Source organism: Mytilus galloprovincialis, chromosome 10 (assembly GCF_965363235.1).
Source record: "Mytilus galloprovincialis chromosome 10, xbMytGall1.hap1.1, whole genome shotgun sequence".
Classification (NCBI taxonomy): Eukaryota; Metazoa; Mollusca; class Bivalvia; order Mytilida; family Mytilidae; genus Mytilus; species Mytilus galloprovincialis.
Genome location: NC_134847.1, coordinates 27,747,716 through 27,819,804, shown reverse-complemented (window position 1 = coordinate 27,819,804; position 72,089 = coordinate 27,747,716). Strand labels below are relative to the sequence as shown.

The 72,089-nt window shown below is 32.8% G+C and overlaps 4 long non-coding RNA genes and 1 pseudogene across 4 annotated transcripts; 3 read left to right on the top strand and 2 right to left on the bottom strand.

Moving 5' to 3' along the window:
* Positions 1-7,255: 7,255 nt before the first annotated feature.
* Positions 7,256-12,412, top strand: LOC143047315 (uncharacterized). The gene is made up of 4 exons (XR_012969491.1): positions 7,256-7,579; positions 9,105-9,261; positions 10,094-10,171; positions 11,492-12,412. It is a non-coding gene; the product is annotated as an uncharacterized LOC143047315 (long non-coding RNA).
* Positions 12,413-17,447: 5,035 nt separating this feature from the next.
* LOC143047314 (uncharacterized) lies at positions 17,448-18,544 on the bottom strand. Its single transcript, XR_012969490.1, has 2 exons — positions 18,138-18,544; positions 17,448-17,601 (listed from the first exon to the last, which is right to left on the bottom strand). It is a non-coding gene; the product is annotated as an uncharacterized LOC143047314 (long non-coding RNA).
* Positions 18,545-44,114: 25,570 nt separating this feature from the next.
* LOC143047313 (uncharacterized) lies at positions 44,115-52,855 on the top strand. The gene is made up of 3 exons (XR_012969489.1): positions 44,115-44,178; positions 50,672-50,747; positions 51,474-52,855. It is a non-coding gene; the product is annotated as an uncharacterized LOC143047313 (long non-coding RNA).
* Positions 44,830-47,024, top strand: LOC143049074 (uncharacterized). Its single transcript, XR_012970041.1, has 3 exons — positions 44,830-45,316; positions 46,064-46,132; positions 46,897-47,024. It is a non-coding gene; the product is annotated as an uncharacterized LOC143049074 (long non-coding RNA).
* On the bottom strand, positions 48,679-51,716 carry LOC143047311 (uncharacterized; annotated as a pseudogene).
* Positions 52,856-72,089: the final 19,234 nt, after the last annotated feature.

Genomic DNA, 72,089 nt, shown 5'->3' with positions numbered 1-72,089 from the left:
TGAACATCTCAATTGTATGTTCGTTCAGGCAACCTCTGAAATATTAATTAAAACTATAAATTTATAGTTAAAAAAATGTCGGAAGAGGAAGCAGGACAAACCATGATCTCTCTCTGCATTTATAATAAAATGTATCCAACTACCTTGAATTTTGAGGATATTTGACTTAAAATGTTTCAGTTGCAACTCAAAAACTGTACGAGGTGATAGCTAGACAAACCAATCTATAGCTTGACGAACAGACGAACGGGTAGATTCATTAATATACCCTTCGATGAAAGTGAGGTCATAAAATAAGCTTGAAATTGCAGTTGATACTTATAAAAAATCAAAACCTCATAGTGCTCAGTATGCTTAAACATTTCTCTTCAGCTTTATAGCCATGAATTCTAAGATTTCTAAGATCGTAATACATTTGAGTTTCTGAATTGAAAGTTATTTTTCAGGGATGCAATGGTTGCTTTCTATCAAATTTTGTTTTTTGTTTTGTTCTTGTTTTTACATACTCTAGGCTATTAATTGTTTCACATTTTGTCACATCGGGACATTTTATAAATTGTTACGTATATACATTTCGCATGTGTTGGTTTATTGTCGAAGGTCGTACGTCGAGTTTTTCGATTGAATCGATGGGTGCATGGATACTTACAATACATGTGTCGGATCGGCAATTATAGAACATTTTCTGTTATATCCGTATTTTGCGTGGAATTCTCGCCGCGTTGAAGACCCAATTGCCTTCGTCTATCGTCTGCTTGTTTTCGAGTCGTTGTCTCTTTTACTTATTTTCAATAGCTGCAAATGTTAAATAACACCAAGATTAAAAGCACCAACAGCTAGTGTATAGTTCGGTTGGTATAGGCGGATCCAGTGGGGGGGGGGGCGTGTCCCCCTCTCGTGGGATTTTTTTTAGTGATTATTTACTATATAGGGAATCACTGACTTGAAAGACCCCCACCCACATTAGGTCAGTCAGCACCCTGTCATGTATTTGTTAAAAGAAAAAAAATATATTGCCATTCACTCTAAAAACGAAGCTAAATACTTAAACCCTCTTTTAAGAAAAGTTATATTGTTTCATTTTTACAATTTATTTTCAATAGCTTAAGATTAAAAGCGCCGACAGCAAGTGTTTAGCTCGGTTGGTATAGGCGGATCCAGTTGGGGGGGGGGGGGGGGGGTCCCCCTTTCGTGGGATTTTTTTATTGATTATATACTATATAAGGATTCACTGACTTGAGAGACCCCCCACTTTAGGTCAGGCAGCGCCAATGTCCTGTATTTGTTAAAAAATATATAAAAATTTATATATATATATATATTGCCATTCACTCTAAAAACGAAGCTGAATAGGTAAATCCTCTTTTAAGAAAAGTAATATTGTTTCATTTTTACAATTTATTCTCAATAGCTGCAAATGTTAAATAACACCAAGATTAAAATCGCCAACAGCAAGTGTATAGCTCGGTCGATATAGGCGGATCCAATTTTTTTTTTTTTGGGGGGGGGGCCCGGGTCCCCCGTTTGTGGGATTTTTTTTTATTGATTATATACCATAAAGGGAATAACTGACTGGAGATACCCCTCACTTTAGTTCAGGCAGCACCCTGTCATGTATTTGTTTAAAAAAAAATACAAATATATTGCCATTCACTCTAAAAAAAGAAGCTGAATACGTAAATCCTCTTTTAAGAAAAGTAACATTGTTTCATTTTTACAATTTATGTTCAATACTGCAACCAAGATTAAAAGCGCCAACAGCTAGTGTATAGCTCGGTTGGTATATTTAATAGAAAGATATTTGTAAATATGGTAAATAAACTCATCATAAATACCAGGATTGAAATTTTACATTCACGACAGACGGGTATTTCGTCTACAAAAGACTCATCAGTGACGCTCGACTAAAAAATGTTAATAAGGCCAAATGAAACTGACCATTTAACTTAAAAAATGCCGAAGTGGAAACATTTTTTTAGTTTTTCAACGCTATCCTCTTGACCACATAATGTGTTTTCATCAAAATTGGAAATGATAATATTTTATAAAGAAAAATCTTTACCTACGTCGCATTATATATACTAGTATACTAACATATTGTGTTGGAAAATGATGCCCTTTATGGGTTCTTGATTAGATTAATAAAAAATTCTATACTATTAACAAATTCAAAATATACTGCTTTACAAAAAAGGTAAAACAACAGATACATTCAAGTCAAATCTATCTTAATTTCTGTCAAGTTTTTCCATTTTCAAGTAAAGAAAATCACGCATTATGGTTCCATTTATTTCCTGTAATAATTAGATCACTTGCATACTTGTAACACACACACAGACAATAGGTATTGTTTATTTGTTGAAATATATTAAAATATGCGCTGCTGAACTTATATTCGTCAGTATAGTATATAGACGTGTATACCAAAGACAAATTTATACATTGTTTAATTTCCTGTAGTGTTTGATAATGACCCAGTGACCTACAACTTTTATAATAAATAAACCACATAGACAACGCTTCTGAATCAGTATAAAAAGTATGAATTATTTGTTAAACTAGTGTAAAATGTGGTGTGAAATAATTGGTAAAGGCAACGATATCCGGCTAATTAAATTGACCCGATGAGCTGACATGATGTTGAATTTATTTTGGAAATATTACACTTAATTTAACCTTATAATTTTTCATTATGTTTGTTTAGTCTATGTATTTGCAATAATCAAAATTGTTATTTGTTTGTTTTGCAAATAAAGAATCATTATGTTGAATATTTTAATGAGAGAACCTTAAATAATCCATTATTTTCATTTTTGTTCTTAACTGAAAAAAATGGTAATACTAAATCCATTATAGCACAACCAAGTAAAAAAGTGTCCTTTAGTTTATACTTAAATCATAAATGAGATCATAGAACATTTCTAATCCGACAAAATGAAGATTAATAAAAAAAATTCGTTTATTTGAAAAAAAAGGGGGGGGGCTTTGATAACTGTTACCCTAGCTTGCCCTACAACATAATACCCCCCCCCCCCCCCCCCAAAAAAAAGAATATAGATTTCTTATTCATATACATGTAATTATATCCTACATTGCTCATGTTATCAATTTATTATTTGTGTATTACTTATAATATTGTGTATTTCACTAATGTTTATATAATCACTGTATGATGTTTTTGTATCTTGCCTGACAAGGGCCCATGATTGGTTTAATAAAATAATGTCTAATGTAAGTCTGAAAATCAAACCCAATAGAGTTAGAATTAGATTTTTAGGCTGACAAATATTTTCTGTCAATTTACATTTGCACAAGTCTGTCTACATGTTCACCAGTTTTTCAATTATCCACTAGTCTGTTTTTACTTTCACAAGTCTTTCTTATAGCCCCCTAGTCTGTCCATATGATTTTCAACAGTCTGATTATGTCCACAAGTCACTACGTTTTAACCGCGGTCTCTATGTGTCCGTCAGTCTGTCTCCGTGTTTACAAGTCGATATACACGTTTACCCGCCAGATTACGTTTCTAACAGTTTGCCTTCATGTCCTACACGTCCACCAGTCTGCTTATATATATATATATACCAGTCTGGCTACAAGTCTACAAGAATATTATTTGCATCATTGACTAAGTCTGTCTGGATATGTCGTCTGGCGGATTTGCTTGTCTCTCACATTCTGAAGATGATGATATTCCTCGTAGTGAAATCGTTAATACAATGTACCAGTACTTAAGTCTATCAGTGTCCATCTCCATGCAAGACTCGGGTCTGATGAAGGTTCTAAAACAATTAAAGATTCGTCTATACAGTCCTTCTGAAAGTCTTCTCGGTCAGATGCAAAAGAATGCCCGGTTAGCGCCTCTTGATTTGCCCGGGGCATGTGGAGGATCAGTAGATATCGACACACCAAATTCAGTCATTCGACGAAGAATTTCAACACCTATCTCATTTAACACCAACATTACACAATAATGTCAACATGGAGTCAGTAACTGAGGTAACATTAAGTTAATTTAGAAGTCAATATCTTGTATTTTTCTGTATACAGTTTATAATGCATATATCACTGTCATGAATCAAGGATGTGTATAGTAATAAGGGTCTTACTATCATCGGAACTTTGTTTTTTTTGGTAACACGCCATTATTCCGACAGCCCATTAGTCCGACAGCCTATTGGTCCGACAACCAATTAGTCTGACAACCCAATAGTCCGACAACCCATTGCTCCGACAGCCCAATACTCCGACAACCTATAATTCCGACACTTATCAAGTCAAGTATCAGGATATCAGGGTAAAATAAAATGTGTCTGTCTGTATTATTACGTTTATATTTGTAATAACATATTTTAAGAAATAACTCCGTATATATAATACAAGGCTAAGGTAGTTCGTATACTTTCAATGTTAATTCTCAATTCGAAATCTGTATATAGAATAAAACAGAAAATAATATTTTATTTTTCAAATTAAAGGATCTATGTAAATCAACAACAAGCATTGATGGCGCGAGCTACTGATGATACCCTGCCCAAAGATTTCGGTAGATAGAAAGTTTTTGAGTTGTGAATCTGAAAAAGCATTACACTGTATAACTGACTTATATAAACCTTGAAGTTAAATATCAGAAATCATGGTATTGTAGTACCTGAGAAAAATGTGACAAAAGTTTTCAACTTGGCTGTCAAGTAATGAGTAATGAGTTTGAAAAAGCATCACACGATATAACTGACTTCAATAAACCTTTCAGAAATCCTTGTAATGTAGTTCATGAAAAAGATGCAACGAAAATAGTTATGGGACGGGCGGCGAACTGACGGATGGACGGTTGGACAGACGGACAGACAGAGATAAAACAGTATACCCCCACTTTTTCGAAGCGGCGGTCTAATGATTGTGTCAACATTAAGACATTACAATACTAATATGATATAATTATATTTATAGCACTATAAGCCTCATGTCACAATCGGAGCTAAGACAAAATATAAGAAAAAAATACGTATTAATATCAATTAACAGTCAGTATCCAGACATGTACTACATTATTCAAAAGAACTAACGATATGATCCTCATTTTTTTCTCCATAATAGTAAAGTTTTCTTGTGTTCACTTCGAAATTAATCATAATTGTCTAACGTTTTAAAGTTCTGATATGTGCTAGAAATATGGCGAAAGAATTCCTCCCTCAAATTATAATGAAGTGAGCATGCATTCGATTGAAAAATGACGCTCATCCTAAACTTTATCAGCTGTACAATACGATTTTTTGAGTATTTAGCATTTTCAATTCTTCATGTAATGGAAGAGCACCGATTCTGAATTAACATATAAATTACCTTTCTTAAAATCAATGATATCTAAATATGTTTCTTCTTGAAACCAATTTTTAAATGAAAAATAAGTTTCCCACAAAACACATATTACTAAGTTTTTACAATTAAACAATTTGACAAAGACACAAGGACAAGAATGTCACACATTGTCTTATTCTACTAGTTTGTTATTGTCTTTTATACTGCACTCGTTCTACTTGAGCAGTCAAAATGCGTTGACTGTATATTTCTATATATGACATATACAGTCACTGACCCGATATCACTTTTCCTTATGCATATTTAGATAGAAATTGCCGAAATATTCATGTCCGTCATATTTGTTTTTCGTAATAAGTTTTGTTGTAAATCATCATGCAGTCCTGCATCTCCACCAATCGTTAAAAAAGAGGCATATCTTTCTAGAATTTAAAATAATCTTAGGATACAAAATCGGTCTCCCAACAAAGTATTGAGTGTCATCTCTCGGATTATGTCTGAACGATCGCTATTAGAAGTGCTACATGTACTGTCTCCGTATTTCGTGGATTCTCATTCCCGAACATGATACCGTATTCATGATTGATCATGATTGGAATTGCTCATCTTTTCTGAGCACATATTTCGTCCTATTTGTCTTCTTATTTTTTAGGTTCTGGGTACGTATTTGTCTCTTTGTTCTTCTTATTTTGACTGACGCTACTTTATCCCATTATTTCTGCAACAAAATAAATTTAAATAAAACTCAGATGAGTGATACAAGGAGAGAAAGTGTTGCGACCAAAGAGGGCGGTTAGTGTTTTCCAACTCCGATGTATTATTTATTTATGTAGTTCATAGTGGGGGAACCTCACTCGGCCCCTGATACGCGAAAAGGGGGATTCGAAGATCTAGTGAAAAGAAGGTAGATCAAGACACACATGCAAGAAATAGCGAGCTAGAACAGCACAGACTGATAGAAGACACACAAACAACGAAATATAAAGATAAATAAAGTAACTAGACACGCAAAACGAAAGAGGGGCGAGGTTAAGGACTGAGCAGTTGCTATAATCATGTGTATCAACTCCAATATACTGAGACAAAATTAATGTCCGCATGCAAAAAATAATTGGAATCAAAACGGACAACCACAAATATCAGAGAGCGGAGTTGTTTTTTTTTTTAGAGAAAATTTATCCATACACTAAGAAAAACGCATATTGTCGGAATAATGGGCTGTCGGAGTAATGGGTTGTCGTAATAATGGGCTGTCAATAGTACATGTTGTCGGAGTATTGGGCTGTCCGAATAATGGTTGTCAGACTAATGGGATGTCACCATTTTTTTTTCCCTCCCCCTTTTTTCCAATATCCGTTATTTTTTCGTTTTCTATTTTAAAATTCACTCTCTTTATTAATATATCCGTGACCGCTGTGGATAGTAAACTTGGAATTGATAGTAAATAGCAAAACCAAGTAATTTGTAGTGTATTTATGTTCTAATGACACGTACAGACAGACGCGAAAAAAAAAAATATTAATACGAAAGTGAGAAAACGAAAATATAACAGATTTTGGAAAAAAAGGGTAGGGTAAAAAAAATGTCCTGTACCCAAGTACCTAGCTATGCTTACTATTAAAGCAATAATTTGAGAAATATATATTAAAGGTTATACTAATATCATGCAGGGGCGGATCCAGCCATTTTAAAAAAAGGGGGGGGGTTCCTAACCCAGGACAAAGGGGGGGTTCCAATTACGTGTCCCCATTCAAATGCATTGATCGTCCAAAAAAAAGGGGGGTTCCAACCCCCGGAACCCCCCCTCTGGATCCGCGCCTGAATATGTGAATATTATGAGTCCAGGTAACTCGATCAACTTGATTTGTACGTATGAAAAATTATATTTATTATCTGGTCATGTCCCGCGTTTTTTTTTTTGTAATGTTGTTATAATAACAGTGTAAGTTAAGACCAAAAAGTAGACCAGGAAAATACTTTATTATCTTTACTAGTTAATTTCTGGAGATCATGTGTCTGTCATTTATTCTGTTATTCACATCTTTTAAACAATTATATTATATACGCATCATATCAATCTATCAATTAGGATACATTATTTTATTTGGCTTAATAACATATTATTGGTATTTAGTGCGACCGTGCACCTTTCGGTTGTCTCGAGTGTTTTCTATTATAGCAATGTTTAAGTCGTCATGTTGCGGGATTTTCAAATCCCAAAAGAAGAACACACTTCAAATTCAACATGATTTTCGATTTGGTAACCGCATTACTTTAATATAGATCATTATATATTACATAACCTTACACAATCAATTTACTTTTTATGATTAATCTGATATGAATGCCCAATATATTTTATTCCCAAAACCTTATTTAAAAGGAGGGGACATGGTCAAAGTGTCGTGCAAACCAAATTATTGTTTATTGTCACGGAATAATTACAAACTGTGCTATAGTTTTTAAGATTATTGGATAATTGACTTGTTCTATAGGTACATGTATGTTGTTTTTTATTTGGTCGGGTTGTTGTCTCTTTGACACATTCCCCATTTCCATTCTCAATTTTATACCTTACTTACCCAGGTGACATATCAGTTGTACCCTTGATATTGGTATAAATTCAAATCACAGGCACTTGTTTCTATCCATTAGAAGACCCACTATTAACGTATATATTTACCAGAAATAATGGTTTTAAGCGGAGAGGTGAAAAAATTACTTGGGTACCTTCTCGAAAATATACGTTGATAGTGGGTCTTCCAATGGATAGAAACAAGTGCATGTGATTCTAATGCTTAATGTATATTAAAAGAAGATGTGGTATGATTGCCAATGAGACAGCTGTCCACAAGAGACCAAAATGACACAGACATTAACAACTATAGGTCACTGTACAGCCTTCAACAATGAGCATAGCCCATACCACAAAGGCCCCGATATGACAATGTAAAACAATTCAAACGAGAAAACTAAGATACATGTATATGTACATTGTACATGTTGTATATGAAGATTAATTAGATTAAAGTAAACAATGTGGTATGCTTCCAAAATAAATGCTATCCGCTAAAGACCAACTGATGTTGATCCAATTACTATAGCCAAACAAATGATACATACATGTAGGTTACCATACTTCCTTCATTTATATTATGATTATTGAGTATTTTTTTGGAAACATTTCAAACCTTTACATGCTGTTTATTATATATGTTACAGTAAATAGGTGAAATTAGGAATTACATGTAATTACTAAAATTTAGGAATTACAGGTAATTCCCGATGCACTTAGTTAATACAAGTAATTCCTTAAACGGACCAGTAATTACTAAATTTAAAATGAATATTTACACCTATTTACTGACTGCTAAAACAACCATAACTTTTGATCACCTGACCATAATACAACATTGTTTTAGCTGTGTAATACTAACTAGAAGATCAGTTAGTACTCTTAAAATTTTGAATGGTTGATATGTATAAAAAATATCTTGAATAAATATGGACTTTCAAATATTTGGTTAAATCAGAGTAACTTTAGTTTTAATCCAAAATAGTTTAAGTTGAGCATTATAATACAGATAATTTTTGACCAACTTCAAGTGTTTCGTAATTACATGTAATTCCTAATTTCACCTATATTTACTGTAACATATACATGTTACTACAGTTCAGCGACTCAAGTTTAAAAGGCATTTATATAAAAGAATTTAAACTTAATATCATTTTGTATGAACATCATGTTGAATATTTACATTTTCTACAGTTTTTATTTTACTTAGCTAATAAAGAAGATGATGGATTCCCAAACAGAAATCTTGTTGACAGTGAAAAAATTGAAGAATTGCACCAATTGTTACAGAGAATCGATTTCAAGCAGAAACAGATGCTCAAAGATAAGGGAATACAACAGCCATCCATGTTCCTTCACATATAAAGGTATATATTGTATATATATATTTTGTCTACATTTTCTGAATTTATGATTTTAAAAATCTTTCAAAAGATATAAATGTACATTGTAAGTCATGTAATTCAAATAGAGACGTGCCATTCATTGTCTTTGATAAAAGATAGAGTTACATGTATGCCTTTTTAGTATTATCAGCTTATATACTTACTTAGCCTTGTTAAAATCTATAAATATACCTTATGTATATTACATGTATGTTGAAATGTCTGTCAGAATATATACATATATGCATGTGATCATAATGTTTCAAATAGCCAAACATTGTAAAATATATATATATATATATATATATATATATATATATATATATACAACTCGTCTAAACATCAACCCAACAATGTTAGATCTGTAAATTTGCTTTCGCAAATTTTTGGTTCTTCCCTCGCCGGGATTCGAACCCATGCTACTGTGATATCGTGACACCAAATCGCCTGCACTGCAGCCGTCCCGCTAGACCACATGACCACCTGGGCTATATACATGTATATATATATATATATACAACTCGTCTAAACATCAACCTAACAATGTTAGATCTGTACATGTAAATTTGCTTTCACAAATTTTTGGTTCTTCCCTCGCTGGTATTCGAACCCATGCTACTGTGATATCGTGACACCAAATCGCCTGCACTGCAGCCGTCCCGCTAGACATATATATATATATTGAGTATTGGAAATCCTGTACACCCTTTCCTTAGACCAAGTTTAACAAATATAATATGAATGTTTAAATTCAACTAATTATCTCCTGGCAATACACATTTATTTTAGGAACTTTTTATGTTTTATTTTGCAGTAAGCAGCTGTTTGTGATGCTTATAGGCATAAACAATCTAGTCTGGACATGTAAAACAGCAGCTGGTTCTATTTTGAAGTAAGCTATTTGGTGATTACATTAATTTGACATGACCAGACCAAGTCTTGGGATAAATTAATAGTACTCATTGTCATGATTGTACTAGCTTTTTATTGTTTTATATATTTTATGGAAAATACTGTTAGTTGAGCCTTCAAAAATTAATTTATAAGGAGATGAAGTGTTGTTGCCAATGAGAGTAGAGACATCTAACAAATAGCATGAATAGAGTCATGGAGGATTGAATTCATACTCATTTTTATTAGAGTGTTACAAAATAATTGCAGGAAAAAAAACAACAACAAAAATCAAAATAATTGTGTATTTAGTAGAATTAGCCAAATCAAACAATAACTGACTTAAATCTTGTTTGAAATTTTCACATTTCTATTGATTAAATATTATTTTATAGATCAAATAATAAATAGATAAAAGGGCAGTAATCCAGTCTCAGATTTTTGTTTTGGTTATATTGTATACAGCTGATTGTATTTTAATACTATTTACAAATACTTCTTATATGTCAAAAGAAAAAAAAATTGCTGTAGCTGATATTGTGATTTATATTGAAATTGATAAAGACAACAAACTCAATAATGAGCTATTCCAATATCAATCTCCTTAGGGAAAAAATGGGGTGCTACCTAATTTTAGACCTCCATAGTGCCCATAGACACATCAAACACTTGCCAAAATATAAGCTTGAACCCCTGAGGGGATCACACATCAAATTATAAAAGTTGTATATATTCTACACCGTGAATAAGACCAAACAATGATAGAAGGAGTTAGTTTTAAAATATAATTGAAAAACTAAACTGATACAAATCAATAATTTTTTTGATGTTGATAAATAAATCACAATGTGTAATAGTTGTAATAAATTGTTATGCCAGCCTACAATAGTAGAAGGGGTTTATGTTTAATGATCCATGCTTTTGTTTGTTTATTCTTTCATCTGTTCTGCTTTAGGTTCAAGTTTTGGTAAAAGTTTTTGGTCAGGATAGTTGTTAATGATGTTAACGACCAATCAACTTAAAAATAAATATACATGTGCCTTATGTTATGATCTTTCTAAGGATAAATTAATGGTTTGACCCCAATTTCATGGTCCATTGAAAATAGAAAATTTATCACAACTTCTAGCTATTCTTTTTATAGAGTTATTCCAGAAGATATTTTTGGGTCACTCATTAGAATATCTTTTAAATATATGATTTTGATTACAACTGCATTAAGATAGAATAATTGCATGCAGAAAATTATTGCTTTTGTCACATATATATCACTTGTCAATTTAATAAAATTAAACATTTTTTTTTTATTACTTTATTACAGAAGCTACAAAATAGAGCTAAGGCCCTTTAAGCCAAGAAACTGCCAGTGTCAGAAAAGGACAAACTTAGAAAGGCTATGCAAATTGATTTAATGTCAAGTTGGGACAGTGATTCTGTAGATAAACTCGCCTGATCACAACTGGGATTTGACTGTCACAAGATTTTAAATCTTACATGGATAAACTAAAGTCATTTACTAGACTGTAAATACCAGAGACAGCTGAATGCACAAGGCAAAGAGCTGAGGTCCAAGTAAATCAGAGAGGCCTTGTCACAAGAAATGTACAGAACTTGCATGGATTTTTACTTAAGGGCATATTACACAAAATTGAGAGATATCAATAAAAATTTCTTTAAATTTTAATAAGGACCAATTCAAAGGTACACTTTTGGAATTTGCAAGAACAAAAATACCTTCATGTTTACTTTTGAATTATAGTTGACAGTTTTCAGTTTAAGGGGGGAACCCTTAAAATGAAGTGGTTTGGTTTATTGAATTTGATTATTTTTTAAAGTAAAAAAATGAATTACTGCTCTTTTATTTCAACATTTGCATTTTTTATTAAAATTATTTACAAGTGCAGCATATCGGTGACATCAGATTACGTTAATGTGTTTGGTTAAGCTACATATTTCTTTTTACTTTAACTTTCTGTTGTCTTTTCTAATTAATTAAATGCTGAATAATAATTTGAGTGTTGCTCATTTCAGTGTCTTGTATTTGCTGTCAAGATTTTTCCTGTAAGATTTCACATTATTTATAATCGCTTGGTCAAAGGGAGATAACTTTTTGAATCTTCACATTAGATAATCTGCAAAGAGGATTATGTAAAATGTAAATAGTTGAAAATTAATTTTATGGTTCAATAAAATCAAAATAAGTTATTGCCATTCATTATAAATAAATTTCTATCAAAAATAAGGCTCAAAGAATTTTTTTATTTTATTTATATAAATAATAACAAAGTACACACATCATGCACATGTTGACGGCTATTGGTACTTTACGGAACGGAACGGAACGGAAAAGAATTTCATTTAAGGTATCCAAAGGGGGCATTTATCAAAATTTCGAAAAATCTTTAAAACAAAACAAACTTTAAAATTTCTGTGTTTTACGGTTTTCCATATACAAATAACACAAATGTATACTAAATCTCATCTTCACAGGTGAAATGTGTAATAATGTATAACATCGGGAAATACTCTGTAGATGAATATGTCGGATTGTCCTGATAAATTATCATGAAATTAACGCATTTGCAAGTCATGCATTATGATATCTAGACTGACCTCACGTCGTCCTTGATTAGAGACAGTGATCACGTTGAATCTGATTTAAACTTATTAATTTATTTTTCCGTTCCGTTCCGTTCCGCAAAGTACCAATTGCTCTGAGGAATTGGTATTTAACGGAAAAAACGGAAACAGACATCTTTAATGTAATTAAAGCTGTATGATAACAAAAATTGTCTGACACCTCTTTTTGCATGAGTGGTATGTGTTTTAGATAGCATTTTCGACTTGATCAATAATAAAAAATTTAACACAAAGGCAGGTTACACAAAAAGTCTTTCGCCTTCCATCGGTAATTATATTTTAAAAAAAGAGGCCTTCAACAGCCCGTTCCGACGATGATTAGAGACAGTGATCAAGTTGAATCTTTATTAAATCTTTTAATTTATTTTTCCGTTCCGTTCCGTTCCGCAAAGTACCAATTGCTCTGAGGAATTGGTATTTAACGGAAAAAACGGAAACAGACATCTTTAATGTAATAAAAGCAGTATGATAACAAAAATTGTCTGACACTCTTTTTGCATGAGTGGTATGTGTTTTGGATAGCATTTTCGACTTGATCAATAATAAAAAATTTAACACAGAGGCAGGTTACACAAAAAGTCTTTCTCCTTCCATCGGTAATTATATTTTAAAAAAGAGGCCTTCAACAGCCCGTTCCGACGATGATTAGAGACAGTGATCAAGTTGAATCTGATTTAAACTTTTTAATTTATTTATCCGTTCCGTTCCGTTCCGCGAAGTACCAATTGCTCTGAGGAATTGGTATTTAACGGAAAAAACGGAAACAGACATCTTTAATGTAATAAAAGCAGTATGATAACAAAAATTGTCTGACACTCTTTTTGCATGAGTGGTATGTGTTTTAGATAGCATTTTCGACTTGATCAATTATAAAAAATTTAACACAGAGGCAGGTTACACAAAAAGTCTTTCTCCTTCCATCGGTAATTATATTTTAAAAAAGAGGCCTTCAACAGCCCGTTCCGACGATGATTAGAGACAGTGATCAAGTTGAATCTGATTTAAACTTTTTAATTTATTTTTCCGTTCCGTTCCGTTCCGCAAAGTACCAATTGCTCTGAGGAATTGGTATTTAACGGAAAAAACGGAAACAGACATCTTTAATGTAATTAAAGCAGTATGATAACAAAAATTGTCTGACACCTCTTTTTGCATGAGTGGTATGTGTTTTAGATAGCATTTTCGACTTGATCAATAATACAAAATTTAACACAAAGGCAGGTTACACAAAAAGTCTTTCTCCTTCCATCGGTAATTATATTTTAAAAAAGAGGCCTTCAACAGCCCGTTCCGACGATGATTAGAGACAGTGATCAAGTTGAATCTGATTTAAACCTTTTAATTTATTTTTCCGTTCCGTTCCGTTCCGCAAAGTACCAATTGCTCTGAGGAATTGGTATTTAACGGAAAAAACGGAAACAGACATCTTTAATGTAATTAAAGCAGTATGATAACAAAAATTGTCTGACACCTCTTTTTGCATGAGTGGTATGTGTTTTAGATAGCATTTTCGACTTGATCAATAATACAGAATTTAACACAAAGGCAGGTTACACAAAAAGTCTTTCTCCTTCCATCGGTAATTATATTTTAAAAAAGAGGCCTTCAACAGCCCGTTCCGACGATGATTAGAGACAGTGATCAAGTTGAATCTGATTTAAACTTTTTAATTTATTTTTCCGTTCCGTTCCGTTCCGCAAAGTACCAATTGCTCTGAGGAATTGGTATTTAACGGAAAAAACGGAAACAGACATCTTTAATGTAATTAAAGCAGTATGATAACAAAAATTGTCTGACACCTCTTTTTGCATGAGTGGTATGTGTTTTAGATAGCATTTTCGACTTGATCAATAATACAAAATTTAACACAAAGGCAGGTTACACAAAAAGTCTTTCTCCTTCCATCGGTAATTATATTTTAAAAAAGAGGCCTTCAACAGCCCGTTCCGACGATGATTAGAGACAGTGATCAAGTTGAATCTGATTTAAACCTTTTAATTTATTTTTCCGTTCCGTTCCGTTCCGCAAAGTACCAATTGCTCTGAGGAATTGGTATTTAACGGAAAAAACGGAAACAGACATCTTTAATGTAATTAAAGCAGTATGATAACAAAAATTGTCTGACACCTCTTTTTGCATGAGTGGTATGTGTTTTAGATAGCATTTTCGACTTGATCAATAATACAAAATTTAACACAAAGCCAGGTTACACAAAAAGTCTTTCTCCTTCCATCGGTAATTATATTTTAAAAAAGAGGCCTTCAACAGCCCGTTCCGACGATGATTAGAGACAGTGATCAAGTTGAATCTGATTTAAACTTTTTAATTTATTTTTCCGTTCCGTTCCGTTCCGCAAAGTACCAATTGCTCTGAGAAATTGGTATTTAACGGAAAAAACGGAAACAGACATCTTTAATGTAATAAAAGCAGTATGATAACAAAAATTGTCTGACACTCTTTTTGCATGAGTGGTATGTGTTTTAGATAGCATTTTCGACTTGATCAATAATAAAAAATTTAACACAGAGGCAGGTTACACAAAAAGTCTTTCTCCTTCCATCGGTAATTATATTTTAAAAAAGAGGCCTTCAACAGCCCGTTCCGACGATGATTAGAGACAGTGATCAAGTTGAATCTGATTTAAACTTTTAAATTTATTTTTCCGTTCCGTTCCGTTCCGCAAAGTACCAATTGCTCTGAGGAATTGGTATTTAACGGAATCAACGGAAACAGACATCTATAATGTAATAAAAGCAGTATGATAAAAACAAGTCAGACCCTTCTTTTTTGAATGAGTGGTAAGTGTTTTAGATAGCATTTCGACTGGATCAATATTTAAATAAACAGCTGCGCCATGAGCGCATGATACGCCCGTCGTCTTGTGAAAAAACATAAATCTTTTTTGAATAACACAGGGTTGTACAGGATGTCATGCTTAGTATATCCTGACTCATTCCTTATTCCCGCTCAATAGGAAGATTGTACAAGATGTATTTGGAAACCCGACGCAACATTAGCCTGTTAAGTTTTAAGCAATAGAGATACAGCGCAACATGTGAAAAAAAACCTCTTTTTTTACAAAATCTCAATAACTCGAAAATATAAAAATGAATCATCACCAAAAAGTATACAGATCTTTAGATTAATATAACAAAGAAGTGTGTAAAGTTTTAAGCAATAATCATAAATCGTTTTTGAGATATGGTGCGACATGTAAACCCCCCCCTTTTTTTTTTTTACAAAATACTCAATAACTCAAAAATGACATTTTGAATCATCACCAAAAAGTATACAGATATATTAAGATTAATATAACTAAGAAGCCTTTGAAGTTTTAAGCCATAATCAAGAATCGTTTTTGAGATGCGGTGCGACATGTGAAAAAAACACACCCCTGTTTTAGTTACAAAGTGCCATAACTCAAAAAGTTGTAATCTTATTTTCACAAAAAAGTATACAGATCATTTGACCATCATAAGAAACAACTATGTTAAGTTTCAAAAAATTTGGATAAGTCGTTCTCAAGTTACGGTGCGACATGTTTACACCAGACAGACGGACAGACGGACGGACGGACGGACACTGGACATTTGTATACCATAATACGTCCCGTCAAAATTGACGGACGTATAAAAAATAACACAAAGACAGGTTAGACAAAAGGTCTTTCTACTTCCATTGGTAATTATAAATTAAAAAAGGGGCCTTCCGAAGATGATAAGAAACAGTGATCCCCATTTCCATTCTCCATTTTTTATTAGAAACAAGGTCTCATAAATATTAAAACATATGTTTAAAATATATCTTCATAAAAATATGAGCACTAAACACTGGTTTACACTATAATAAAAAAATGTTTGCAATTGTTAAAACATTTTCGGATTTATCAAAGCACTATAAAAAATGGTAACTCCTTAAAAGTCATAAAACCACAATAATAACTGCTGTTAATCAAAGTATTTATAAAAACTAAAAGTCTGTTCTGTTACAAAACCTATAGGCAAAGGTCTTACTATAATATCAGCGGGAAATTTCGGTTCTAGAGGTGCATTCCGTATTTAATCTGCAGGGGCGGATGTAGGAATTTTCGAAAGAGGGGGTGCTAACCCAGGTAACCCAGGGCAAAAGGGGGGGGGTGCAAAACATATGTCCCGATACAAATGCATTGATCGGCAAAAATAAAGGGGGGGTGCGCACCCCCGGAACCCCCCCCCCCCCTGGATCCGCCACTGAATCTGTTTTTTTTTCTCCTATCTCCTGATGACAGCTGGTGTGTCCGTAGATATTGTTTAAATTTTCTATATTTTCACTTTTTAATTAGTTTACCTGCACAATGGCGCAGAAGCAATATTTATTTTTTGGCGCAAATGAAAAACTACAACTTTTAAGAATTGGCGCAAAAGCAATGCGTACTTAAATATCAATCAAATTTGACCGTGCCCACAAAACGATTGTTCAAATTACGAATAGTTTCAGCTTAAAATCCATGGCACTCTAAAATGTAGATTTTTTAAATCACATAAATTCCATATCGATATACGTATATTTGGATCTATGCAATATGTTTATCTGGACATCAGCATGCTAGCTGTAATGACTCCCATCTATTCTTTGCGGGCATTAAATAATGGACTTCATTAAAGATAACCGTTTTATTTATTGTCATATAATCCACTCTATTAACACAATGTAGCATGAATAACAAAGGTATGCTGGTGTTCAATGAATGATTACAAATGATGACAGGTAAGTATAACTCCAAACTGAACGTGAACATCAAACGGTAAAAAGCTGAAAGAACAAATAAAAACTCAATATAAAACCTATCAATCAAAAAGATTTGCCAAAACATACAAAAATACAAAGTTGGCTTATGACACTAATTGTGTTCCATACATTCACATAAAAAATACAAGTATTAACAATATATCAAGTTTGTAACATAACTGTGAGTCAAAACTGGTGTGTTCAGCTTTTAATGTGTTGAAAACTCGACAAGTATCAAACATTATGTATGCAAATTATGACACGAATTGCTTTCCATACTTTAAAAATAACGAAATGAGGGGGGTGCTATGAATCATACAAAAATTACCAAAAGGGGTATTTGAATGTTTATAGAACATTTTTATAGTGTAAATGTTGTATCTGTGTGTTTACAAGTAATAACAAACGGTTGTGAAACAATAAAACAAATAATCTGGTGAAGTGGCATATTTGTCATCATTGTCATTTATCCAACGTTTTATACGTCATCAAAACACAATACATGTTATATATGTTTACAATAAACAGTTCTTCAAATTGTCAATATGCTATAAACGTACACTGTGCCGGAATCTGGCAGATATATCAATAAATGATGCTGAATCATCAACGTGAGCATGTAAATAAGGGGAAATTACAAAAGAGGGGAAAGTAACAAAGAAGATAGTAAATGTAAGTCAACTTTCGGAAACATCATGAAATAATTACGGACGAGTCAGTACACTAGCTTAGTTCCGTCATTTCAATAACATGGATGGCAATATGTTTGATTGATCTAACCATACGTTAACCAGTGTCCTTTGAATACAGTGATCATGCATGATGTGAACATTTTTTTCTATAGACATAGGTAGATTTGATTAATCCAAATAATATAGGTATAAAGCATACCGGTGTCCATGCAATTCATAATGCAATACAACAATATATAGAAATAAATTATGTTTTTTTTATGAAATGTATGTGCTTATGCAACATAATCAAACTGCTGTAATGCATTAGTTATAAACTTTGAAAGAACCGATGACTTTTCATTCGTTTTTAAACTCAAATGTACTTAAATAGCACATTTTAAACCGTAAGAAATTGGTTTATCTCTCGAAAAAACCTGAACTGTTCTCGAAAAAACCCGAACTGCTCTCGAAAAAACTTGAACAGATGGAAATGAATATACCCTTAAAATTGCCTTTTAATTACAATAACTAAAACTTTTGTTATAGCATATGTAAATGTAAGGATATAAAGACATCATGTGTGCATGCTCTTTGAAATTTGCATTGGTATGTGTATAGAAATTGCTTTTTTCTATATTTTGGCATAAAAGCATTATTAGGCCAAATCAAACTTTTTTAACTGCAAAGTATGTATGGTTGGCAACATCCTTTCATCACAAATACTTACTTAACTTGTTTGATCTTGTAAATTTAGTTTAAGCATTTATTTTACGTGTTACAGGAAAACATGTCTGTTTGTTTACATTTTTAGTCATAATCTCTCGAAAAAAACTGGACGCTCTCGAAAAAACCCGATCTCAACCGGACACTATACCTACGGTGGTAATACTGATACGTATTATTACATATCAGTAAAAAAAATCTACAAACAGTATGTTAATAAAGAGTTATGAAGTAAAATGTACATGGGACAAAATCACAAAAAATACATAGAATAATACAAATTATCAATGAACAGGTGTTATATGTCAGTTTGGTATGGTCAAGACGTTTGGTAAAGATAACATCCTTTTAAGAGAGTTATCTCGCCTTAACCAGTTATGGGGTTTTTCGTATTGCGGATTGCATTCCGTATTTGTATGATATGTTAGTTGATTTGTTCTCTTGATTTATTGTTACCATTCCATGTAGATGTGTTTTTGAAGAATAGAATTTATTAACTTGAATATTCGTTTATTATCTATGCCAGAAAGGAGCATTAAACAGGGCTTTACTTGACAGTGGATGTAGAGTCTGCAACAAAAAACGAATCATAGTATATTTTTAGCATTCTTTTAAACACATACAGTAGACGACTTTAGTTTTAATACCGATTTTGCCGCAAATACTAATATTCTCTTAGAAATCAAAGACGGTTACTTCGAAGTCGATAATAGGGCTATCTTAACTAGTTATCGTAAGTGTATACTAAGATAGCCGTTAAATTGTTAAGATAACCCACGAGGGGATTGCAGATACTCTCTTATCACCATCGTAATCTTCTTGTAAAGCGTTTTCTCTTAAATGAAACTTAAGATAGGTTTTCATGATACAGGGGCCCGCGGTAACAAGAAACTTCTCTTAAAGTCTTCGTAAGTCATAGTTTACGATTACACAAAGAATGCATTAAGGGTCCTTTTAAGAGTGTATCAAAAAGCATTCTATTTTCGTTCTTTTCTTTCCCATAACTTCGTTTGATAAAACCCTTAAAACATTCTTAGTCTAAGCGCACTTATTAATTTTCGGACTTATCCGACAACGTTTTCTTTGAAATTCTTTGATTTACATGTTAGTTTGTCCCGAAAAAATCTAGTGAAATGTTTGTATCGTAGGGCTATCATGACTAGCAGTGACACGGACAGTGAATTAAATGTATGCAATTACTTTTGCAAATAATCTTACATGTTTTCAATTTGTTTCTTAATCCGTTATAAATCAAGAGGACTTGAGCGGCCAAGCAATACACGTACAGTTTCATTCCCTGACATTCCTCATGTGTAAGATAAAGGTCATTTTCATTCTAAGATAGGTTGATGTGTGGGTAGAACCACACTTACATTAAAATGTTTTTTCACAAGACGACGGGCGTATCATGCGCTCATGGCGCAGCTGTTTATTTAAATATTGATCCAGTCGAAATGCTATCTAAAACACTTACCACTCATTCAAAAAAGAAGGGTCTGACTTGTTTTTATCATACTGCTTTTATTACATTATAGATGTCTGTTTCCGTTGATTCCGTTAAATACCAATTCCTCAGAGCAATTGGTACTTTGCGGAACGGACCGGAACGGAAAAATAAATTAAAAAGTTTAAATCAGATTCAACTTGATCACTGTCTCTAATCATCGTCGGAACGGGCTGTTGAAGGCCTCTTTTTTAAAATATAATTACCGATGGAAGGAGAAAGACTTTTTGTGTAACCTGCCTTTGTGTTAAATTTTGTATTATTGATCAAGTCGAAAATGCTATCTAAAACACATACCACTCATGCAAAAAGAGGTGTCAGACAATTTTTGTTATCATACTGCTTTAATTACATTAAAGATGTCTGTTTCCGTTTTTTCCGTTAAATACCAATTCCTCAGAGCAATTGGTACTTTGCGGAACGGAACGGAACGGAAAAATAAATTAAAAAGTTTAAATCAGATTCAACTTGATCACTGTCTCTAATCATCGTCGGAACGGGCTGTTGAAGGCCTCTTATTTAAAATATAATTACCGATGGAAGGAGAAAGACTTTTTGTGTAACCTGCCTTTGTGTTAAATTTTGTATTATTGATCAAGTCGAAAATGCTATCTAAAACACATACCACTCATGCAAAAAGAGGTGTCAGACAATTTTTGTTATCATACTGCTTTAATTACATTAAAGATGTCTGTTTCCGTTTTTTCCGTTAAATACCAATTCCTCAGAGCAATTGGTACTTTGCGGAACGGAACGGAACGGAAAAATAAATTAAAAAGTTTAAATCAGATTCAACTTGATCACTGTCTCTAATCATCGTCGGAACGGGCTGTTGAAGGCCTCTTATTTAAAATATAATTACCGATGGAAGGAGAAAGACTTTTTGTGTAACCTGCCTTTGTGTTAAATTTTGTATTATTGATCAAGTCGAAAATGCTATCTAAAACACATACCACTCATGCAAAAAGAGGTGTCAGACAATTTTTGTTATCATACTGCTTTAATTACATTAAAGATGTCTGTTTCCGTTTTTTTCGTTAAATACCAATTCCTCAGAGCAATTGGTACTTTGCGGAACGGAACGGAACGGAAAAATAAATTAAAAAGTTTAAATCAGATTCAACTTGATCACTGTCTCTAATCATCGTCGGAACGGGCTGTTGAAGGCCTCTTATTTAAAATATAATTACCGATGGAAGGAGAAAGACTTTTTGTGTAACCTGCCTTTGTGTTAAATTTTGTATTATTGATCAAGTCGAAAATGCTATCTAAAACACATACCACTCATGCAAAAAGAGGTGTCAGACAATTTTTGTTATCATACTGCTTTAATTACATTAAAGATGTCTGTTTCCGTTTTTTCCGTTAAATACCAATTCCTCAGAGCAATTGGTACTTTGCGGAACGGAACGGAACGGAAAAATAAATTAAAAAGTTTAAATCAGATTCATTTTGATCACTGTCTCTAATCAAGGACGACGTGAGGTCAGTCTAGATATCATAATGCATGACTTGCAAATGCGTTAATTTCATGATAATTTATCAGGACAATCCGACATATTCATCTACAGAATATTTTCCGATGTTATACATTATTACACATTTCACCTGTGAAGATGAGATTAAGTATACATTTGTGTTATTTGTATATGGAAAACCGTAAAACACAGAAATTTTAAAGTTTGTTTTGTTTTAAAGATTTTTCGAAATTTTGACAAATGCCCCCTTTGGATACCTTAAATGAAATTCTTTTCCGTTCCGTTCCGTTCCGTTCCGTTCCGTAAAGTACCAATAGCCCATGTTGACTTCATAAAATTTGTAAACAAAAAAAATTGAAAATAAAACTAAAAAAATTTAACTAATCAGGAGACAGTCAATACACCAAATATATTTATAAGCATATAAACTTATTATTTTCTTCAATTGTCCAAGTACATATTCAATATTGATAATTTTTTGCTTGACATTACATAATTTTGTTGATAAAAGTTTATTTGTGTGCTATTTTATTCAATTGTACATATACATTATAACTTTTGTTGCAGAAAGCTCGACATAGGGATAGTGATCGGGCGGTGGCGTTAGCTAACTTTTTAAAAGCTTAATATTTTAGAAGGTGGAAGACCTGGATGCTTCATACTTTGTATATAGATGCCTCATGTTACAAAGTTTCCGTCAGTCACATGTCAAATGTCCTTGACCTCATTTTCATGGTTCAGTGACCACTTGAAAAAAAAGATCAGAGTTTTTGTAATGTTGAATTCTCTCTTATTATAAGTAATAGAATAATTATATTTGGTATGTGCGTATCTTGCAAGGTCCTCATGCCCGTCAGACGGTTTTCACTTGACCTGACCTCATTTCATGGATCAGTGAACAAGGTTAAGTTTTGGTGGTCAAGTCCATATCTCAGATACTATAAGCAATAGGGCTAGTATATTTGGTGTATGGAAGGACTGTAAGGTGTACATGTCCAACTGGCAGGTGTCATCTGACCTTGACCTCATTTTCATGGTTCAGTGGTTATGGTTAAGTTTTTGTGTTTTGGTCTGTTTTTCTCATACTTTATGCAATAGATCTACTATATTTGTTGTATGGAATGATTGTAAGGTGTACATGTCTAGCGAGCAGATGTCATCTGACCTTCACCTCATTTTCATGGTTGAGTGGTAAAAGTTAAGTTTTTGAGTTTTGGTCTTTTTATCTAATACTATATGCCATAGGTCAACTATATTTGGTGTATGGAAATATTTTATGATCTATATGTCAGTCGCGCAGGTTTTATTTGACCTCGACCTCATTTTCACGGTTCATTGCTCAGTGTTAAGTTCTTGTGTTTTGGTCTATTTTTTTAAAACTATAAGTAATAGGTCAACTATATTTGTTGTATGGAAGCATTGTTAGCTGTACATGTCTGCCTGGCATGGTTCATCTGACCTTGACCTCATTTTCATGGTTCATTGCTCTTTGTTTAGTTATCTTGGTTAATGTTAAGTTTATGTGACAGTTTTTAATAAAGCTTTATACTTAGGACTATCAACATAATATCAATGATAAGTAAAGAAGGCGAGACATTTCAGTGTGTGCACTCTTGTGAATTTACGAATTATGTTAATCATGTAAATAATGTTATGTTTTTTGTTTTTTGCTTTTTGAAGTTTTTAAAATTGACAAATAATGCTAGCAGGGGAGATTATTCATTAATATTTTTATGATGCCAAACTTGAAATTAAGAGGTGCCTATGTTTGCTATTTGTTATAACCCAATTGTTATGATTCTTGAATAAACTATACAAGTAAGCATGTTAATTTGTCAATAACCATTATTTTATTAATTAGTTTGAATTTGATGAGGTTCTTTGATGTAGAACTTGACTTTTTTTAAACAAAAGTGTTTTTTTATTTGTTTTAAATGTTTTTAAAATTGTATAACAAACTTTTTGACATTTTATTTTAATTTATCACCAAAACAACTCTAATTTGTCAGTATCTGAATAAAATTAATTTGTTAGATACTTTGTTTCTTTTATTGAAGTATATACAAAGGGAGATAACTCAAAATTGTTTTTTTTTTATTATTCTGACCCAATTAGAAGTGATGAAAATAACTATGCCCTAGACAGGATGACAATAAGAAAATGCTAGAAATTGTTGTGTATGGTTATGCTTTGTCCAAAAGTTTTTGTTATCTCCTGTATTGTATATTGCTGCCATTGTCAAAATCCAAATCACACATAGATAGCCTTGTCCTATAGTTTATATCTGGTGTTTGTGTTTTTTGTATGTCTTAGATTCTAACTCTTCAAGTTCTTATATAAATTCAGATGCATTGCCATTCTTTACATATAGGTAAAGGCATATTTACAAAATGGTATTGAGCTTTGCAAATGAGTGACATGTATTCGTTGGATTATTGTTTAAGTTTCATCTGAAAAATACAGTCTTCAATGTTACTGACAAATTATACATTTGCACATTGCCATTTGAAACCACAAATATTATTCTACTGTAAATACACAGAGCAGCAATCCATGCCTTTCAAGTCTAATACTTTGTAAACATGGATCAGAAAAGTTGGAGGATCAATTTTATATGTACAGTAGCTACAAAGTTATCACCATTAAAAATTCCTGTTTTTCCTAATTTTTGTTTTTTTCTTTAATTAGATATTTTCAAACCAGATATTTGGGTTAAAGTAAAAACAAATCCCCAACATCCCTTTTCCAAAAAGCAGAGGGAAAAATTCTGCCTTTTCTTTATTATTCATTTGCACTATTGTTTTGTAAGTAGTTATACAGGATTATATTGACTTTAAATTGCATTAAATTTGATGGAAGTTCTAATTTAAATAAGTCATAAACAAGAAATTTATTTGAATTTACATGTAATTAAATTACATAATTAATTAAATTAAATTTATATTTAAAATTCTTTAAATTTGAAATTTATTGAAATTTAATTTATATTAAAAGATCTTTAAATCTCAAATTTATTCAAATTTAAATTATATCAAAACTTCTTTAAATTTGAAATTTATTCAAATTTAATTTATATTAAAAATTCTTTAAATCTCAAATTTATTCAAATTTAATTTACATAAACATTTCTTTAAATTAGAAATTTATTCAAATTTAGTCTATACTTAAATTCTTTAAATTTGAAATTTATTTAGATTTAAAAATACCTTTAAACTAGGTTGAAATTTGGGAATTTATTTGCAATATTAAATTTAGTTTAAATCTATATTAAATTAGAAATTTTCCAGCAAAGTAAATGCATAATATTTTTTGTAATTTGAAATTTAATATGCATAACATATGCATTTAATTTTATATTAAATGCATCATTTCATGCAGTGCTAGTTAATCCCTAATACTGAAGGCAATCGATATGTATAGAAAAATTGCATGATAAAACACAAATTAGAACAAGCAGGAAATGAAAGCCCAACAGAGCTGGACAGAGCTCATTTTTCAACTCTAGACTAGATATCAATCTTTCCAGAACACGAACAATGCCATAAAACTATTGAAAGGGCAAACTGTATACCATAAAGGTATTGGGAACAAATAATTAAATACAGTCCAAAAACTTGAGTTCTACATAATTAATAACTCAACTTACTGCTTTTGCAAGCGAATTGTCTAAACAGTACTGAAGATACAGAAGAGGATTTGACTAGAAATTGACTGAAAGACTGATAAGTACTTACATTTTATTGTTCGGTCTTTTTATAAATTTTTAGATCAAAATGAACGTGTCAGATCACAGTTGGTTTACTATTACACCGACTTAAGAACATTGCTATATATCCTAATAATTTGAATCACTGGATTCTGTAACATTCAAAACTAGTAAAAACAAAACAGTTATAAATAAACAACGAATAAAGAAACACAATACTGATTTAAACCAAAACATAAAAAAGCACTGACTAATACTTTGGTTTAAAGACAATAAAACAAAATTGTAGACAGGACTAATGAAATTGACTAGATTTTAGTTCCCCTACAATTTTCAATATAAGATAAGATATTTTTATTCCAATTATGGGCCCCAAAGGGCATAAACATTACAACATCAATAATTTTTTCATAATACAATACAAACAATGAGATAATAAAAAAAAAAAAAAGTTAAACGAGAACTATTTAAGTTCTTAAAGAATACGTAGATAAAGAATCTATAGTATGTTTTTTTTTTTAATACTAATGCATTTTATTGCAAGTGTGGTTGATATAGATAACAAACAAGCAGCCCAAATATATATAGTGTGCCTCATGATAGCAATGTCACAAATGTTTTAAACGTACAGTCGAACCTCGTTATGTCGAACATGTGTATGGTGCCGGGTAATTAACGGTACCGTAATTAACACCTTTGTTAACCTCAGTTTATTGAGCATATGTCATATGATATAAACGAATCGAATTCAATTGACCTAAGACAAGATTAAATGAATTGTTACAAATAGAGCATTTGCATTATTCACGTATCAGGATACGTGCACGGATCGACCTATACGTATCGAACATATTTGTGTACAAAAATGTGTTTACCCCGATCTCAATTAAAATTTAATGCATTATATAATATTTTAATCGGGACTAACCTGACTTAATTGATATTTTCCTCATATACGTGTTATACGATACGTCGATACGGATACTCCAGCAAATACTTGATTAATGCAAATGCTCTATTAGACATGTTACGAAAAGGTATATTCTCGACGCTGAGGTTGACAAATTAGACTTTAAATTTGGGGACGGTGTCCAAACATTAATTATAGGTAAATTTAAATCCTGTGCGTCTTGGTTAATTCAAATCACATCATTATGTCACATCCTATATGAAAATTGCTTTTGTGATATTGCTGACTATCATAAGACATGAAAGGTGTACACGTGCAGGAGTGGTGGGTTGGAAAAAGGGAGCTGAGAGTTATACAAGTTCATTCGATTCTAGATTAGTAAAATACATATATAATAAGCCAGTTAGATATTAGTTTTATTGTTGTATTACAATTTTTTTAAAGTTCAATTTGTTGCTCCCCTAATCCCACACAAAGCTCTACAGTTTGGTTGATTTTTTCTCTCGGGTGTCTCCATAAGCTTACAATGACAGTTTTAAGCGTCATTAAGCGTGTTCGACATAAACCCAATACTCTGATATATATTTACGTTTTCTTCTTTCTACTCGTGGTTTAGCTCTTAGTTGATGGCGTCTGAAGGAGGTAACAAGGGTTGATCGACATGGATAAATTTTATTCGCTAATATGACAAAATTGTAGGGGTAAAAAACTGTGAGTAGTGAGTCATATTTTACACAAACCTTTTATCGTTCTGAACATGCATGAAATATTTGCCACTGGACGTTAAACAACCAACAATTAATCAATCACAAACCCGTTATAAAGATAATACAAATTGAGCTGAAACTGAAAAAATTGGGAAAATACATGCCATCGAAGCTATATGGCCGGGTATAAATTTTCTTAAACTATAAAGCAACATGTTTCAAGAAACGACTGGATCAAAATACATACACTCCTTTTTTTGCACCTGTCCTAAATCAGGAATCTAATGTTTAGTGGTTGACGTCTGTTTATGTGGTTAATAAGTGTTTCTCGTTTTTCGTTTTTTTTTAAATATAGATTAGACCGTTGGTTTTCCCGTTTGAATGGTTTTACACTAGTAATTTTTGGGGCCCTTTATAGTTTGCTGTTCGGTATGAGCTAAAGCTTCGTGTTGAAGGACGTACCTTGACCTATAATGGTTTACTTTTATATTATTACTTGGATGGTGAGTTGTCTCATGGGCACTCATGCCACATCTTCCTAATCTACTCTTTTGTTTGCTTTTCTTTACTATAAAAAAATGACCGTTACATATATTTTCACGAGTAGGTATAAAACAAATTATAATATTCAAGACTATATGCAAGTTCTACTAAGGGCTCGCCGAAGCATTCACACACATATGAACCTTGTGACTCGTACAATTGGTACAATTAATTGAAAATCCAACAAGAAAGGACAATATACTAGATCTCATGATTACAAATTTAACAAACCAGGTCCCACGAATTGAAATCATGCCGGGAATCTCAGGTCATGACATTGTCTTTATAGAATTCAATTTAACACCATCTAAGCTAAAACAAACACCAAGAAATGTGCCGATTTACAACAAGGCAAACTGGGAAACAATGAAAAAAGAAGTAATCAACTTACAACATACCATAGAGGAAAAGGTTGATACACATACTGTTGATGAACTGTGGCTAGAATTCAAAACAAAACTCAATGAACTAGTCAGTGAGCATATTCCACACCAAAAGCTAACTACAAAAAATAAAACCCCATGGGTAACATTTGAAACAAGAAAATTAATGAAAAAGAGAGACAGACTTTATAAAAAGATGAAAAAGTCTGGAAATGACAAAATGAGAAACAAGTATAAGCAAATTAAACATCAGGTACAAAAACAACTCAGACAATCATACTGGCAATACATTGAAAATATTATAACACCAAAACCAGATGAAAATAAATTTTCCAACATGAAAAAATTTTGGTCTTATATTAAAAGCAAAAAAACTGACTACAGTGGAATAACATCACTTAAGCAGAATGGGAAACTTATAACTGACACCAAACAAAAATCTGATGCACTCAACAGGCAGTTTCAATCAGTTTTCTCGGAAGCAAACAAAATCACTGCTACTGAATTTGAAAGCAATCAATACATGCAACAGAAAACAGCTTACCCTACCATGCCCGACATAAATATCACCATCCAAGGTATCTAAAAACTTCTTATAAAATTATACCCATCCAAGGCAAGTGGACCAGACGAACTTAAGCCACGTCGCCTTAGGGAGTTAGCACATGAAATTTCACCAATACTATGCCTTATATATCAAAAATCATTAGACACTGGCGAAGTCCCTACTGACTGGTGTACTGCACATGTTTCACCCATCTACAAGAAAGGTTCCAAATATAATCCAGAGAATTATAGACCTATTTCTTTGACATGCATATGTTGTAAACTTATGGAACATGTTGTAGTTAGCGCAATCATGACACACGCAGACAAACATAACATCCTGTATCCCCTACAACACGGCTTTCGAAAAAACAGATATTGTGAAACTCAACTTTTGGAATTTGTAGATGATGTCACTAAAAATATGGAAAACTCAAAACAAACAGATGTACTTATAATGGATTTCTTCAAAGCTTTTGATAAAGTCAGTCATAACTTGTTAACACACAAATTAAATTACTATGGGATACGGGGGAAAACAAATTCATGGATACAGGGCTTCTTATATATCATGTCGTACCCAAGCAGTTATCCTAGAGGGTGAGACTTCAGGCTATGTCCCTGTAAAGTCCGGAGTGCCTCAAGGATCTGTTCTGGGCCCAAGTCTGTTTTTATTTTACATAAACGACATACCAGTTGGGCGAAATTCCACCATACGCCTATTTACAGACGACACCATTGCATATCTGGTAATAAAATCAAACAGTGATTGCGAAACCCTTCAAAAAGACCTCAACACACTAGGCATTTGGGAAAATACATGGAAATGGCTTTCCATCCTGACAAGTGTAATGTCATGTCCATCAGCCGAAATAAAAATCCATTCGTATATAATTACACTTTACATGGCCACATTCTTGAACAAGTCGATAAGGCAAAATACCTAGGTGTGACAATTCAATCAGACTTGAAATGGCACAGTCACATAAACAACATCTGTAATAAAGCCAACAGCACACTAGGTTTTCTTCGAAGGAATCTTAACATCAGTTCCACCTCAGTTAAGGAACAGGCATATAAATCTTTAGTCAGATCATCGCTAGAATATGCCTGTTCAGTTTGGGACCCTTACTTTACTGAGGATATTAACAAGATAGAAAAAGTACAAAGAAGGGCTGCTAGATATGTCACTAACCGACACAGAAACACCTCAAGCGTTAGTGACATGCTAGATCATTTAAAATGGAGAGACCTGGCACACAGAAGAACCGATGCACGCCTGGTCATGTTCTATAAAATTTCATATCACCTCATTGCTATCACAAAAACAGACAGATTAATTCAACCGCTCAGACAGTCCAGGAACATGCACACACTCTAGCTCATACCAAATTCCATCCTGCCGAACACAAATAAGACAACAATCATTTTTCCCACGCACAATTAAAATCTGGAACAGCCTTCCCCCGAGTATTGTGATGAGCGGCTCTATAGAGTCGTTCAAAGTAGCCGTCTCAAACTACACCTACAGCCCGTAAATTCATCATGTGTAAATAGTTTTATCTTAATATTTAAAAATAATAAATTAAAAATTTGCACTACCACTATGTAATTTTTTTTTTTGTTTTTTGTTTACTATCACAAATTTGTTATATTTCACTGTGTATATATCTTCACAAAGCAATGCGCAGTACAAGTGACGTAAACTTCAACGTGTTGAAGGCGGTCATTATATAGTAGAAGTAGAAGTACATCTACTGCATTTACATGACCCCTCCCTTGTTTTACATTATATTTTCTTAAAAAATATTATGGAATTTATTAATACCTATTTCTTATATTTCTTTTGGGTGTCTCCATAAGCTTGTTATTGATATTCGTTCCATACTGATTGAATTGCCTCCAAAATGATCATGCAGTTTTTAAATATTCAATTGGTATACATAGGTATACATTGTAAATATCTTTTGTGTTTTGACACAGTCCCTGTATTTAAAGTGTAATTTGTCAACCTCAGCGTCGTGAATATACCTTTTCGTAACATGTCTATTAAAAATCTTAGTTATATGTAAGAGAATGATAATCCTTTTCTTCATGGTTAAGTACGAGCGATAGCGAATACTTATCACGAAGAAAGCGATTATCATTCTCTTACAAACGTATATTGTAAAGTAATGATCTCTTGATTGGTTCTATTTAAAATTAGTTCCATTGTCAGTGCAATGTTTGCAATTAATGCATGATTTCCTTTATTAGCTATTTCATTTATGGATTTTTTTGTTTTAGTGATAAAATGACTTTCTTTTAATTCTGAAAAATATTAAAGATCATTAAAGATTGTGATTTAGACATTAGATGACACAAAAGTACAATGAACTTGTACGAAAAGTTTCTTGATAGTGAGTATGATTTGAAATTAAATAAAATGTTAGCGAGGAATTATTTATTTGGTATATGTGCAGTTTTAATTATTAAATTCAAAATTCAAAATTACAACTAATTTTATTTTAAAGTCTTTGTTAGAACAATCCCTTGCATAAGATTTAAGGAAGCAAGACACCGCCCCTCTTTTATTGGGAACTTTTGGTTGATAATTTAGGGATTCACTGAAGCATAAATGGAGCGGGCCACCCTCATTTTGTAGTCAGTGAACATCCCCCTTTTATCAAATCCACTACTGCAGTTACTACTATTTTTTTGTCAGGAAACTATTAGAATCCAAAGCTTTTGAATTATACTCAAAGTTGTGCTAATTTCCTTTTTCAAATGATCTGAGATTTTAAAATAGTATATTTAGCTAAACAGATTAATTTATTTTTTATCTTGCATTGTTTAAAAAAAATTGTTTTGTTTTAGTATAAATTTGAAGTTATTAATATTCTCAAATAATTTTAAAACTTCATATTGATTTAATTCAATTGTTTGATTGTTTCAAAATTTAACTTTCAGTCACAATTTATCACAAATTCTGTTAAGCTGATAAATCTGCTTTGGGGCATTTTTTGTAACTCATTCATATAAACTATTTGGTGTGAGCTGTAAAAAGGCCTATTAAAACAAAAGGTTAATCCTATACTAAGAACATGATTTCATTCATTCTTCACAATTAAGAAACACCAAATCCTACAATTTCATTGGACGAGAGCACTTTGCTATATTCTAAAAAGCATTAATTGCAAAAATTAATAGATATCCCACGAGGACGCGGTGTGTCAGTGTAAGATCACCCGATGGCCGGAGGCACACCAAGTCCGAGTGGGATAACTATTTTACATCCCAGCTGTTTTAGATTAGACGAAAAATCATTTACAATTCATAAGATCTAGTTTAGAACACCACACAACCATTATAATATACTTTATAAATATATTACTATATTATGTATACCCTTTATGAGCCCCGAACACGATGAGTAGCTATCTAGTCTGAGCTATCTAGTCTCGATGCACCAGAGTTATCGTTCTTACAGCCAACAATAACGTCTGGTGTCAATTGTTGAGATGTATGTTAAATTCATGAGCCTCGTATACGATTTTTAAGATTTTTTGGTATTTACATGTTGAATAATAAACTCATCCCTTACATCAATAACAACAACGTGGTCGAAGAGCACGTGTATCGTGCTGTTTTATTTTAAAAAGGAGAGTTTCATCTTTTATTTTAAAAGATGCATTTAGGAATGATTTGTGTTAAAAGGGAGATGAACAAAATATTTTCATTGAATGTGTAAAACTCCTGTATTTAGATATAAAAGAATCTTAAACACGGATGGATTCTATAAGTATTTCCATGCATATAAATCCTTGATTAAAAAATAATATATATATTATATTTTTTGTATTAAAGAAGCATTCTAAATCTCTAACCGGCTCATCAAAAGATGAATGATTGAACCATTTATTTTAAAAAAGCAAGTTTAGTTTTGATTTCAGCCTATTGGTTCCACTCTCGGTATTTTTTTAATGGGAACATTTTTTAATTGGTACACAAATTACTGATTTGTCAGTATCAATACAATAGCAAATATTGTGTTTATTTTTATAACAACTGATAGTGCTTTACCCCCCCCCCCCCCTTTTTTCCATTCGGAACGATGATTGATATGTTGTTAGGAAAATAGTTTATATGCATTTTCCAGAGGATGCAAGCTGTATATGCCAAGCTGCTAAATATATACCGATTGGTCATTATTGGTATCAAAAATAGTGTTTTACCTTTAATTGCTTTATTTTCTTTCTTTCAAATTTCAAGTTATGTATACTTTGAACGTTAAACCAAGGAGTTGTACATATACTATCCTTCTGGAAAATGCATGCACTATTTTCCTAAATCAATCATCTTTCCGAAATGGAAAAGGCCTTAGTTACATCATAGATTTAATCATATTGACTTTATTTTGTTTTCAGTGTTGCAATTATCCTGACACGGTAGAAATTGGACATAACTGCTATGCCTCAAAATAAACATCATCGGATTCTTTTTTTGGTATATATAATTAAGTAAAAATAATTCGGCTGGGGAGGTGGGTCTCATTTTAAATTTATAAAATAAATATTTTTCATATTTACATATATTAAGATTTAATAAAACACTTAGAATTCAATATTGTAAATCTTTTATTTTATACGGATTTTTTCTTCATTCTAAATGCTAACATTGTCTCGCTGTTTTACACGGCTAATAATTTCATGCGATGGTAAAGGCACCTCTCTATATCTTTGAGAAGAAAGAGGGGGGCTTTATCATCGCACGAAAAAGATGCAATTGTTGCTCCTTGTTGACGGCCTCACTGGTTTTGAGACGAAAACAGCGCTGTCCATTTGTTTGTATATGCATGTAGTGATTTTATCCCCCCTCCCCTAAACAAAAAAAAAATGGAGAAAAAGTAAAATATGACAATGATGACCACGAAGACAGAGTAGGGAATTCATAAACAAGGTTAAAATAAATTAGTATGACTGCTGTGGATAGTAAACTTGAAATTGATAGAAAATAGCAAATGCAAATTATTCGTAGTATATTTTAATTCATAACACAGAAAAACGGGACAAGTTAGAAATTTTTACGGATATTGGAAAAAGGGCTTTACTATTGCTGTCCACAAATAATATCTATGAAATGAAGTTGGTTAATGTATTGTAGTCCGCCATACGATATCAATGAATAATGAGCAAAATTATTACCGTTTAGTCATCTAAACCAGGTCATGTTTGATTCCATTTCATTCAGTGGTTCTCTAGAAGTTCAAAATGTAAAAATTTAACGACGACGACGGGCGCAAAGTGATGAGAAAAGCTCACTTGGCCCTTTGGGCTAGGTAATCTAAAAAGGAAAGACCAAAGGAAGAATAAATGACAAAATAATTAACGAGAAAAAAGGCATGCAGCTCACGTTAGCTAATGGAATACACAATCGTCAGTGGCGGATCCAGAACTTTTCCTATGGGGCCCCGCTGACTGACCTAAAAGGGGGGGGGGGGCGCTGACTGACCTAAAAGGGGGGCCGCTCCAGTCATGCTTCAATGATTCCCTATATAATCAACCAAATTTTTCCCACGAAAGGGGGGGGGCCCGGGCCCCCCCTGGAACCGCCTATGATCGTGCAGTGGAATATTACATTTTTGCACACAAACATATGAGCAGAAGTCTGGACCTCTCTTACTTTAGAGCATAAACATTCTGCAAGTCATATCATAATTGAAAAGTTCAAAGATGAAATTCGTGAAAATTGGTACTGTAACAAATAAGAAAAGCACACCAGTGTCATTTATTAGGCTTTTTGTTTATAGATGAAGATCAATGCATGGAAGTATTGGGCATAGAGGACTGCTCAGAATGTGAATTAGTATGCAACATTGTAAATGCAGTAGCGAATCCAGACCTCTATTTTTAAGAACGATCAATGCATTTGAATCGGGACATCTGGGACACACTTATTTAAATGGCTGGATCCGCCCTCTAATGTGCGCCTATAAAATAGAGCAGTGCTTTTACTCATTTGGCATGAACTTGTTTTTATCCTATATGTGGATGTCTGTAATATTTCTTGTTGCACATGTACAGTCATAACTTAGACTGTTAATGACGTCTTTACACTTAAATCGATTGGATGTGTGCTTATTGATACTTTAGTCTTTAGAAACACATTTTTTACAAGTTGTTATTGACTTTGAACTAGCTGTCAGTAACTGCCAGTATTGTACAAACAGTAAATACAATACAAGTTTACTCCTAATCAACTGATTTTCATAGTTCAGCTTCATATATGGTACTGTTAAATCGTTGTCCCAGGTTAGAAGGGGATTTGGAGCTGGCCAATATGTTTAAGCCCACCACTATTGAATTCTGAATGTGCCTGTCCCCAAGTCGAGAACCTGTACTTCAGTGGCTGTATATCATATTTGTATTTCATTCATTTTTAACATAAATCAGACTTTTAGTTTTCTCTCTGGAATAGTTTTACATTTCTATTTTTGTGGCCTTTTATAGCTAACTGCATTTTTTTTTATTGTTGAAAGCAATATGGTCCCATTTAGTTGTTATTAAGTTCCACGTCATTTGCTCTCTAGTGGAAAGTCGTCTCATTTGCAATTATAACCACATCTTCTTAACTAAGTTATTTATGTATAAAAAAATATTGACAATTATATGTAAATGTTCACTGCAAAAACGTACAACTTAATAATAAAAAGATATACATTTGTATTTGTAAAGTTTGCTTCAAATAATATCTTCCTTGCACTAATTTTAAGCGAATCTACCATCTACATTCCAGGACTGTTTGACTTAAAATTTTTTTATGCATGAACCCAAAAATGCAATCTTCATGTTTATATAAAAACTGCAAAAGACTCAGACCCTATCAGTATAATATAGCAACATGAAATAAAAGATTCTGCACTGAATATCTTCTTTTGATCATGTTATTTTTTTCAAGATTTGTAAAAAAAGAAATTTCACCAAGAGATTGATGTCTAAAACAAGCTGAAATGTGTTTACTGCTTGAATGATTTATATTATCAGTCTAACAGAAAAAAGTTAATTACAAGTTTAAAGATATTTTATAATGATTCATAACAATGAGGTCAAGGTCTGACAGATAAACCAAGCCTGACAGACTTGTACACCTTACAATCATTCCATAAACCAAATAGACATTTAGAGACATTTTGTTTCTAGTATCTTAGAGGATGATCCACCATTTGAAAAGTTACACTGACTTATGAACCATGAACAAAGACAGATGATGCATGCCAGCCAGACATGTAAACTTTACAATCTATCTAAATAAAAGCATCTTTGGGGTTTATTATATTTCTTTACATGTAGGTAAATGGTGTCATGTTTATAAAAATTGTAAACTCAACACAGTTTTAATCATTTTATAGTTCATAACTTTTTTGTTTTGCACCATTGAAAATATCTACAGCTTTTTCTTGTTCAAAGAATTAACTGTCATCGTTGTATGAATTTCATCAATGCATCCAAATTTGATTAACTCATCATCCACAGCAAATTGCAAAAATCACTCTGAGTCCTGAATCTTCTCTCTTCTACTATTTATAGTAGAATTAGCAAGCAACAGTAGTGTAATGTAATCCTAAGGGCTAGAGTTATAGCTCTGAAGAACATTGTAAATATCAGTTTCATGTATACACTTCATGAATGGTTTTCTCATCTTATTTCCCTACAAAGATATCATATGACACAAGTTCAGACAACTGCTTTATTAATTGGAGACAAACATTATGTATTTAAAGAATTACTGTATGCGTTTACTCTTTGAATTGTTTGGTATTTGACTGTAGGGAGCATTAAGTTTGATTAGACAGTTTAAAAAAGTATCTTGATATGTTCCTTTGGTTATTCTTGTAGTTGAGTTGCTGTCTCATTGGCATATACCCACATCTCTTCAAACAGTATAAGCTCCATGTAATGATCTTAAAAAAGGTTCATACAAAAGCTTAAATCAAAAAGGTTATTGTGTATAAATTAAGTGCTTTATTTCTTCCAATAAAAGAAATTATAAAAATGCATTGAACAAAGTTAAAACATTATATTTTTCTTAAAAATATGTCTAATAAAAAAGTTAAGACTTAAATTATACTTAATGTTTTTTTATGGACCATATACATATATACATTAGTTTCTTAAAGCCTTACAATTTCAGCTTTTAAGTCTTGAGGCATGGAAAGTCTCCTGTCCTTTGACCAATGAAATTATTCTCCTTTAGTTGTCCACAGAACCGTGGTAAATTTTCGCAACTCAATCATGTTAAAAAGAAGTGCTAGAAAATACAATAATGGAATCATCATTGGTTAAAAACTATAAAATTTTATGAGTAACAATTTATCATTATATAAGGTAAATTTTAATAAGTATACAATGAACAGTGTCTCCAGATCTATTTTAATTTACAGGGGTTGCAAAATAATAAAAAATAGACCACATCCATAATATTAATAGAAATTATGAATAAATGAAATTATTCACTCATAGCCAAATATGGTTGTGGTTAAAACAAACAAAAAAGATAACTACGGTAATACATCTTTAAATGATAAGATCATCATAATATCTGGCAATTTTCTATGATCAGAAATACCAAAAAAATCACTGACCAGTGAATTGTGGAATACATGCTTGCTTGAGTTCTTGAAAATATTTTTTCCTGATGGTCCTACAAGAAAACCTACTGGTCCTCACTTTAATAATCTATAATTTCTATTGCAAAAAATAACCAGTCATAAAATGTTTGATTGTCAAATCTTAGGACCACCACTTTAGAGGATTCTGTGCTTGATCACATTATGAATGATTAAATCAGCTTGTAAATGGAAGACACTATATAATAATAATGTACATGTTGTTATGGAAATTCTATTGGTTTAATATTTCAAAGTCAGTTTAAAATAAACAATTATAGATTCATCCTATCATTAAATTTGTCAAATAAAGGCAGCATGCAGTTGTATACCACCGTTCAAACAATCTTCATATTCAGCACTCATTATGAATATTAAATGTCCACTTTGCTACATTCCATTGTTTGTTTTACTTTCTCTCCAAGATGTGCAAAATTGATCTGAAAATTATAAATGACAAAATTGCAACTTTATAACTGTTTATGGCAAATAAACTAAGATTTTTTATAGAAAATCCACAGCCTTCAATACAGAGATTTTTGTTATAAAATTTGAAACAAAGATTAATTACTCACTTGCTTTTCTATGATGTGCTAGTGTTTATTTTTTACAAAAAAGTTCAAACCAACTTGTAAATTCCAAAATAAACTTAGTGCTGTGAACACGTTCTCATCTAAAATTAGAAATTCTCATATGCCACTTTACTTATTGTTGTGCGAAAAAGCTACATCTTTTGGGATGATTGATATATTTCGCGTTAAAAAGTCAATGTATAACATTAATAATATTTGTTTTTCATTTTTTGGCAAGATTTGTGGTCTTTTTTTGTAAATGCGAATCCAAAATTTCATCATTTTATCATAAACCTTTTTCATAGGATGTTAGAATGAACTATTTCAACACCCAGGAAATAGTTCAAGCAAATAAACCTTAAAAAGATACTCATTCTGCATTTTTGTTATACTTTTATGTCATTTTTGAAATATATACATAACGTAGCATTTACCCATCTTTATTTCAGATGTTTCAATGAAAAATATGCTAAATTAAGTCTTTTTTCTCTTACTTGTATTTGTCAGGTCTGTATGCCTGCATACCAACCTGGTGTATGCTAAAACATCACTATGCGTATTCTAGAATTTGTCAGGTCGGTATGCTAGCATACCGACCTGATGTATGCTAAACTCTCACTCTATGCATATACTAGTATTTATCAGGTCTGTATGCTAGCATACCGACCTGGTGTATGCTAAACTCTCACTCTACGCATATACTAGTATTTGTCAGGTCTGTATGCTAGCATACCGACATGGTGTATGCTAAACTCTCACTATGTAGATACTAGTATGTGTCAGGTCTGTATGCTAGCATACCGACCTGGTGTATGCTAAACTTTCACTCTATGCATATACTAGTATTTGTCAGGTCTGTTTGCCAGCATACTGACCTGGCTTATGCTAAACTCTTATTCTATGTGTACAAATGTATACTTGAATTTGTCAGGTCTGTATGTAACCAACATACTGACTATGCGTATACTAGTATCTGTTAAAGTCTGTATGCCTGCATACCGACCTTGCGTATGCTAAACTCTCACTTTCTGCGTATATTAGTATTTGTTACGTCTGTATTCCTGCATACAAATGTGTATTTGAACCTTCACAGGTACTTGTATGCCTGCATGAATTCTAAAATTTTATTCTGGATTTATGTTTGAATTGGCAAGTCAGTAAGCCTGAATGCTAAGCATTTACTGTGTAGTAACATTTCTTACTTCTTATGCAGCAGAAATACTGCAATCTGATTGGTTAATAACCCCGGTGTAAATAACACTCCACCCTTGTTCACCCGGGGATAAATAAAATTTTGCCAAAATAATTTTACAAATAAAATTTTGACAAAAATTTTAAATATTAAAATTTTGCCAAAAAAAACAAAAAAATAATAAAATTTTGAAAAATGAAAATAATAAAAATAAAATCAAAGTAAAAAAAAAAAAAGAAATTGAGGAAAAAATAAAAAAAAATATTTTTAACTTTTTGTTTCCCCAACAATTCAAAAGAACAAAAAAATTTCGGAATTTTCCCTAAAATAAAGAAAAAAAGTAGTTGACAATGCACAGCAAGTGCGCCATTGAAATATTGTTAAACTGGAATTTTTTTACATCCTGGTTTAAAAATGAGTAATAGAATTGTTCATAAGAAATAAATTCGTTATCTTGGTGTAATCAGGGGTGTACAGAATTTTACACCGTTGTTGAAAATTCATACACCCTGAGGCGCAGTATGATTGTGAAAGAGACATACAAATGTATCTCCACCAAAGGCCGAATTACATGAATGTAAGGAATTACTTATGTATAGCCTACAACTTCGTATGAATTTGAAAGAAAGCTCTCAATTCTTAACTGCAACACTCAGGGGTTTATTCCTGTATACCAACCCGCTTTTCAAACTCTTATAAAACAATGGAATTCATAGGTTTGATTGTCGGCATACCAACCTTTAATCCTATACACATTGGAACAAAAAAGTTTGCATATTTGTTTGACATTTTCAGTTCACAGTATTCTTGCATACAACACTGGTGTACGGTGAACACTTATTTTTCTTTCTTTGATATATATACACGATTTGATTGCTTGTATACCCATCTATGTTCTATTGAATTGTAGTTTTACATACATTTTAGTATTGTCAAACCAAGCTGGTGTTCAATGAGCTAGTGTAATTGTGTACGGTTTGCCTCCAGTGTAAAATGTCTGCATATTTGGTGGCACTTATTGGATATTTAGCAAGCTGAACGGTTTGCATTCTAACCAGCCATATGTTGTATTCATATTTTAAATTGTTAAACTATCATAATACCCATCATTCTCTAATTTAGTAAATTCAAGAGGGGCAAAAGATACCAGAGGAACAGTCAAGCTCATAAATCGAAAATAAACTGACAACACTATGGCATGAAAAAGACAAACAGACAAATTTTAAACAGCATAGAAAACTAGAGAAAGTCTGAGCGACACGAACTCTAACCAAAAACTTGGGATGATCCCAGGTGCTCCGGAAGGGTAGGCAGATTCTGCTCCACATGCGACACCCGTCGTGTTGCTCATGTTATTACAAACCCGGTAAATAGTCTTATTCGGTAAGTCACATTCATGAAAAGGGAAGGGGATTGTAGTAACGACGTAAGAAACATATCCGATATCATCTGTTAAACGATGATTCCATAACGGTCAACCAACTCGTGATGGCATCCGTAAAATTTACAAGGGATGATTTCATCTTCACCATTTGGAACTCTTGGTTAGAAATTGATGGAGAAAAAATGAAACTGTCTTAAAATCTGATATAGTTGGCAATATGCATACTGCATGTACTGTATAGATAGTGAAACAGCAATTTTTAAGTCGTTGTGTTTGCATCTCTGCCTGTCAACATGCTGTATGCCAAATTAAGTTCTTGTTTGTTTTTTGTTAAATACTTTTAGGGGGATGTTTGTATACAATTTGCTTTACAAAGATGTATGCGCCAAATATACATACATGCATTTTAATTATCGGCATTTAAACAATTTGCAATGATCTGTCTTCACTGCATATCATAAATTGATATCTAACTGGACTAGCTTAGATATGAAAATTAGATAATTTATAGCAGCATACTATGGTAACAAGTGTGTATAATGGCATATACACTGGAGTTGTAAAAATAAATCCTTCAATCAAGAAAGCCAAAGAATTGATGCCTTTTCTAGGTGTCGTCTTTGTCTAGTGAAGCCATGTATACATTATTAGCAGGAACAGCAAAAAGTCTGGTGTTGTTCATTCAATTGGTGTCATAGTTTTCTAGGAAGGTATTGGTTTAACCTATCCAGTCACTAAGAAGTGTTACAATTAAATGCATAAGCAACACATAAATAGTTACATGAAAGGTATAGCCAATGTTTGAAAAATGCTGAAACGAGAAATGGAACTACATATTATATACATATATATATATATGTGTGTGTGAATATTGTACCACAAATTTAACATTGATGTGGCGTGGTCAACTACATCAAAGATTTGATGGTCAATACTTAATCAGTTTAATGATCTTTCATCTTGACTTGATTATTAAATGTGACAGTTTATACAGTACATGAGTTGCACAGTAGGAATGCAATAACATTTAGACGTTTATCAAAATAATCACAATAAGACCATAAAGCAATGTTTAATCTAAGTTAAGCGGATTATAGCACGATTTTGTATAAAGAAACTTTTTGTATTGATCAGTTATATTGGTGTAGTAGCTTGAAGTAACAATTAAGTTGCGATATAGATGAGAATGAAGTAACATGTTCATAGGCGGATCCAGGGGGGCCGGGGGGAGGGGGCAACCCCCCTTTCCTGGGAAAAATTTGGTTGATTATATATAGGGAATCACTGAAGGATGACTGGAGCGTACCCCCGGCCCTCATAGGTCAGTCAGTGGGCCCCCCTAATGGAAAGTTCTGGATCCGCCACTGATGTTGTTTTATAGCATTGGAACTAAGTAACGTTTTGTATTGGAATTTATAACTGTGAACCTTTTAAATATATTATATATACATGTACATTTATATGATAAAACATGTGAACATTAAACTTCGTTACTAGAATATAGACAGTAGTGAGCTTATATGGTGAAATATGTAATAGCTTGTTCCCTATGTTAACGGGCAAGATGGATTAAATCCCAGATACATATATCCTAAATAATGAATATGTCTAAAATATGTCTGTTTAGTGTTACATTATCACAATCAATGATTTTAAAATTTATATCAACTAAGGTTCTTATAGTTGTTGAATGAAATTGTTCCCTTGAGAGAAAAATTTTTGTCGCCACGCATCTGATTGAAGATTCCTTAATAACATTCATTTTTCAAATTTGACTGACACTCTTGAAATGTGCTGTTCCGATAATTTCGCAATAAATGTATGTTTAATTTGTTTGGATTACTTCTTTTTTGTTTTTTATTGCTTACTAAATTTTAAAAGTTTTCTGTCTGTCTTTCGATTTTGTTGGTAGCTTTTCATAAATTACCCTGTTACAGTAACAACTTCTTACTAACACACATCACATAATGCTGTAGTGATCATGTGACAAATGTACTGTACAGTTTTCCAAAAAAAGGACACATCATACAACCTCCTTGTAAAAATGTGAGATGTGGGATGATTGCAAATGAGACAACTATCCACCAAATTTCAAATGAAGTGGATGTAAGCAAGTAAAGGCAACTGTACAGACTTCAACAATGAGAAAAAAACAATACCGTATATTCAGATGATAAAAGGACCCAACATGAAAAATAAGAAACAATAATTTACAGCAAAACAATTTCCGAAAAAGAAATATGATATATAAACCAATGACAACTTCAACTACAAGGTCCTGACTTGGGACAGGCACATTAAGACTAGTGTGGCCAGTTTTAACATGGGAGCGCTCACCCCCCCCCCCTTTTTTTTTTTACCTGGGACAATTGTTTCCCTAAAAATTGTTAAAATAAGACCTAAATGGGTTAACTGAAGGGCATTGGCCATGCATTTTGAAAATCTGGATAGGGGCTGAATTTCAATACTTTTTTTAAATTTGGGAGACTAACTTAGTGGGAAATCCAGAAGTTTCATAAGGGGGTGGGATTGGGAGGGCACTGACTTCTTTAGAGATGGACCATTCCAGTATTGATTCCCTCAATAAATGAACAAATTTTTCACACAAAGCACCCCTTTAAATTCGCTTTTGTAACTAATGCAAGGAGACATAACTATGGAATGATATGTACACATAATCGTCTTTCTCTAAATACTTTCAAATACTTGTGTCGTCTTGCAAGGTTGCTTTTGGGGGGGGGGGGGGGGGGGGGGGGGTTGCAGCTTGATAGTGGACAAACCCCTTGAGAAAACAAACGTTCCGTAATCAATAATCTTATTTTATAGTTTCTAGCCGGATTTAGTCAGTCACTTAAAAAAAAAAGGGTGTTCTATGAAATTCGTGGAAAATGTACAAAAACAGCTACAAAAAAAATTTTAGTCGATTTCAGGTTATTCTGGTTGGGCTAAAACGCTTCGTACGTCTTCTTTTTCTTCTTTAAGTTTTCCAGTTTTCCATCTGAATAAAGATGATTAATAACTGGTGAAAATGTAAAAACGTAAAAATGACTTACCGCGTTTATTCAAAATTATGTTTTCCTAACGCATAATTTTTGGTGTTGACATTTTCAAATGTTTTACGGTAGCCCTTGTGTATTGGACGGTTGAAATTTCGACCTTGACTTTCCCTATGACAAGTTTGCATTGATTGGTCGCCATCTTTGTTTCTATGAGGATCGTTTGTTGTTTATCAATCTTCGGGAAATTCCGGAGTTTCCGGAAACGTTCGGCTAATGTTTCGTTATTTTTTCCCGCGATAATGATGTAAACAAGATGAGAGAGTAGAAATTATGGAATTGTTGATTAATTCTAGGAAAATATGATCTCGTACCCGGTATTTTTACGCTACATATTGTACAGAATGATATTATTGACAACATATCCAATACCAAGATTAACATTAATAATGTATGCTCTCAATATGATGCAATGAATGAATAGAATAGAATAGAATAGAATATTTTTATTTCCAAAATTACAGGGCCCATAAAGGGCATAAAATCAGATACAATTGATTTACATAATTGGTAACATGGAACGGAATCAATTTCATACACGTGTTTTCACCGATATGGTTTCAACATCTATGATGAATGGTACGGGTCAGTGTAGGTAAGAAAATCCATGGCCAAGTTCGGATGGAACTAGAGTTCTGACTAGAGTTCCATATGAACGGTAAATAATTTTGAAGAGTAAGGTCTCTAGATTACCGGAAGTACAAGGCCCCTACTCTGAATATGTTTACATTCAAATTTGATTGGATTGACGTCATAACATCCGGGATATCGAGTCGATCTCTAGGAACCCTGCCACAACCAGGGTTCCTCGAGTGTTAATGGCGGAAAAGCTTTATCCAATCATAACAGGTGTTATATATGACCATGTCAATTCAATCTACTCTAGATATCCATCCGAACTTGGCCCATAATACTCATAATGATATGCAACCTTTAACATGTTTATGTTGGCCTTATTGACACCTTTGATGATCGCTAATCTGTTGATCATTCGATGTTCCTGATCTCTGATGTTGGGTTGATATTGGTGTCGCGTATCACTCACTTTAGGCAGCAACCATTTGATTTTCGGGGGGGGGGGGGGCTATGTTTTTTTTTTCTGGACAAATTTTTTTTTCGCCTGCGGCAAAAAACAATATATTTTTTTCGCGACAAGTCGAAAACAATTTTTTTCTTTCAATTTTAGCATTACATATGGGTCAGGATCCCTAATAGACCTTGAGAAGATGACGTAATTAAAAAAAATATTAGTCCGCCATACAATTGTGGATGCTGTGATTTTAAAAATGGACATAAATGAACAATAAGAACTGTTTTATAGAGCTGGTGTGATGAGAAAAGAAAGATGTTGGATTTGACCTGAAATAAATTATTAGAAAGGACAATTTTTTTATTGAATTTTATGATCAGAATTTTGGGATTATTTCATGAGGAGAGTGACATTTTTCACCATCTTCCGGGGTCCATCAATTTGCGAAAAAAGTAATCTCACTTGCCACCCCGAAAATTTAACCAGACATGTATAAATGTATCAGCTTCGATATGAGCCATCATACATGTTCAAGTAAACGATATGGACTGAGCAACGGAGGAAAACGTTACCATTACCGCCTATGGAGAATTAATTGTAAATGTATACCCAAATTAGAAGCTTAATTCCAGAAGTTTTCAGGCTGATTTATGGATGATTTCACCTTGTACACCACCGAAAATGATGGTTAGTAGTTTTTTATTTATACCTAGTTATTATAAATGGTTTAAGATAAATATTATTGATAAAGATCAGCAAAAACTCAATGAAACTTTGCTTTTAAAATGCATTACTGGCACGGTGCTGAACACTTTTTTTAGGCACAATCATAACTTTGTTTACTTCCGAGAGATCCGAAAGGAATTTGTTTACTATATTGAAAAAGGCAAGAAACAACTTTTAAATATTATTAAATTGTAAGTAAACATGACACAATATAGTCTTTGTTATGTAATTATCACTTCGGTCTACAGGAATACCTGATAATCAAGGGAGATAACACACTTCATACGAGTAAAGTGAGATACATCATCGCATGTGCTTTTATCCAATGATTTGACCCCCGGTCAGTAGATATCATATGCAAAAAAACAGAAAAAACATGTACATGTTTTAAGAAAATCATGAACTAATATTTTTAATGCACTTGAGCAAAACAATATATATTGTCATTTCTCAGTGAAAAAGGGGAGGGTCAAACCTTTTTGAAAACAATATTTCTGCACCTATTCAACTATTAAGCTAGTTAGCTACTACCCATTGCTTCTAAAATAAAAGGTTTAAATGAAGGTGACTAAGCCACAAGGGAGAAGCATTTGTCTTTCTTTGTGATTAAACTTTCAAGAATTAGATTTTTCTCTCTCAATAGTACTTATGTAAAAATTTTAAATCAAATGATAACACAGCCTGAGTAATTTTTTTGTCTTATTTCAGTTCCAGACATATCATTACTTTTTAACCTGAGATGGCAAACTAGAGGTTTTAAAAAGTCCTGAATAACTGGTAAGCATTTTGCTTTATTAGGCAAGCTCTAAATTGTTTATTTCTGGTATTTATGCAATTGAAATTTACAGTCGGTATGTTAAAAATATGCAAATATGAAAACTGTTGCTATGGTCTTGGTATTAAATGAAAAGGCTTCGTTACAGATCGTTTCGATTCAATATTTCGAGTTAAATCTTGCGGCAACTGTTTCTCACGTAACACTGCAAACTATATTTAGCTCTATTTTGATCTGTCGTTATTTAATGACGCCATAATACATGTGATGTCACAATGTTTCCTTTAAAACCTCATGTGGATTTCTCACTAGTAAAAGGTTTTCACTGAAATATATGTTAAAAACATTTTTTCTCAAATAGAATTATGTGAAAGGACAAGTTTTGAAAATTTGCACTATATTGCACTCTAATTATATGATAAGGATGACTTTCCAAGTAGTTAAGAGTGCTTTCCACAGTTTTAAATACCAGATTTCCACTAGTAAGAATAATTATTTTGGTGTTGGTTTTTTTATAAAATCTTCATTTTTGCATAATTTCTCTGTCAAAATGCACTTTAAGGCACAAGAAAATTTTATAGAATGCTTTAACAGGGTCTGTGTATTGTAATTAAAGGTTATAATCAGAAGTTTTGTCCTTGTTTTGACTAGTGAAGGTATTCTGGAAGAAATTAATTATACAAACACATTGTATTCAAAATAAATGAATATAGCGACGAAAGTGTCATTGCCTTATAGTGCTAAAACAACTTTATTTTTTTTTCAGAAATGGACAAAAATACACAGATTTATTCAGAATGTTATACCGATGAAGACCACATAAAAATATTTGGAAAAATCAGAAGTATGAATTTCAATATGGGTCAGGATCCCTAATAGACCTTGAGAAGAGGAGTTTAATCCATAGCGGCGTTCGGTCACAAGTTGTCTTATTTTTGATATTCAAATACGGCGATTAGTTATTCTTTTTATTACATTGGCAAAATTTGGCTTTTATTTATGAAATTAATGTAGAAAATGTAAGGAACTATATCTTTTTCCTACGCATTGACAATTTGTTTTGATCCGACGCTATCGACGTCTTGACAACGCCTATTGTTGTATGACGTCAGAGAGTGAAATAACCACGTTTATTCTATCTATTAATCTATGGATTGAAATTATCGGTTTTTATCTAACTGGGAAATCAATGTAATTCATTGCAACCAATGTAATAATTGTAAATGTATACCCATATAGTGGCAGCTGAGGGTGAAACAAACAATTTTTTTTTCTCAGAATCAAAAACAAATTATTTTTTTCTCCAAAAACTGGAAACAAACTTTTTTTTTCAAAAAAAAACCATAGCTCCCCCCCCCCCCCCCCCCCCCCTTAACCACACCTACATGTACCATAATGTTAGTGCCTACATTAACACTTTTCATGCTAATTTGTCAAATTAGACCATTGGCTTTCCTGTTTGTAATGTTTTACACCATGTACACTAGTAATTTTTGGGTCCCTCTCGGCTTGATGTTCAATGAGAGCCAAAGCTCTGTGTTAAAGGCTGTACCTTGACCTATAATGGTTTACTTTAATAATATATTACTTGATGGAGAGATGTCTCATTGGCACTCATATCACATCTTTCTATATCTATCATGTGCATATTGCATGGCAATACATACATTTTATAGTCCCCCACTGGTTAATAATGCATTGTATTGGGACAAAATTCAGACTTGTCATGATGTACATGTAACTATATATACTAGCTAGTGCAATGTATAAACAAACACAGAAACATGAAGCCAATATCTTCAAGCATGATGATTTTTTTTTTAAGTGGATTTTCTAAGTCCAAGAACCACAAATCATCAGAGTGAGACCAAAACAAAATACAAGCATGATTTGTAACTTGTCATGATAAAACTATATACCAAATTTTTGTAACAATAACGTCAAACATGCAGAAAGAAGTGTGGAGAACTGATTATTGTACTTAATTTTGTAAACTACATGTACCTTGACCAAAACTTCAATATGAAGCCAGACAGACAAACGGATGCACAGACTAAAAACATAATGACCATAGATCACCATATATGGGGCATATAAAATGTGGAAAACTGATTTGTTGGACTGAAAGATTGACAGACAGATAAACGGATTGCAACCTAAACGTCCCCTTCTACATTTGTACTTCTTTGTCAGTAGTGAACTAATTATATGGAATGACAAAAATTTTGTTCTCTGTCTAATCTAAATAATCGATAAAGTGTAGTGTGATTTACATTACTGATACATGTAGATATTTCACACTGCTTAACAATTTAATTTCTCTGCATAAGAAGTGAAAACTAAAATAGTTTGTGTTCATATGTCTCTAATCTCCATTTCAAAATGTTATACAACCATTTATTTGTACATATTACAAATATAAAGTCTGTTTAAAATAAATTAATACACATGAGATTTTTATTAGATATATCGAAACATTTTGATATAACAAACTTGCAATACATTAAAGAACAAACTTAACTATTTAAAATTGAGAGAATTTGATAAATTCAAATGAAACTTAATTAACGTGTAACGATAAGTAATATGCATATATAATTAAAGCCAACAACAGTCCAGGAAATTTCTAGATAATAATTTACATGATTTACAAAGATATTGCACATTTATACCAAAACAAATCACAGATGTTTAGCACTATATAATTTAACACAGATATGCTTTATTTTTAACACAATATAGTCTTTATCACAGATATACTTTTATCACAGAAATGCTTTTATCACAGATATGCTTCTATCACATTGTCCATTCTTCAGAAGTCCTGAAACTGTTAGAAAATGCACTGCATTTGACCAACATTAAAGAAAGACATTACTGCTCAACATCATCCAGTGGTGAGACCAGTGTTTCACTGAGATTTCGGTGGTGAAGAAGAGAATAGCACCGAGGACACATTATCTGCGCCAGGGCAGGTTTTGTGCAACATTTGTTATGCAACCACTGATCACAGGTGTCACATTGAAACCAATCAATGTGCGTTCCCCGGTCTCGCTTGGGAACACGTCCTGGCGGATCAGTGTCATGACAAATTTTACACAAAATCACATCAGCCTGATCGCTGGTATCAGAGACATAACCGTCAACAATGTCCATGTCAATTTCCTCGTCATCGGTACCCCCCTCCTGACAATATACGTCGCCTGACTGTCATCCGTCTCATCGTCCGTCATATGTATAATAACTGGAGAAAGAGCCTTGTCTCTGAGACCATCAATCTGCCAGAGCTTTTCTTCATACTCCCTCACCACATGAGTCTCAAATTTAGCCCAGCGCTCCGCACTGAAATGGGACTTGGCCTCCTCAAAAAGCTTCTTACAATCTTTAATTTTGTAGGTAGAATTTTTCTAGCTACAAAGCCTTTCAAGTCAGACCAAACCATTTCAATGGGATTGAGCTCACAATGGTAAGGGGGTAATCGTAAAACCACATGGCCATGAGCTTTTGCAAGTTCGTCTATCACATATTTTTTCTGAGGCTTGTGCTGATTTACCAAATCAAGCAGCCCAGTCTTTTTCATTTTGGGGTCATAATGAACATTGTTCTTATCCAACCATGCCGAGATACCTGGTTTATTAGCACCTGTAGAAGGTGCCCTCGACTCAGGATCTAAGTGGCTGTGATATGGAGCATTGTCCATTACAACTACAGACTGGGGAGATAGTCTAGGGATGAGCGTGTCTCTGAACCATTCTGTGAAGTGTTCACTATTCATTTCATCATGATAATCCGAGCTGTTGGTTTTCGACTCAAAGATCAGGCCAACACCAGGGATGAGGCCTTGTTGAGAAGATCCAGCATCTAGGATTATCAAACGAGTGCCTTTACCAGATGGTAAAGAACGCCCGCTGCCTGCACAGTGTGGCTCAAAGACTGACATGGATGTGCTAGGTTCATCCAGCCAGTCACCCTTGACTACATGATTGGAATTCAACCAAGTCTCATCTAAATACACAATATGACGCTCTTGCTGCCTGTACTTACGTATTTGACGCAGATAATGATGACGAAGAGCAACAACATCATCCCTCTCAACCACATGACGTCGGCCCGATCCTTTCTTGGAAAACCTATAAAAAAAAAAGAAATACTAGTTTAAAGTCATGTCTGCATACCTAAAAAAAAACGTTAATGAAACGCTTGTACATTTTGTATGGGGAAAACAATGTCACAAAATTAATAGCCTTTATTGCTTGGTTGTTGATACATGTAGATACATGTCTGCTTAATGTCTACAGCTTATTTCATAAAACATTTGTGTTTATTAATTCATGTGTCTCTATTTAGATAATTATATTGTTGTATGATTTTGTTACTGATTCAATTATTGACATTTATTGCATTCTCCTCAGAATAAACAAATAATTCATAGGAATGATTTTTTTCTCTATAACTGATTTTTCACTGCAAAAGAAATGTAATTTTCATATACATTGTTTCCTACATACTGACTTCTAATAATACGGTACTTCTAATTACAGATCCTTCATTTTGCTGATGATCACAGTGTTAAACAAAAATGTCAATATTGGGCAGATGTCTTGTGTTTTGCATCAGGTATGGGCTGTTATACCAATTATTTACATATATATGAATTTCCTTTTGTTGTCCCAAAAATATAAATTAATTTTCAAATGAAATAAGATTGGTTTTTTTGGGGTTTTTTTTGTGTGTGCTGTAAATATAAAAAGATTTGGTCTGGTTGACAATGAGACAACTCTCCACAAGAGACCAGAATGACTAAATGTCACGGTACATCCTTCAACAATGAGAAAAGCTCATACCCATAGTCAACTATAAAAGGCCCCTAAATGTAACTTCATTTTCTTGTGTTTAACAAGTATGCTATTTTGCTTGTTAATCAGAAAGGAAATAAATTTCCTACCTACTTAACCATACAAAGCATTGGTATAAAATTAAATATAGACTTTTTTTTTTGCTTTACATTCAAAATATTTATTGAAATAGAAATTTGTTGAAACTGTGGAAACAATTTTTAAGTCATTCCTTTTATTATTTTAGAAATACTGTTGATTTATCCAGTTTTCCAGGATTGAGAAAAGTTATGTTCCATTTACATGTTCTGTTGTACATTAAACCAAGTTCAAGGTTTACATCAAATAATGAAAAAAATCCTAGGAAAGTTGGACTTTGCAAATTCTAAGGAATCCAAAGTTGTTATTACTTAAAAATGTTAATTTTGATATATATTTACCGAAAACCCAGTGACTTCACTGTTCTCACTTCTGTTGACAAGGATGCAGTAATGTCTTTCTCTTTCAGGACTTCATGAAGACAGGGCATGGACACCACCTCTTTCTTCCTATACATATCATATATGGTCCTCTTCACTACATTCCGGTTAAAGTCGTCCAGCTTCCAAGGCTTTGGACCAGGCTTCTGTACTGATGACTTGTGCACTTCCTTAACTGCATCCTGCACTGGATCCAAAGCCTCGATCTTCCTCTTCAAAGTACTGAGGCTTATTCCTGAAAATAGAGAGAAATTATTCAGAAATATAAACATTCATTTGTTTTGTGTTAAGTGTGTACACTTTAATAATCAACCAAATATGAGATAATGAGAGTATTAATCTTTTCAGGAGATTTTATAATTGTATATAATGAACACATTTTATAGTACATTTTTTATTGTAAAGTACTGATTTGTGTGAAGCTGTGAGTGTCACTGTATTGTTTTATTGATTTTTTATTTTAATCTTGAAGTTATGCATGTGTAAATAATTTTGATTGAATGTGATGACATAAATGTTCTTCTGTTTTTAACGTTTCCTGAGATAATTTCAAATCTTATTTTCATGAAACTTTGGAAAATTGTTTACATATATATTAAAACGGGCTCCTTTTTTTTAATTTAAAAATTCACGATCTTACTATAAAGTCTATTCTGAGTTATTGTATTTTATATATTAAGAATAGGGGGATTTCAAGTTTTATAACTATAACTCATAAAAAACAGTCAGTGACTAAAGTTAAATTTTCAGACAATGAACAGCAAATTGCATTAAACAGTTTTCATGTAAGTCAAGAATTCCGATTAGCCAGTGTCTTTACCATAAATATTTACACTACCTGTTGCCTTCACCATGCGTGACCAAGGATCACTCAAACACCATGGCTTTCCAATCTTCTTTTCCATAGTGAAAAATTTAAACATTTTTTCAAGGAGGTGTGAAACCTGTAAAAATCAATGGCAAATATAATTTTTAATTTGGACAATTTCTGTTGTTATAAAGCTTTCTGAATTGAGTGTTTTTCAATAAATTATATGAAAGTATATGGAAGTGTACAGTTTATATTTTCATGATAATTACTTAATTGTTCATGCTTGTTAGATTGCTGGCTTAATAACATTTATCCTATACCACAAATTTATATGAAATATGTAGTATAATTTTTAAACTACCTTGTATCTGATGTGGATATCTTAATATTATATATGTTGTTATTATTATTGATGTCATCAGAGCTGATGTTGTGACAATACATTTAAATCTGACATAAAATTAATTTTCCATTCCATTATATTTCTATTCAATAAATTCATAACAGTTTTTAATCAATTTTGTAGCATTTACTTGTTTGTTATTATTCTGGTGATGCTTTACTTAAGGCAATTTATAATTGTTGCATGCATTAGAAAATTTAGCATTGAAAAATGTTAATATTGTAACCAACAATTTGACCAATTAATGGGAGATAAATCTCTTTCTTGTAGGGATTATCTCCCTTAGTACACAATTCCTTGAAGGAATTCTGTTTATATAAATGGAATTTGAGTGCACAATGGATGGAATAATTTGTCAAGACACATTTGCATAACTGTTTTTGAATTTTAGGACAGTGAGTTTTTATTTCTAAAAATAAAATCTGGGCCGACACATATTTCTAGCATTAAAAATACATTGTTACAGAATTATCTTGTATTTTTAGTCTGATGTTAGTAATTTATTTTCCCTGACTCACTTTCCTATGAATTCAAGTCCATCATTAATTTTCCTAGATAAAAGCATCCATGTCCTTTTTTTATAGGAAAAAAATAATAATGATTCAAATCATTTAGTACATATACACAATTGAAACTTTAATGTTATGTTTTAATATTGAATAAGAGTTGTGTATTTATAATTTTCTTGAAATGGATGTCCTAGAAAATTTTATCAATGTCAATTATATTCTTAAAACATTCTTTATTTTAAAAGGACAATTTTGATAAAACAAATTATTTACATGTAAACAATGAAAATTCAATTTTATGTTTTATAATTAGAGTTGTGCATTATAAATACTAATGGAATTCATATCCCCACACTATTTTTTCCTAATAATTTCCCTGTCATTTATTATCCTATGTAAAAACGTCCATGCCTTTTATTTTAAAAGATAAATTTAAACGTTTCTATATTGTTTTAAATTTGTGTATAAATTATTTTTTTAAATGTATGTCTCCAGACTAATTTTCTTTAAAAGGACATCATGTCATTAGCATTCCTAGCTTATAATGTCCATATATCCTTTTTCTGTATGGAAAAAATAAATGAAACTTTCAAAATATGCCTATTTTAATAATAACTATAATTATAATTGAAATTACTAGAAAAACAAGCAATAGAACAATTTTTCCAAAGATAGTAAGTGCCAGAGTGACACATATTTTACTTGTTATGGACTTCCGCTCCTAGTAAAATAATGGTCAAAGACTATAGTAACAAGGATAAAAAGTCGGGCAGAAAATTTACTGTTATATAATTTACATTGCAGAAGAAGGGTGCATCATTGTAGTTTATTGTTAATTTGATATTCAATTATTTCTTAATTCATATTCAGGTTGAGAAGTGAATAATGTCCTACTCACAAATGAGTATGTTCTAATTTATGTTATCTTATTGTAAAATAAAGGCATGTCTCTGTGCAAACAATTTCCTCTATTTTTTTTAACCCATATTATTGCATTTACAGGTATCTGGCAGTCTTGTATAAAATTTTAGGCAAAATCATGCACTATATTTTTCTCAGGATAAATGGACCATGTGGTGTTGTTGGTTTAGTTTATTTGGTGTTTTTCACACTTCCTGTTATCTCTATTGAAGTATGTTGTAGAGACTATAATTGGTGCATCTAATTTACTCCAAGTGCAAATGCAAAATGATGATTTCAATAATTAAGAAGTAGGATCTATCAGTGTTTAGAACTTTATGCAATTGATAGTGACAGAGGCGGATTTAGGGGTGGGGCCCAGGCCCCCCCTTTTTGGGAAAAAATTTGGTTGCTTATATAGGGAATCACTGAAGCGTGACTGGAGCGGGCCCCCTCTTAGGTCAGTCAGTAGTCCCCCACTTATGAAAATTTCTGGATCCGCCACCGAGTGAAAGCATGAATGATGAATGTTGTGTCCAATTTTTATTTCTTGGTGTAAATATATCAGGGGCAGATCCAGCCATTTAAAAAAAAGGGTATGGTGTCCCGATTATAGATCCCATATGAATGCATTGATTGTCCAAAAAAGGGGGAACCAACCCCCCCTCCCCGCTGGATCAGCCAATGAATATTTATAATTCTCTATTCATTATTTTGTTAGTAGTGGTGGTGGGGGGGGGGGGGTCAGAATGGGGGGACATATATTTGGAAATCCCACCCCTGTACCCCTTTCTCCTGGGTTGGAATTTCCCTTTAAAAAATGGCTGGATCTAGCCCTGTGTTGGGTATTCTTTTCTATAATATTTATATATTTTTTTCCCATTATTCTGTATTCTGTAATGTCTGGAACCATGTGCAAAGATTCATGGTTTTTTTACTTGCATGTTCAAAACTGCAGTAGACAGGGAAGAAAAGTTTTTATATATGAAGGGAAAAGCTGTGAATGGTGTTTTCTGAATCGCATGGGTAATCACTTGTTGTGCCGGCCAGAAATTGGTTCCTTATTATGTCCTTTTATGATCCATAAATAAGTTAAAAAGGGTCTCAAATGTTATATTGTTATTATTTATTGTTGTTAAGATATTTCGTTATTCACACCCCTGTTAAATTCCATCTGGTTCCATTGTAAGTTATCCGTTTGTTTACATCTGATGTTAAAGTACATTTCTGGAATGTCACCGGAAATTGATTGTTTACATGTCGTTTATGCATGTTGAAGGGACTCCAAAATTAGTAGTTTACGCTTGTTATGCAATAATTATGACTTGATGTGGTAGAAATCATAGAATTGTGTACTTCTATATTGTTTAATTACTTATTCATGTGAATATTTACTCTCATATTGTAGTTTTTAGTCTACTTTCACTTTTAACTTGCGGTTCAGAATGTCCATTTTTGTCGGGACACGAACCATTTCCATTGGGAATTTCACTTACTTTATATTATGTCACGACTTGTATCCTGCATTACTAACTTTGTAATACATTTATTTATCCATCTAGTTAGGTGTGAATCCTTTGTGAAGTCTGAATTATTTGTAATATTGTGCATAAGTGCCGGGAGGATACTTAGAACCACCATCTTTGCGCAAATGAGCACGTTTGCCCGGAGATCGCAAACCGAATATTATTTGATTGGTTAATATTATTCTATATATAAAGCGACGTCAGCGTACTCGTGACGTCATTCTTCTCAGTTCACTTTCTTGAGACACGTTCATTTTAGTCGCTTAAAGTTTAAGTACCGGTCTTTGTAAGAATCATGCAGGTTCCTGTTGATGGGCGATTCATGACCCCTCTTCGAATGTCTTTATATTTTGTTTATGATGAAGGTATGGTATGAAAATAAGTTTTCTGTATTAATTTTTTCTTTTCAACCTTGGTTGCCATGGAAACCATCCTTACAAAATTTTGCCTAAATACGTCTATAAGTAGCCTTTGAAAATTGAAATATAATGGATTTTAAAGAACCATAGAAATAAAGTTAATCAATACAAACAATATGTATATTTACAGTATTGACAAACACAACCCCAAACTATACAAAAACGTTAAAATTTTGAATTTACTAAATAGTTTGTTTCCATAGCAACCATTTAAAAATGTGTTAAAATTCGAAAATGAAAAATTTCAAAAACTTTAAAATTTTAAATCTGTTTATCTCCCAAGACCAACAATACCATGACATGTCATTGACAAATTTTGAAAGACAACACTCTATATATTCAGAAAATAAAAAGAAAGTCGTGTGTTTTTTTTTCTTTAAAAAAATAATTTTAGTCAAAAATTGTCAATTTTCACCAAAATTCAGATTACCAAACAGATGAATACTGAAACATTTTGAACTTAAAAAGCTAAAAAATTCCATTTATGCGTGCATTTCTGACACAAATTTGGTAATTATAAATGAGAAAATATGATTGATAGAGATATTTTTGTAGAGAAGGACATTTTTTCTTTCTGGGCATGGTGCCCCCCCCCCCTTTTTTCAAAATTCAAAAAATTATTAAAAAATTTAAAAGATGGAATTCAATTGTGAACATTTTGAGCATTAAAACATGAAATTTCTTCAAAGGGTGATGGCAATAATAGAACCCCCTACACCATTTTTATATAGACTCTATTAGATTTTTTTTTAGAAATGGGGAATGTGTCAAAGAGAGAACAACCCAAACAGAAATTTAAAATCTTTAGATGCTATTTCATGGTCTTTAAAATTGACTCTAAAGAACCTTAATCGATCACCTGTAATTTTTGGTTAAATCTTGCATCAATGATTATTTGTCCCTTCAATATATATCAATGAATGGCTTAACAATTCCATTTAAATGTTCTTTGTATCTGTCGTTTTTTCTTCAAAAGCACATCTATGAAATTTTAACACAAGGTTTATAACCACAAAAGGAAGGTTTGGTTTGATTTTGGGAGTTTTGGTCCCAACGAATTAGGGGCCAAAAGGGTCCAAAATTAAACTTTGTTTGATTTCATCAAAACATTAATTATTGGGGTTCTTTGATATGCCATATCTAACCGTGTATTCAGATTCTTAATTTTTGGTCCTGTTTTCAAATTGGTCTACATTAAGGTCAAAAGGGTCCAAAATTAAACTTAGCTTGATTTTAACAAAAAGTGAATCCTTGGGGTTCTTTGATATGCTGAATCTAAACATGGTCATAGATTTTTGATTATGGGCCCAGTTTTCAAGTTGGTCCAAATCGGGGTCCAAAATTATTATGTTAAGTATTGTGCAATACCTCTGCGGTCGTATAATGCTGCGCCCTGCGGAGCATCTGGTTTATTTATAAAAATACTATTTTTGATATAACAAAAATAAAAAAATAAAATATTTTTTTTGTCTTATAATAAATCAGTGGTTTTGATAAGATAATAACACTCTGTAAAGATTAGACAAATGGGACAGTTTTAATCTTGGTACAGTATTTCCAATTTCATTATCTATGGAAAATACATTGCCTTGTATCGTTTCTTTTGTGGACTAGTATACTATTGCGCAGAGTCAGATTATAATGGCTGTTACTATTTACCTTCCATGTAAATCGACATGTATCGAAACCTTTATGCAAACACTTATTTGTCACTATGTCGATTTAACGGTGCTAAAATTGAAATTGAAGAAGAACTACAGAACCTTTCTTTTTATTCTAATATATAATAATCGAACTTATCTAAAAGATTTGAAATAAATGCGGAATGTGTCCATTGGACACAGATGATGCTCCCGCTTCCATATCATAAAAGTTGTAAACGGACATGACTGAAGACACTTACCAATTGTGTACTAACTTTTATGGTGATAAGAATTGTGTAAAAGTTTCGTAACATTTGGTTGAGGCAAACTAAAGAATGAAATACAAAACAAAAAATTCAGCAACTTTTTCCCTCTATAAAGAGGCATTGCATAGAACAGTGAAAGTTACACCACCAAAATTCAAAGTTGATCTGCATTTGGTGGTTTTAAGCATTGTGTATAATTTTAATAACATCTGGTAAAGACAAACTAAAGTTAGAGAACAGAAACGGAAATTCAGCAATATTTCTATTTGTAAAGGGGCATAACTCTTGGACGGTTTAAGTGACACCACCAAACTTAGTTTTGTTTTATGGTAATAAGCAATGTGATTAAGTTTCATAACATTTGGTTGAGGCAAACTAAAGATAGAGAACAGAAACCAACGTTGGGACACTGACGGACGGACAAGGGTAAACCTTAATGCCCCCTCCGCCACTGCGGGGGTATAAAAATATGTAAATATAACAATTGATTAAATTAGGCAAAATTCAAGAATGGTCATTGCACATGGTTGTCATAAAGGTTTGAGAATCAAAACAGTATACAATAGTCCGGACCAGCAAATTTTCCTCAGGGCCACAAGGAAAATATTTTTGAGAACCATAAAAAAACGCGATTATTCTGCGGTATACAAATAATAATTCAGTTATTTAAAAAAAAAAATAAAAGACAAGCTGTCCTTTTCCACCATATACAATAGAAACATTGACAAATTCTTGCACAATTTAATGTAGATCGTTGGTATATATTTCCTCAGATAGAACATGTAGAATTTGTATGCCCTCACTGTAGCAAAGGGGGCATTAAGTTGTACCCTTGTCTGTAAGTACGTCCGTTTCAGACTTATACCCTTATACAAATGGAAAAAAATGCTGACTTTTTTGTTTCCGTTCTCTAACTTAAGTTTGCCACAACCAAATGTTTTGAAACTTACACACAATGCTTATTTCCATAAAATTCAGAACAGTTAGAATGTTATTGGTGTAACAGGTACTGTCAATAAGTTATGCCCCTTTACAAATGGAAAAAATGCTGAATTTTCCTTTTCCGTTCTCTTTTTTTCGTCTGTCTGACATAGTTCATCTTACCCTGACCTCATTTTCTTAGAACATTGATAATGTTAAGTTAATATGATACTTGTATTAAAATCTTTACATAACACTTGCAGAGTTTCAAAAGTAATTCAATTATAAATAAAACCAACCAGACATTTCAGGGTGAGTCTTCTTGTTTAGTCTAGGGTTAAAGTTTTTAAAGCATCAATCTGTTTCAAAAACCAACAATGAGTTGCATTAAATTGTTACTGTAACTTCTTTATAGCCATTTTGAAAGAGAAAGGATCCTGAGCTTTTTTTTTTAAATGTTCATTAAGATTTGTTTTATAGATAATCATGTTATGCTCATTGTTGAAGGATATACGGTGATCTTCTTTTGTTTATTTCTATGTCTTTGCTCTCTGGTTGAGAGTTAATTGTCTCATTGACAATTACAACACATCCTCTTATCTTTATACATAGACTTACTAGTAATTAAGTTTTGGATTCAACTTTATTCTTTTTCACTGACAGCATCAGTCTTAGACACGACAACGGGTTATGCGTATTACCATTTTTTTTTTTAAACTTCTGAGAAATCTTACATATAAGATTGAAGGGAGGGGGTACATATGCTGCCCTCAACTTTAGAAGTTGTGTTATGCTTAAATTCTTAAAATACTTAGTTCACAAGTAAACACAATGAGATACCACATTTCTTTCAACAAATTTTATAATTTTGAAAAAAAAAAAAAAATCGAAAAAAAGGGGGGGTGCACCATACCCGGAGTGATGATTTTTCATTTTGTACAAGTATATCTTCATTTATCATATATTCTCGTTTAAAATTAACAAATGTGTGTCAGAAATGCACATATAAATGGAATGTTTTAGCTTTTTAAGTTCAAAATTTTTTATTATTCATCTGAATGTTAATCTGAATTTTGGTGAAAATTGACAATTTTTGACTAAATTTTTTTTTTTAAAGAAAAAAAAACACACGACTTTCTTTTTATTTTCTTAATATATAGAGTGTGGTCTTTCAAAATTTGTCAATGACATGTCATGGTATTGTTGGTCTTGGGAGATAAACAGATTTAAAATTTTAAAGTTTTTGAAATTTTTCATTTTCGAATTTTAACACATTTTTAAATGGTTGCTATGGAAACAAACTATTTAGTGAATTCACAATTTTAACGTTTTTATATAGTTTGGGGTTTTGTTTGTCAATACTGTAAATATACATATTGTTTGTATTGATTAACTTTATTTCTATGGGACTTTAAATTCCCTTATTTTATATTTTCAAAAAGGGTCTTTTTTCACATATTCAGGCAAAATGTTGATTTGGTGGTTACCATGGCAACGGGCATAATACAGGGAAAATAAAGACAGAATTTTGACCATCTACCAAAGTTCTTATGATATAGGGCAAAAAAAAATACTTCTGTGACATGTCATGAATCACCTTCTGCATGATTTTTACAAAGACCGGTACTTAACTTTTAAAGTATGTCTTATAATGTCGCAGCAGAATATTTCTTCAGATGTAGCGATGGTACGTTTGCGTAATAGTTTAATATAATTATGCCCTTTTTTAGGTATCTTTATTTGAGTGTTTCTATTAAAAGAAACCATTATTTTACTTTGTTGGCACCGGGAGTCAAACTGCAAATTGCACCGGGTGCATTAGTATTTATTTACTAGTTCCGTTTATTGGTCCATTAGAGAAAAGTTATGAATATAAATTACATTTTATATTTAGATGATTTTACCAATCAACTGATTCTGTTACTGCATTTAATCCGTTTATAGCGGTATTCAAATTTAGCGGTGCTTCCAAGTTTGGATTTGGCGCACCACATCTATTTTCGGTGTCTCTGCACCGTATACGGCAAAAATTATATACATTGCTAAGGCAATGCACCTGGATACGAGATGACCATTTATTACTAAATTGTAAACCTTGGTGCAACAGCACCTCGTTTTTATCAGTACTGTCACTTGAACCTCGGGTGCACAGGAACTTTGGGTGTAACTGAACCTTGGTGCAACCGCACCTCATTTATATACCTTAATTAATTGAACCTTGGTGCAATCGCACCTCATTTATATACTGTAACCTAAACCTTAGGTGCAATTGAACCTCAGGTGTTTATGCACCTCACCGGAAATATAGCAAGTTAACTATGAGATTGATAAATCTCATACCTTTTTAAGTTTTATGTATCCTCTTGGGACTTCTTCTGTTTATATAATGTCATACTATTTTATAGTATAATTATTTACTATTGTTCACCTGCATAAATTCATGTTGTGCCTTACTACTGAAATAAACAGGGTGTGAACTTTTATTAGTTTTATGTCTCTGTAAAGCCTACACAGTTAAAGTTATACCAACAGATCGAACCCCTTTTAGAAGTACATATTAAATATATATACACCTTGATATGTCGTCGTCCTATGAGTGGTCAATGCGCTGACTGGAGATACACGCCTGTGGTGGCGACACAACACACTGTACAGTATTTCTGACTTTGATATATAAAAAGGGACAACTCAATAACACAACTTGACAACTGAAAACATGATATTCCCCAAAGGCATTGTCAGTGATTCACATGAGTTTCAGAAAACATCATTCTTGTTTTACACACAGGTTGTTATACCTCAACACTCTTGATCGTAGTTCTAACTTTCTTTCTTCCCATGGCATATAAATCAATTCTGTATTCTGTAAATCAATCTCTACAGTAATTTGCGTAAGTCTGCTGTATGTAAACAGAAGTTCGTCTGCTATTTATAAACGTCTTCTCTTTTATCGTCCTAACCGGGGAGTGTGCGCATGCGCCGAATTCGGACATCCTTTTTCAGCTCCGAGGAAAAACTTACAAAAGTTATTTGTATCCTTTGAAAATTTATTTAATTTCTTTGCAATTGGGTAAAGGTGTTCCATTATCTATTACATACATCATAACACAGAAATTAGGACCCATCAACATCGATCAACAACGAAATCCCTACTTCTAGAGAGGTTACCTATGTAAACAAAGAACAAAGATGGCGGCAAATACGAAATAGAAATCTGACAGATCGACAGTCAAGTGGAAGTTAAGAAGGTGTGCTAGGTGAGTTCATCTTATCACCACCTTCTTATACAACCGAAAGATGTCACAACTCATAACATTTCTATTTTTAATGTCAATTGGATTCCAATTATGTCCAGCCCAACAAAATAAGACCAAATCAATACAAGGGGAGCATATGTTTACCATTATAAACAACTACAACCCAGAGTTTGTAAACCATGTCACCATCATTGACAACATCAGAACTGAAATACTAAGTATGAACGAGAGAAGATTAGTATATCGCAAAATGATAAATAACTTAACATACATCTCAATGATACTAATCTTGATATCAAATGATGTAAATATGAACCCTGGACCTGAATGTTCAAATACAAGTGGAACTGTTTATCCATGTGGCACATGCGACCAACCAGTAGCATGGCAAGAAAGAGGTATCGTTTGTGATACATGCAATCAATGGTACCATGTCAGTTGCCAGTCTATGCAAACCAAGTCATACTTAGAACATGTAAATGACTCAGCCATTGCATGGGATTGCATCATGTGTAACTGTCCAAATTACTCCACCTTCTGCTATTCCTTAGCTTTCAGCACCTCAAATCAATTTAGCATACTATCAAATATCTCCATCAACAGTCCATCAACCGGTGTCATAAAACCACTACATACATCAACGCCAGAGAGGAAAACAAAAAAGAAAAAAGACCAAGATGATAAAAATACTAAAACTATACGGGTATTAAACATCAACTTCCAGTCTATAAGAAACAAACAAGGTGAACTAATTAATCTTATTGAAAGCACAAAGCCAGACATTATTTTTGGAACTGAGACCTGGCTAGATGCATCAATAAAAGATACACAATATTTTCCAGAAGGATATAATATTTACAGGAATGACATGGAACTTAAGTGGAGGTGGAGTACTCATAGCCGTGAATGACGCATACATCACATCATCAGTACCAGAACTGCAAACCGACTGTGAGATTGTTTGGTGCAAGATGGAGATTATTGGGCATAAAACCGTCTATCTCTCCAGTTATTACAACCCTAAAACATCAAACGAAAAGGGATATACTGAATACGGAATTAGCATTGAAAGAGCTAGCAATGTAAGAAATGCTTTTATCATCTCAGCTGGTGATTTCAACCTACCAGGTTGGGACTGGTCTAGCAAAGAAATAAAGTTGCACACTCAATGCGTTGCAAATCATGAAAAGTTTGCTGACATATTAGATGACAATGGCATGGCACAACTTGTAAACAAGCCTACTAGAGGACCAAATACACTAGACCTTGTGTTAACAAATCATCCAGATAGCTTTATGAGAATTGAAACCTTACCCGGACTTTCTGACCATGATATTGTTTTTGCTGAAGTAAATCTTAATCCCCGGAAATCTATCCAAAAACCAAGGATTATACCATTATACAGAAAGGCAAATTGGGAAAATATAAAAGTTGACCTAATTAACCTACATAAAGATATCATCTCAAAGAATGAACAGAAAGAGGGAATAAATGCACTGTGGACACACTTTCAAACTAAATTAGAAGAAAGCATAGGTAAAAATGTACCGAAAAAGACCGCTAGAAAGAAGGATGGTAGTCCCTGGATAACAACTGACATCAAATGTCTAATAAGAAAGAGGGATAGATGGTATAAGAGAATGAAAAAATCTGGTAATGGAGGCGACAAAAACAAATTCAAAGAACTAAAACGTCGCACACAGAGAGAAATCAGGAAAGCTTACTGGAATTACATCGACAGTATAGTCTCACCACCAGACCTGAATAAACCACAGGAAAAACCAAACTGCATGAAGAGATTCTGGACTTTTATAAAACACAAGAGATCAGATGGGAGCACAATACCCCCCCTAAAATCTAATGGAACTCTACACTCAGAACCAACAGAAAAAGCAGATATACTCAACGGACAATTTCAGAAAGCCTTTTCAGACAAAACCAACATATCAAACCACGAATTCCAAAAGCAGTGTAATATGTCTGGTAAATTTCAAAACATCTCCGACATCAATATTACAGAAAATGGTGTTAACAAACTTCTGAAAAACCTAAATCCAAACAAAGCAGCTGGACCAGACAACATAACACCTCGAGTCTTTAAAGAACTTGCATCAAACATTGCTCCTATACTGACAATTATATTCCGCCGCTCATATCTTACAGGGGATGTGCCAAGTATTTGGAAATCAGCTAACATCTGTCCAGTGTATAAGAAAGGGAAGAAATATGATCCAATTAATTATAGACCAGTTTCACTCACCTGTATATCATGCAAACTAATGGAGCATATTGTAACCAGTCACATTATGTCTCATGCTGATGCACAAAACATAATGTATCCACTACAACATGGCTTCCAGAGGGGACTATCATGTGAGTCACAACTCATTGAATTCATCGATGACATAACTGGCTTCTTAGATCAAGGTAAACAAACAGATTGTCTTATAATGGACTTCTCAAAGGCATTTGACAAGGTTAGTCATAGCCTTCTCATCCACAAACTGAATCATTATGGGATAACAGGTAAAACTAATGAGTGGATAAAGAACTTCCTCAGTGACAGAACACAATCAGTAGTGGTGGAGGGAGAAACATCAACCTCAATACCTGTGGAGTCCGGCGTACCCCAAGGATCTGTTCTGGGACCAAGTCTTTTCCTATTCTACATAAATGACATGCCCCAGGAGATCCAATCAACTGTACGACTGTTTGCTGATGACACAATTGCGTATGTCACAATTTCATCCGATGCTGACTCAGCAAACCTTCAAAAGGACCTTGACAAACTAGCTGTATGGGAAACAAAATGGCTCATGAAGTTTCATCCTGATAAATGTAACGTTCTCACCATCTCCAAAAAGCGAACACCAGCTAAATACAGTTACACACTACATGGCCATAACCTTGAACATGTCACAGCAGCAAAATACTTGGGATGTACCATTGCATCAGATCTCAAATGGGGTAAACACATTAGCAACATCTGCTCCAAAGCAAACAATACCATCAGTTTTCTTAAAAGGAACTTAAACATCTCCAACAAGTCTATAAAAGAAAAAGCATATGTGTCCCTCGTCAGACCAACATTGGAATATGCTAGTTCAGTATGGGACCCGTACCAACAAAATGATATTTATAGATTGGAAATGGTCCAAAGGAGGGCAGCAAGGTATGTTACTAACAGATACCACAACACTTCATCTGTTAGTGACATGCTTGAACAACTAGAATGGACTACACTACAAGAACGAAGAAAACAGAGCAGACTGATAATGATGTATAAGCTTAATAACAACTATGTAAAGATTGATACATCAAATAAACTGATACCAAACGAACGTCCTTCCAGGAATAACAACGAAAAATCATTCAGAATTCCATCATGCAAAACTAGTTCGGAAGGAGTCATTCTATCCTAGAACAATAAGAGAGTGGAACACCTTGCCCAACTGTAAGGTCTCTGCCCCGAGTCCTGAATCTTTCAAGGCTCAGCTCCGTCAGTAATTAAATTGACATGTTTTTATTTGCACTTGTATATAAAATTCACCTAGTTTTTGTTTTTGTTAAATTAAATTTTTTTTTTATACATGCGCGCACTCCATAAATGTGGCAGAATAGTCAACCAGTTGACGGTGGCCGCTTACTGGAAGAAGAAGAACCGAGAAGACTCCCGAGAATTCCGAAAAAATATTGTTTACATACGTCACCGTACTCCCAGGCAACACTTCCGGTAAAAACAATGGCCGACTTCCAATGGTGAGATAACCTATCGGAAGCAATTTTGCACACGGTACCAGATATGTGAGCAATAAGGGGGAAATTATTATTGGATTAAGTCAATACCAAAAATTATGCGTTAGGAAAACATAATTTTGAATAAACGCGGTAAGTCATTTTTACGTACGAAGCGTTTTAGCCCAACCAGAATAACCTGAAATCGACTGTAGGTTTACTTACAGTCAATGTATGTCTTGCTTCTGGTGTATTAAATCTAGATAACAGAGCGTATTTTTCAATGAATTGTCCATTTTCTTCTCCGTGACGGGAACTCCTTCATCACTAATGTTGTTTATAAATGACGTCATGTAGGAGTGCGTGATAAGGTGTTATTATTGGTCATTCAACGCAGATAAATAGTCCATTTGTTCTTTGACTTTTTATCAATTAGTTTACCAATACAAGGTATACAAAACATTGTGTTTTGTCTCCAATTGCTATTATTTCAATTAAGTGGACTGGTAAAAAGTAACTCGCACAAGTCAATGCCCTCATTGTGCTATCCGTCTATAATTCCCTCCGCCTTACGTCAGAAGGTCCCTGACGTCATTTAAAATTTTGTCAACAACTTGGAACCTTTGTTTGTACATGCATATTATGATCGCCTCATTTTTCCGTAATTTTAATTTGCAAAAAAAACAAAAACAGACAACTGCCATGTCAATACAGTGATCATAGTCGGGGAACTTGAAAATTGTTTTTCATTTTTAGATTTAGGCAGTATTCCGTGAACGCTTTACTGGTTTGCCTTGCAAATATTAACGCTTTTCTGTTTACAAGTTTATCGGGAGAAAATATAGAGGTCAGTGGTAGGCTTTTAGTTTAAAAGAAAACAACTACTGAAGTAAAGGATTTTTTGGAAACACCCAGGTTCGTATGCTAGCATACAGACCTGAGAAATACAATATATAAGTTAATTGTAGACTTTAGCATACACCAGGTTCGTATGCTGGCATACACACCTGAGAAATACAATGTATAAGTTAAATGTAGACTTTAGCATACACCAGGTTCGTATGCTGGCATACAGACCTGAGAAATAAAATATATAAGTTAAATGTAGACTTTAGCATACACCAGGTTCGTATGCTGGCATACACACCTGAGAAATACAATGTATAAGTTAAATGTAGACTTTAGCATACACCAGGTTCGTATGCTGGCATACAGACCTGAGAAATAAAATATATAAGTTAAATGTAGACTTTAGCATACACCAGGTTCGTATGCTGGCATACACACCTGAGAAATACAATGTATAAGTTAAATGTAGACTTTAGCATACACCAGGTTCGTATGCTAGCATACAGACCTGAGAAATACAATGTATAAGTTAAATGTAGACTTTAGCATACACCAGGTTCGTATGCTGGCATACAGACCTGAGAAATACAAGTTAGTTTATTACAATTCACTTCAGCATACACCAGGTGTTCAATATGCTAGATTCACGATTTTCATGTGCTTGATTAAAAGAAAAACATGTTTTTCGTATAATATTCTCGTTTTTGCATAAGTATTTCGTATAAGCAATAATTCGACCAATTTGAGTACGAATTATGACAAATGACCGTTAATGAGAATATCTAATTTTAAATGAGAACGTGTTTTTACTAAACGATTTTGCTTCTTATACAATTATATCTATAATGAACTTTGCCCATTAGTAACAGAGAACTATATTTGGTAAAAATTTACCAAATTAATGAAAATTGTTAAAAATTGACTATAAAGGGCAATAACTCCTTAAGGGGTCAATTGACCATTTAGGTCATGTTGACTTATTTGTAGATCTTACTTTGCTGAACATTATTGCCTTCTTGGTAGCTTTGAGGAAGTCAGTCAGTTGGTTTATTAACAAAGTTAGAAAATGAACTGAAATATATTCTCAATGACTCCACAAGCCTGTTTAATGCAGAGTGTCCATACCGTAATATAATTTCATTATCTCTTAATGATTAATTATGTAATGGGCACGTGTCAGTAAACAACAACCGAATTAACAATATAACAGAAGTGTGAGGTAATGATTATTTGGTTTATTGGAACATATTAACTCATTATCACTACTAAATTATATATTTGGTACTGAACATATCACTATTAAAACTTATTCAATGTATGAAAATAAAGGAAAGTAGCAATAAAAAAACGTAAATACTAATTTTAGAAGAATATTATTTCTGATTTTTTAGTAACTTAAATTAATTAAATTTAATACATTTTAAATGAAATAAGAAATAAATGAATAATACTAAACTTAGTTAAAGATTGTCTTCTTAAAAATTAAAAAAATTATTTTAATCTTCTTGTTCCATGTTTTGTTCTCTATTAATAATATAAAAACTCTAATTTCACATTTATATACCTTATAATATATAAAACAACCTATATAATATAAACGTTACGGTATGTCTGAAATATACTTAAAAAAATACTTACCTTTCTAGGGCCTTGGCCATGTCATACTTGTTGTCTGTAAAGCAGCAGTCCTTACATAGGAACTTTAGAGACACATCTGACCAGGCCAATAACAATGCATCATCCATTGGGACACAAGCACTGTGAACCCAACGATCACAACACGGAACTGCATTGAATGGTGCAATCAACACATTCTTCATCACATTGAACACACGGATATAAAGCCATTTTGAAAATGGAAGACAGCACAAATGTCTTCATGGTTTTTTATACAAAATTATAGTTACTTGTAAAAACATTTATATTTGCCAATGAAAATCTTTAATTCAGTTTTGAGAAAAATTTATAAGAACAAACATACGAATCATCCATTTAGAAGCTTTGTTTTTATTAAAACAATCAAGTATAATAATTTTTTAATTAAATTTGAATTGAATATGTGAAAATACTTAATTACATTTTATTTAATGTTGAGTAAATTGTTATGAAAAGTAATTAGTGATTGGAGTAATTGCATTGCTTTGATGTACTGGTTAAATTTTCAAATCCTTTCTGAAAAACAATCATTAGACAATTCTCTGTATATACAGTAAAATATTTAATACTATATTTTCATAGCGTTTTCCATTGAAGGCATATGCAATCTTTCTTTTTTAATATTCATTCCATACGATTTCATTGGTCGCCATCTTGGAAGTACACACCGATATCCATAAATTTATAATGATCAATATTAACTTACCTGCAACTTGTAAATCATTTTTAGGTTATAAAATACACTTCTACTATATTTTTATTCAATAATATATGTTTAAAAGTCACTCAAATGTGTTAATATTGATATTTGAAGAGTTATTCGGTCATTACATGTGTTATTCATTCGGATAATAACAGTGTTATTCGGTGATTCGAGGTACCGGCCTCCATTGCTTGTTTTTTTATCGACTTAATGCGTTCTCAACTAAAATTTCAAATTCTCATGTACAGTTTTTTTCATACATTCCGTGAAATAACTAGGAAATAGCATATGTCAATGAAAAGATGCTAATTTTGAATAATTTGTCAAAGTATTTCTCAATTTTTTAATTGCTTTCATATTTTGTATAATGTAGCATCTTTTTATAGTACATATGCTGTCTGTTTGATTTTATATGCTTCCAGCATTAAAATTTGATGTAGATGCTGTTGTTAAAATAATAATGTACTGGGGCATCTTACTTTTACTAGGATGCTAGTTTTGCATATTTTTTTTTAAATATTTTTTTATCTTTTGGGGATGCTGGATTTCCTATATATTGAAATGCTGGCATCCAGTCATATTCGGCTGCTGGCATCCCGTTATTTTGGAATGCTGACATCCCGTTTTATTGAGATGCTGGCAGCCAGTCATATTGGAATGCTGGCATCCCGTTTTACTGAGATGCTGGCATCCCGTTTTATTGGGATGCTGGCATCCAGTCATATTGGGATGCTGGCATCCCGTTTTATTGAGATGCTGGCATCCCGTTTTATTGGGATGCTGGCATCCCGTTATACTGAGATGCTGGCATCCCGTTATATTGGGATGCTGGCATCCCGAAAAAGCTGGATGCTGGCATCCAAAACTGTAGGAGTGCAGACATCGCAAAATATCCGAATGCAGTAATCCTACAAGTTCTGTTTGATATACTGTTGGCCGAATTTCTATAGATGTACTCCATTGCATAATTTTGTGTAATACAAACAAAAAAAACCAACAAAAATCCGTTTGTTGTTTTCCTCCCAACACTTTATCTAATGACGTCAGGGATATTATGACGTAAGAGGTGTTTTACCATCATGCGTAGAGATTCATGCAGAGACAGTAAACATGATAAGAAATCAAATCTCAAGAATCACTTACATTATACCGATATAAATATTTTTTGAAAAGTTATAAAACAGGTAACCCTTTTAATATTCTCTTATTTGTTAGTTTTTCTTTTGTTTAATACTGAAAGCGCTTGCACTATTTTTCTACGCTTATTGCGGCAAATCCCACCCGCATGACGTCATGTAAAAAGAATGTTTAAAATCGGCGAAGTGGACATGGTTGCAAGGGGAAGGACGAAAAACACTTCTTTGGCCAGTATGCCGCAATTTATTATCATTTTGATATAACAGAAACATATACGCAATAGAACGCTACTCATACAGGTAAGACAAAGTAGATTTGCTTATATTTTACATGCACTTCGTAGTCCGAGATTTCTCAGATTTAGCCATTCATAAGGAATATTCTACTCAACTCGACAACTGTATGTCTGTAATGGTTTCATATATCATGTATTATCAGATGTCGAATTTTTCTATAGAAGACGATTTGACTTGTGCCCGTCCGAGATTACTCTGACGTCCTACGCTCATGGGCCTAGCTTGTCTTGCAAAACAGCTGTTTGAAGTCCGAGCAATCTCGGACGCATTTCAGTGACTTGATACGCCAGCCGGATAATATAATTCTGATTACTTCCAGAGGGAAAATTACAGGCTTAAATGGTTAGGCAACAATGATTAATGTCAGTCGCCAGATCTCCCATGTTGTCGGGGAGGCCGATGCACTTCGATCCGTTTGTGGTAGCCAATGGTGATTCCAGAACTTTCTATAAATGGGATTTCGGGGGGGGGGGGGGGTGGGGGCGGCACTGACTGCCATAACAAAGGGACCCGCTAAAGTTATCTTTAGTGTTTACCTCAGTCTGCATAATAAACCAATTTTTTTCACACGAAAAAGGAGGGGGGCTGGATCCGCCCATGGTAGCGATGAGCCTCCAAGACAGACATACTTTAATATAACTATGAGAGTTTTACCATTTTTTTACATCGAGTCTATGAGAGAGAAATTATAACTGTAACAGTGCTTAGTGCCAAATTACCAAAAAACTTGAAGAAAGACTATTTCTATATTAGGGTGGGTATGGAAATAGGAAATACACATATATTTTTTTTATTTTTCATTATGGAAATATGTACTTTTTCATGAAGTTATGAATAGTTTTGACAAAAATATTATCGACATAAAGTTGATAAACCCCACCGAGACGATTAACCACCATCAATATGGCCATGGCCAGTAAAAATATTGGGTCCGCAAAATTAATTTGTTTACCCCTAGACAACCTATAAGAAAACCATTAAAATGCATCACTGGTAAGATTCCTTTGAGTTCAAGAAAAATAAAGTATGAAAAACTTAATTTCAGATTGATTTTCGGTCTAGAAAATTGAATGTGTTTGCCTTTTTTTGCAAGGGTCTAAAACCAGTTAACTTGTGCCTGTCCGAGATTACTCTGAGTCTTGACTTTCTACGCTCATGGGCCTAGCTTGTCTTGCAAAACAGCCGTTTGGAGTCCGAGTAATATTTGAGTAATGGTATGATTGCTAATGAGACAACTCTCCACCGGACTGAGACCAAATAATATAGCACTAATATGACTAAGCAGTTTACAATTAAATGTCGGCATATGGCCTCCAACAATGAACAAAACTCATACTGCATAGTCATATATGAATCAGATTGAATGTAAAATTTGAAATACCATGTTTTCAAAGAAAGAAACGCTTATCATACATAACAGATTTACCGATTTCAAAATAAATTTACTCTAATATATATACATTTTGTACTTAGCTTACTGGCAGGAATTAATAATAATAGGTTACATGTATAGTTTTATGGGTCAAGCTAGTCTTACATATATGCCTCGGAGTCATCTTTTCATAAATGATTTTAAGCTGATATTTTCGTGATATATTTCTTTTTTTTTAAACG